Source organism: Chrysemys picta, chromosome 13 (genome assembly GCF_011386835.1).
Source record: "Chrysemys picta bellii isolate R12L10 chromosome 13, ASM1138683v2, whole genome shotgun sequence".
NCBI classification, from domain to species: domain Eukaryota; kingdom Metazoa; phylum Chordata; order Testudines; family Emydidae; genus Chrysemys; species Chrysemys picta.
The window spans coordinates 2,429,933-2,501,672 of NC_088803.1; the positions used below are offsets into that span (position 1 = coordinate 2,429,933).

At 49.1% G+C, this 71,740-nt stretch overlaps 1 protein-coding gene, 1 pseudogene and 1 gene segment (V, D, J or C); 2 read left to right on the forward strand and 1 right to left on the reverse strand.

Moving 5' to 3' along the window:
- Window positions 1–6,993: 6,993 nt before the first annotated feature.
- LOC101942195 (immunoglobulin heavy variable 6-1-like) lies at window positions 6,994–7,595 on the forward strand. The segment is given in 2 exon segments: window positions 6,994–7,039; window positions 7,264–7,595. Coding segments are annotated over 2 exon segments (378 nt in total).
- A 3,948-nt stretch (window positions 7,596–11,543) lies between these two features.
- LOC122173118 (Ig heavy chain Mem5-like) lies at window positions 11,544–22,367 on the forward strand (annotated as a pseudogene).
- Window positions 22,368–25,519: 3,152 nt separating this feature from the next.
- On the reverse strand, window positions 25,520–38,995 carry LOC101944721 (fibrinogen-like protein 1-like protein). The gene is made up of 3 exons (XM_042846946.2): window positions 38,773–38,995; window positions 37,498–37,638; window positions 25,520–29,703 (listed from the first exon to the last, which is right to left on the reverse strand). The coding sequence occupies exons 1-3, from the start codon at window positions 38,774–38,776 to the stop codon at window positions 29,078–29,080; spliced, it is 771 nt and encodes a 256-aa protein (XP_042702880.1). The 5' UTR covers window positions 38,777–38,995; the 3' UTR covers window positions 25,520–29,077.
- Window positions 38,996–71,740: the final 32,745 nt, after the last annotated feature.

The window sequence follows — 71,740 nt, forward strand, 5'->3', positions numbered from 1 at the left end:
TGCAATATCCCCGATTGGGGGTAAGAGGTTGATGGGTCAAAGTACAGGCATTGAGATACGAGGGTATGACGTTCATAGAGTGGCTGTGTTCAGATGTGGGGTATAAGATGAAAACGTTGCTTCTCTCTCTTCTTCTCTTTGCTATTGCAGCATGTAAGTACCTAGGACTGAGCAGCCTCCCGTCTCTACTGATCCCGCTGCTGATCCTCTCTCTGACTGAGATTTCTCCGTGCTCTTTGCAGGTGTCCGTTCCCAGGTTAAACTGCTGCAGACCGGAGCAGCCCAGGTGAAGCCCTCACAGACCCTGAGACTCACCTGCTCCATGTCTGGATTCTCTCTCACGTCTAGCGGGTATGGGGTGAGCTGGGTTCGACAGCCTGCAGGGAATGGCCTGGAGTGGTTATCCGCTGTGGATTGGGATGAAGACAAATACTACCAGGAGTCCCTGAAAAACCAACTGACCATCTCGAGGGACACCTCTAAGAGCGAGGTGTATTTGGAAATGAGAGGCATGGAGACCGGAGACAGCGGCACCTATTACTGCACCAGGAGACACACAGTGACACAGAGCCAGATTAGCTCAGAGCAACGAGGTTCCCCTTACTACATTCCCTGTAAATGGAAAGAAAATGCAGCGTAGGGGAAAACGAAAACACAGTAGTCCAAGACAGCTTCTTATTTTTTTTTCTCTCAACATGATACTGCAGAAAGAAGAATCATGAGAATCAGTGAAACACGCCAGATCTCCTGGAAAAAAGCAATTCGCTTACTTAAAGGTATATGACTTCCAAGCATTTCACCATTAAATATGTGAATACATCCAGTCGTTCCCGCATGGCAGAGAGAGAGAGAGAGGTCTATCCATAAATATGTATCTCAGATAGATAGACGGGGTGTGTGGGGATAGATAGATAGATAGATAGATAGATAGATAGATAGATAGATAGATAGATAGATAGATAGATAGATGGGGTGCATGGGGATAGATAGATAGATAGATAGATAGATAGATAGATAGATAGATAGATAGATAGATAGATAGATAGATAGATAGAGGGGGTGGATTGGGATAGATAGATAGATAGATAGATAGATAGATAGATAGATAGATAGATGGGGTGGATGGGGATAGATAGATAGATAGATAGATAGATAGATAGATAGATAGATAGATAGATAGATAGATAGATAGATAATGGAATTGTGTTTTAGTTGTTTTGTAAAATGTCTAGTATAGTTTTGGATGTTGTATCTGTAGGAAGAAAACAAACAGCAAGAAAAATGACAAAGAAGAAAAGGGAAAGGATCAAGGATGTAAAGGGGGTTCAGAATATTGACAAAAACAATAACAAGAAAGACATTTATTCTTACTGTGGCAGTGAAAGAAAATTGGTAGACTTAAACCAGAAACCAGAGGAGTAATTTAAACTCAAATATACAAAAAAAAATCTTAATCTCCGGACATGAGCCGGTGTGAATTTTTCACAAAAGGGATGATGACTGTAAAGCCAGTAGGGTGATAATCTAATAGGTAGCGGGTCTGATTCATAAAACATCTGTCAGAAGGGGAGAGGGAACATCCACCTATTCTAGTGAAGTTACTGTGTTGTGAAGGCAGCAAATGTCACTCTGCCAGGCTGGGCCCAGATCCAAATCCCATTCAAGCCAATGGAAAGCTTGGTGTTCTCCTCACCAGTCTGAAAGTCGTGCCTCGGTGACTAAACTCTTTAGAGCATGGAATTGAAGGAGGATCTAAGGGTGCCTATATCCACCTGAATGTCCACTGGAGATGGTTCCTAACTCCCTTGGGCACTATTGGAAATTCCAGACTTTACTGTCACAGAAAAGGTTTCATTAATGTCTCCAAATGTTCCCAAGTCCTAAAAAATGTTCTATTGAAATTAAATGTGGCTGTGATGTTTCAGAAAGGTAAGTGAGAGTTAGGTGCCCAACCCCCTTGAGTTCGAATGGAATTTGGGCACTCAAATAAATCCCTTAGACCAATTCAGATTTCTCAGCCCCCTTGCGGAAGTCAGTTCACGGCCCCAAGCGCAGCCAGAGATCCCCATGTGTATGCAGAGTTCACACTCTGTCATCTTTTATACCCATGCTGTGAAACCCGCATGCAAACTCCTGTTTCTGGGGGTTCCTGTTAAATACAACCCCCCTGGTTCTATGAGCCTCAGTCTCTCCCCAGACACAGAACTGCCCGGACCTGCCCGCTGGGGACATTTTCCATCTTCACCCATTATGAACTTGCTACTTATCTTCCTACCCATGCTGGGCCCCCCTGCCTGTGAGTGTCTGTGGGGAGATTTGCTGCTGGATTAATTCCAGAGGTCCAGATTGTCAAGGGGGGTGGGGGGACATAAAGGAAAGAAGTGCTCGAATCCCAGAGAAGTCAGTGGGTGTTGGGATCCTAACTCCCTTCGGCTCAGGATGTTTTATTCTCACACTTGCTCCTCCCCCAGGGGATAAGACTCATTTATGGTTTCCCTTTCCAGGCGTCCTCTCCCAGGTGCAGCTGCAGGAGATGGAGGTGGGGGCAGTGAAGCCAGGGGAGTCCCTGAAACTTACCTGCACCATCTCTGGAGACTCGGTTTCTAGCACCAGTGCCACCTGGGCCTGGGTCCGGCCAGGGGCTGCTCTGTGTATTTTGCCGCCCCAAGCACAGCAGTCAGGCGGCATTCGCCTGCACGCCTGCAGGAGGTCTGCTGGTCCTGCGGCTTCGGCGTACCCACCACCAAATTGCCACTGAATTCGCGGGACCAGCAGACCTCCCGCAGGCCCGCCCCCGAAGGCTCCCTGACTTCCGCCCCCACAGCCACCAGCAGGGCGCCCTCCGTGGCTTGCTGCCCCCGGCACACACTGGGTGCGCTGGTGCCTAGAGCCGCCCCTGACAGGCAAGAACCGGTATCTGAACGGTGTTTGTCGGTGTCCGGTTCTCCGAAAAAGGAGACGAGAGCGCTCAGCTCCCTGCTCACCCCTCCTCCCCAGACATCCCTTTCTGTGTTTCTGATATTGTTTTTGAAAGTCCAGGTTTCATAGTTTCACTTCCTATATAGTGTTCTGTTCTCGCTTGTCATGGCTGGGGCCCATCAGCCCAAGAGCAGATGTATCCAAAGGGGAATGAGGACCCCAGGCGAGCAGCCACCAGATAAGGCCACCAGCCCTGCGCTCTTTGAGCCTAATAACTCCAGTTGACACCTTTCTTATGGAGCTGCTGCTTCTCTCTGCATGATCCCAATAAGCCCTACCAGGCTTCCTCCCTGAACCCGTACTAGCCCACTGCCCTCAGCGCCAACACTTGGTATTCCCTGGAATTAAGGGCTGCCGGTTGAGTCCTTTATCTCCTTGGTCTCTATATTAAATTGCTGGACCTATATTGCCAGCTGGATCTTTAGTTTCATCCTTGGACAGCAGCAGAAATTCTGGACTGTGATTGTCACTTGTGAGGTGGGTTCCTTTATCCATGAGGCCCCTGTGAAAATCCCAGCCCTGCCCCATGTTTCCAGGAGCAACCGAGTGGGGTTTCTTCAGGAACTGAGTGATCCACCCTTGAGCTGTGGATTCGCCTAGTGACTCACCAGATCAGACACACCGACTCCGTATCCCGCCTTCGCCCACTGAAGTCAATGGAGAAGCTGAGACCTTGGCGAAGAGCAGTGGGATCGCTGAGCCCAGTGTGAGTACTATGCACTGGAAAGCGGGGGGGGGGGGGGGGGGGGGTCAGTGATCTATCACTTTTGTACCGAGGCTGATAATCCTCTGTGACTGAAATTCACCCTATTCCCAGGAGCCAGCACAAGGTCCTCTTCAGCTGCCGTGCCCTGCCACCTAAGGCCCTTTTGTAGAATGTATCCACAGAGATGGTTTTTATCCCATCTCCGCAGCTCTGACTCTTCTCCTCAAAATGATTTCCAGAAATGTAGGGGAAAAAACAACAAAACACAGAAATATTCCGGAGCGTCTTTGCAAAGTCTGTTTCCGCACTCAGTGACCAGGTTACCCCGAGAACGCAATGGATCGATAACGTAGCTCGCTCCTAACTGATAACTCTTGATAGCAACATTAAAGAGCGGGTAGGAGGCATAGATAGATAGATAGATAGATTGTATTTGTGATATAAATTGCACATTGCACTTTCTGCTGCTATATTAATGCCAAGCAAACCAGTGGAAGGAAAATATACACAGAAGGCAAATCAGGAATCTATAGGCTGACACTGCTGGGAGTTGCTTAGGGAATGAAGGAGGCAGGAGAACTAAATACTAGTCCCTCTGACTGCTCTGGTTTAAATGAGATTTTCTCAGTTATCCCCAGGGAACTGCTTCTACTGGCCAGGCAGAATTTAATCTGTTTCCTTAGGGTCTGTGCAGCAGAATGAAGCAATACAGGATTTGGATTCCTCTCTACAAACCGGGGTAACAATCAGGGCACTCTACAGTAAAGGCGAGGGAATACCAGCATCGGCCAAACCCTGAACAAACACCCTAAGAAATAATCTAGAATATTCTATATCCTGCAAGCGATTCGCGATCCTTCCACGAGGCGGAAGCCTCTCCCAACCAGAATCACCACCTCACACAGCACACCTCAGCGCCATTCTTCTATCTACAGTGTGAAAGCCACATGCAAATCCCTGCCGGGGGTTCCTGTTTAAACACAACCCCCCGACTCTGCGACCCTCCGCCTCCCCGACCTGCCCATTCCTGTCTGCCGGGACTCACCCAGATCTGACTATCATGAACTTGCTGCTATTTTTTTCATGCTAGATGCCTCTTTGTGTGAGTGTCTCTGATAGATTTCACTGCTGGGACCATTCTAGAGGTGGAGTCTTTAAAAGCAGCCTAAGGGAATGAAGCACAGAGATCCCAATGGATTTCAGTGGCAGCTGGGTGCCCAACTCCCTTAGGCTCACTCTTCAGGTGTTTTATTGCCACGCGTTCTCCTCTGCCAGGGGACAGAAGCCTGGCTGACAGATCCGTGTGTTTTCCCTTCCAGGTGTCCTCGCCCAAGGGCAGCTGCAGCAGTCGGGTCCTGGAGCGGTGAAGTCCCGGGAGCCCCTCACCCTCACCTGCACCCTCTCCGGGAGCTCGCTGTCTACTGCCGGATCGAGCTGGAACTGGATCCGGTGTCCGGCGGGGGGAAGGCTGGAGTGGATGGGGAACATCTTGCATTCAGCTGGTGGCTCGCCCACGAACTACGCCGGGGATCTGCAGAGACAACTGACCATCAGCCAAGAGCTTCCAAGAGCCAGTTCTCCCTGCAGCTGTGCGCGCTAACAGCTGCGGACACCTCCACCTAGTACTGTGTCCGGGGGATACACACGCACACACCGGGGTGCTCAGTGATGCAGTGCAGCAGGGGCACCTACAAAAAGGAGAAGCGGGTTTTCACAGTGCACGCAGAGAACTACTAATGCTTCCGATCTTTGGGGTGAACTGGGGTTTTCCTTCTCTATCCCATCGACCCTGTCGTCACTTCAGATTGGCATGATATAGCTGTCTGCACCGGCATAGCGCCCAGGCCTGAGAGGGGTTAGAATCAGGGCCCCCAGGATTTTATATGGTGGCAAATCTTGTTGATATGCAACCCTGACTGAAAATATATTGCAAATATAGCATGGGAACTTCACCTTAAGCATATCCCTTGTGCACAGGGCAAGCGTATTCCTTTCTTCTGTAATATAACGCGGCAAAACTCCACGGTAACTATACTATCTCCTTCAGACCAGAAACACCTGCCTTTGCACCCAGTTTATAAAGTATGAGTGTTATTATGTAAAAGAAGGAAAACCAGACTAATGCAAGAATGACGGATCACTACATAGATGGGACGTATGTGTAGGGAGAGAGAGAGAGACAGACAGACAGAACGAACGTGTCTTCGAATGTGTTTGACAAAATACTTAGTTCATGGTTGGATTCTGTATTGACAGCAAGAAAACAAACAACGGGAAACTTCACAAGGAAAGCGCAGAGGAGGAACAGAGACCTCTGAATTGCTCAGAATTACAGCAGTGTAAAGATCGAGAAGGATTCTGTGGCTGGTGTTAGAACAAAACAACAATGAGAAGTGACAGTAACTCAAGTGGCGCCAAGGATCAGAAATGTAATTTATGCTCAAAAATACTTTCTTGCAAAGCATTGCCAAAGATAAACATTCACCACACAGATAGTATCCAGATTATGAGCCTGGGTCATTTCCACAAGGGGACCTGGCAGAGAACACATGGGATATGATATCGAACGGAGGGGGAGAAGGGATATTCTCAGACAGTTATTGTCTTCTGAGGGCAGCAGACATAAACCCACTAACTAATGTCACCCAGAGCATGTTAATATCAGCTGAAAGACTCTCATTTAACTCAGTGCATTGTAATAAAACCCTTATTCGCTATAAATGTATCTCTGGCTGCACAGTAAATGCAGCGTGTTGCTAATATGATCAATCTCTACCGAACACGGGATAGTATTTAAGAGATGGGGTGAGAGAGTTAAAGGCCCAGAACCTACTGAATTTTAATGCCATTTGGTTCTTAATTCCCTTGGGCTCTTTTGAAATCCCATCCAAAAGCGCGGGAGAAGGGGTATAATTTCTCTTCTCCAGATATCCCTTCATTCCAAAGGCGGCGCTGTCCTGCACTTACATTTGAATGAGAATTTCAAAGTCCTTTGAGAGCGTTAAATGACCAAATGCTATTTATTGAAACTGAGTTTGGGTGTCCAAGTACCTTGGGCGGTTTCACATTTTGCTGAGCTGAACTCACTGTCTCAGGGGGTAGGGCGCGTTCCAAGGAGAGATCCCCAGGTGTAGACAGAGTTCACACCCTGTCATCTCTTATATTAATTCTGGGAAACCCCCATGCAAATCCCTGCCCGGCGGGTTCCTCTTTAAATACAACCCCCTGATTGGAGGAGCCTCAGTCTCCCCCCAGTCACAGAACTGCCGGGGCCTGGCTGCTGGGGATAATTTGCACCTTCACTTAAGATGAACCTGATGCTGATTTTCCTGTTCATGCTGGAGGCCCCTTCAGGTACGTGTCTGTTGGGGGTCGGGGGGTTCCTTGCTGCAGTGACTCCAGAAGAGATGTTCAAGGCAGTCTAAGGGAATGAGATGCCCGGATCCAAATGCAATTCAGTGGCAGTTGGGTGCCTCACTCCCTTAGTCGCCATCTCAGGGTGTTTAATTGTCTCATGTTCCCCACTCCCAGGGCATAGGAGCCTGGCTCATGGATTCATTTCTGTGTCTCCTTCCCAGGTGTCCTCTCCCAAGTGCAGCTGAAGGAAATGGGTCCGGGAGCGGTGAAACCCGGGGAGACCCTGACACTCACTTGTACCATCTCTGGAGACTCGGTTTCTAGCACCAGAGCCACCTGGGACTGGTTCCGGCAGCCCGCGGGGAAGCGGCCAGAATGGATGGGGTGCACATGGTACAGGTCTGGCAGTTGGTACACTGAGTACCCCAGCTCTCTGCAGAGTCGAATGACCATCACACAAGACACTTCCAAGAACCAGTTCTCCCTGCAGCTCCGCTCGCTGACAGCTGCAGACACCGCCACCTATTACTGCTCGGGGAGAGACACACAGTGACACAGAGCAAAGCAGGGACCGATAGAAAAAGGAGAAGCAGTTTTTCCACAGTACAGTGATGTTCTGGCTACCGTGACATTGGTAACACCGTGGGGATTCTAGACCTCATTCTCCATGGCCTTTACCCAGGTGTAGTCATTTTCAATTTGCAATGGAAGGGGAACGAATTAGTGACTCTAGCAATCAGTCAGTGACTCTGTTCCCATTGAGTTCTTTGACGGATGTGGGCATCTGAATTAGGAAAAAATTCTCCTCTTAAAAGAATATTATAAGGAACTTAACTGTGTTCAAAGTACACATGCACACAAACTACCTGTATTCCTTTGAGGCGATTTAAATCTATGTCTGCCTCCTCCAAAAGAAAAAGTCAAAAAGCCACAGTAAACATATGTATTCAATATATCTAGGACCTCCTGTAAAATGTATAACCCTCTATGTGCCGCTGATTTTTCATTACACGTGTTATGCTACGAGATATAAAAAGTAATAGAGTGAAAGCACAATAACTCACATTACCACCAATAGAGTTACCCCTCACACAGGGTGTGAACGACAGGAGAAACAGCCTGTCTTCTGAGTTTGTAGATGAACACAAATCTAATGAGAAAAGTAATAATTTTTTTTTTAAATATTGTCCCTAATTATATCATGTGACAAGGAGTTCCACTAGTAAATTGTGTGGGAAAGAATTCCCTTGTATCCTTTTTCAATTAGAAAAAAATAATAATTTCAAGGAAACATTCGCAGTAAAGATACTTGCATTTATATATAATGTTGACGATCATGGACCAGATTTTCAAAGATATGGAGGTGCTGGAAGATGAAGATAGACGCCCAGTGGTATTTTCAAAAGCTCCTGAGTTAGGCACCTAACTCCCGTGGAGGTGTCTGTTATACCGCCCCCCCCCCCCCAATCCATTGGGCCCAGAGTCCTTCAAATCTCAAATGTATTTTCTCCTTCTGTTGTAAAATGAGGACAAGTCCCTGAGAGCGCACCCTCCTTTAACCTGAAATCTTGCCAGCCACTTTCACCTCTCGCCCCCACCCCCGGTTGCGTCAGTCGACCAGTATGGCCCTGACTCAGTGGGTCCCTGTTTAAATACAAAGCTCTGATTCTAGACACATGTGACGTGGTTGGGATTCATCACCTGGCGCCTCCTACTGGTTGTGTCGGGAATTAGCTCTGTCCAGTGGAGCGTCCCTTCCTGGTGGTGTCCCATTCGTTGTCTAGCCCTCGGTTGGCGTGTCCGGACCTGCGTTGCTCCCAAGTTTGTGGCGTCCTCTTCGAGCCACTGCCCTCCGGCAGTGCCCCTTAGTCCATCCTCGCCGCCTTCGGGGTGTGGGGGGGTCAATCAGCTGCCTCTCTGTGACCTGGCCAATGTGGCCAACTGCACCCTCAAAGTCACTCCCCTCTTGGCGGGGGATTGGTGCAGCTCTAGATGACCGCTCCGTCGGCCATGTGCAAGGTAAGGGGGAAGGGGGGAACCCAGGCCCGCCCACTACTCTGGGTCCCAACTCAGGGACCCTCTAGTGGCAGCCGTCCTGTCCTCCTTCTCTCCCTCCATCTGTCCACGTCCCTGGGCCACTTCCCCTTCGGCCCCTAGCACCGGCTAGGCTCTTCCCTTCAGGGCCTGCAGCCTGACAGACTCCGGGCTGGAGCTACCTTCTACTCCCCCCCTGGGCCTGCCCAGCACTGCACTATCCCAGGTGCTAGTCTCCCAGCCTGGAGACAGACCTTCCCCTGTCAAAGGCCTGGGACAGACTGACTGCTCCTGTCCTGAGCAGCTTTCTTATACGGCTGAGCCTGGCCCTGATTGGCTCCCTCCAGTCTGGGCCCTGATTGGCTCCCTATAAGGCCTTCCCTGATTGGCTCCCTGTCTGCACAGGCCCATGGGCCTGCTGCAGGCCAAATTCAGGGAGTGGGGCAGCCGCTCCACTACAACACAACAATATTTATGCAAGAATATCTCCTTCACAAAGTCTTCCACAATATCTGCAAATAAATATGAATTCCTTACAGATTTTTATCTTCTATTGGCCTTTCTTTCAGCAGGGAATGAATTATTTCTCTTTATAACTCTGTCTCTCGTTCATGTATTTTCTTTTATTCCGTAAGAATTGCCCTACTGGGTCAGACCAAAGGACCATCTAGCCAAGTATCCTGTCTTCTCACAGTGGCCAGTGCCAGGTGTCCCAGAGGGAATGAACAGAACAGGTAATCATCAAATGATCCATCCCCTGTTGCTCATTCCCAGCTTCTAGCAAAAAGAGGCTAGGGACACCATTCCTGCCCATCCTGGCTAATAGCCATTGATAGACCTAGCCTCCACGAACTTATCTAGTTCTTTTTTGAACCCTGTTATGGTCTTGGCCTTCACAACATCCTCTGGCAAGGAGTTCCACAGGTTGACTATGCATTGTGTGAAGAAATACTTCCTTTTGTTTATTTTAAACCTGCTGATTATTAATTTCAATTGGTGACCCGTAGTTCTTGTGTTATGAGAAGTAGTAAACAACATTTCCTTATCTACTTTCTCTACACTAGTCGTGATTTTAAAGACCTCAATCATATCTCCCCTTAGCCATCTCTTTTCCAAGCTGAAAAGTCCCAGTCTTATTAATCACTCCTCATACGGAAGCCGTTCCATACCTCTAATCATTTTTGTTGCCCTTTTCTAACCTTTTCCAATTCCAATATATCTTTTTTGAGATGGGGCGACCACATCTGCACACAGTATTCAAGATGTGGGTGCACCATGGATTTATAGAGAGGCAACATGATATTTTCTGTCCTATTATCTATCCCTTTCTTAATGATTCCCAGCATTCTGTTCGCTTTTTTGACTGCAGCTGCACATTGAGTGGCTGTTTTCAGAGAACTATCCACCATGACTCCAAGATCTCTTTCTGGAGTGGTAACAGCTAATTTAGACCCCTTCATTTTATATGTATAGTTGGGATTATACTTTCCAATGTGCATTACTTTGCATTTATCAACATTGAATTTCATCTGCCATTTTGTTGTCCAGTCACCCAGTTTTGTGAGATCCTTTTGTAGCTCTTCACAGTCTGCCTGGGACTTAACTATCTTGAGTAGTTTTGTATCATCTGCAAATTTCACCAGATCACTGTTTACCCCCTTTTCTAGATCATTTATGAATATGTTGAATAGGACTGGGCCCAGTACAGACCCCTGGGGGACACCACTAGTTACCTCTCTCCATTCTGAAAACTGACCATTTATTCCTGCCCTTTGTTTCCTATCTTTTAACCAGTTCTTATGTTCTTAAGAAGCCTGGCAGATTTAGGAACCACAATCTCACTGGATTTCACTGGCGGCTGGATGCCCAGCCACCTACCTGCCTCTGTTCTTCTCTGTTCCTTGTCACCGGAACGTTTCAGCAACTCACAACCAGTCCTGGATTTCACCCTCTCAGTCCACACGTGAAGCAGGGAAGTCTCGTTAACCCCGCTTTACAAATGAGGAAATGAGGTCCAGAGTCACAAAAGTGGAAATTAACCAACTTGGCTAGGGGGTTTGGGCACCCACCACCCACTAACAAGAGTGGGAATTGTGCACGCAAAGCGCCTAGGTGGATTTACCCACCGGCAGCAGGGAGTGAGTGGGTGATTTAGGAACGGACCCTGCCACTCCTGTCCTGTCTCTAGGGCCCCAGGCAATTCGACAGACCAATGCACAGCTCTGCTGAGCTGAGCGTGTGGTCTCTCTGGGGTGTAAAGGGGACCCCTGTCCAAAGGGGACATCACCATATACTGAGCGCTCACCCTCTGCCGCCTCTAATAGCCACCCTGGGAAACCCTCATGCAAATCCCTGCCCCGAGGGCTCCTGTTAAATACCAACCCCTGGTTGTAGGAGCCTCAGTCTCTCCCCAGGCACAGAACTTTCTGGTCCTGCCTTCTGGGGAGTTTCTCCATTAGCCGTCACCATGACACTGTCACTGCTCTTCTCCCTTTTCCTACTCGCCGCCCCATCAGGTGAGTGTTTCATGGGATCCTGAGAAACACCGAGGTGGGGAACGCACTGGTTCCAGGAGAGAGTCAGCTCTGTTCTCCTTTCCCCAGGTGTCCTCTCCCAGGTGCAGCTGGTCCAGACCGGCCCGGGGGCAGTGAAGCCCTCAGAGACCCTCAGTATCACCTGTAAGGTTTCTGGTGTCTCTGTCAGCAGCAACTATTGGAGCTGGGTCCGACAGCCACCGGGGAAAGGGCTGGAGTGGGTGGGGCTCATCCAGAGCAGTGCAGGCGGAAGCACCACAGCTCGGCTTTCAGTAGCCGGATCACCATCACCAGGGACACCTCGAAGGACGAAGTCTATCTCCAGCTCCGCTCGCTGACAGCTGCAGACACCGGCACCTATTACTGCGCCAGAGACACAGTGACACAGAGCAGAGCAGGGCCTGGCACAAAAAGAGGAAGCGAGTTCCGTGCAGACACTCAGGGCCCGTTTACACAAACTTCCCTGCTCCTGGTAGAAGGGGAACGTTCACTCCCCTGGCCATTATTATCACGGGACAGGGGCTGTCACCTTAGAGAACCGAAATGGGTGATGGGAATGATCTACAGCCCTTTGGAACCAATGAAACTCTCGCATCTGATTTCACACGGCTTCGGTTGTTGTGGCCTTAAGAAGGACCTACACGGTGAGAGCAGATCCACAACTGGAATCAATGGTCACAGATCCACTGGATTCAATACAGCAGCTACCCCTATTTATGCCAGCTGACAATCTGGACCTTTTATTCAAACAGTTAAACACTCTAGTAAACACATGGGAGCTATTCGTCCAATGGGATTTGGGTGCCTAACTCCCTTAGGTTCCTTTGAAAATCCGAGTCTTTCATACGATGAGGCGTCATCCATATATTTAGAACTAGATCATCGTCCCCTTCACAGCCGTGTCTTTTATTCTGGAAAGAATTAAAGCCTCTAGGCTCAGAGTGTAAAAGGTTCCATAGCATTTAATATTCTAGTTAATATTGGATCCCTGCCCCCCAAAGACTTTATTATCTAGGTAAAAAACAGGAGACAACAGATGGGAGATCACAGGGAACAAAGAGATAATATTAGTCAGCATGATGGGCACTGGTCTCCGCAAACCACTGATCTAACTGTTCTCTCTCTCTCCATCTCCCACCTCTACACAGACTCACAAACACACACAGACACGTGTCCCAGCGCAGCGTGCAGGGAAGGGTGAGCTGGAGTGTTTGTGCGGGTGGGGGCGGGGAGTGAATCGCCCTTTCACTGAATTTCCGTAGTAGGTGGTTGCTCCACTAATTGCTGATACCCACCGCAGCCCCTGCCCGGGACCCGCCCTGACAGATCCAATTAATTCAGTGGCTGTCTATGTTGAACCCTGAGGTGGTACAGGTCAGTCTGAGGGAGTCTCCGGGCTTTTTCACATCCCCTCCGGACTCCAGCAGCTGGACTTGTGACAGGACACCTGGGAATAAACGCGTGTTAAAATCATGTCAGTGTGAACTGCCAACCACACACCATTCCGCTGACTCGCTTATCCACACAGGGGAGAAAATACCTTCCAAAGCGTCTGCAAACGAAAGCTAAATGGAGCCAAAGACTCATTATCCCTGGTGTGGGAGGGGAAAGGTCTCTGGTGGTGCACAGACACAGGGGGCTGCGGATTCTCTCCGGGTGCAGCCCTGCAGACAGAGATTTAAACAGGAAACGCTCACCGTTATTTGCGTATCCCCCTCCTTATACCAGACAAAGCTCCTTCCCAGGGGATGAGTTGATGATTCCCTTGTCACTGGGCTAGACGGACCATTGGTCGGACCCAGTCTGGCTGTTCTTCAGTTCTCATGATCTCACGTCTTGGTCTGAGGAGCCAAGAGTAGGAGCGAGACTCGTTACTGGAGAAAAAAGATGGGAAAAGATTTGAACTCCTCAAGGGTTTAACAGACTCTGGGCCTTGGCTGTTGCTTCAGCAACTTGCTAGATGGCGTATGCTCGGTCTACAGGCCCAGCCCTGGCACCCCTGAAGCGGGCACGACTCTCCTCTTCACAGTCAGGGAAATAGCTGTAATTGCTGTCCCGGTTTGACAGCACGGAAAGGAGCCTGCCCCGCTCTGCCAGGCTTTCTGCGCTCTCACCTCCCCACACTTACAGTGACAGGCAAGAACCGGTATTGGAAAGGTGTTTGGTGGTGTCCGGTTCACAGAAAAAAAAAAGTCGAGCGTCCTCATCTTCCTGCTCCTCCACCCCTCCAGACATCCCCTTCCGTGTTTCTGATATCGTTTTGAAAGCGCGTATTCCATATGTTCACTGCGTGTACAGCGTTCTGTTCCTGCATGGCATGTCTGGGGCGCATCAGCCCGAGAGCAGATCTATGGAAAGGGGAATGAGGGTCCCAATGTGAGCAGCCAGCAGACAAGGCCACCAGCCCTGCGCTCTCTGACCCTAATGAACCCTGACACCTCCCTTATGGGGCTGTAGCTTCTCTCTGCATGATCCCAATAAGCCCTGACAGACTTCCTCCTGGTACCTTTACTAGCCCACTGGCCTCAGTGCCAACCTTTGGGAGCTTCCTGTAATTAAAAGCAGCCGGTCCCTGGTTACTATGTTAAATAACTGGATCTTTACCTCCCCCTGGGACAGCAGCAGAAATTCTGGACTGTGATTGCAGATGTGAGATGGGTTCCTTTAGCCACGAGGCCCCTTTGAAACTCCCAGACCTGCGCTAGGAGCTGAGTGGTCTCTGCCAAGCCCCCTGACAGACAGGGGCAAAGGGGGCAATTGCCCAGGGGCCTCTCAGCCCAGCGCGGGCACTCAGGTCAGTGGGGACAGTCACGTGACTAAGGGTTCTAAGATAGGGGTCATTGGAACTGCTCAGAGAGAGACTGAGGCACAGGGAGAAGCAGACGTGGATTGGAGAGAGATGGGGGCAGGAAAGACACAGAACGCGACTCCCACTGAATAAGATAGAGCCTAATCCTTCTGTATCGGGGGGTAGCCGTGTTAGTCTGTATCCACAAAAACAACCAGGAGTCCGGTGGCACCTTAAAGACTAACAGATTTATTTGGGCATAAGCTTTAGTGGGCAAAAGAAACATTTCTTCAGATACAGATACACCGACAGGGAGAGGGGGGTACCCCAGAGATAGATTCTGGCCCTTCTCTCAGCCACACGCAAAGAAACTGAGTTCACTCTAGGAAATAATTGGAGTCTCTTATAAGAAGGGGGATATGCAAGTAGCGGTGAGAGTTTCCTGTTTAAAGCTGTCTCTCTCACTTCCACTGCTGCACCCGGACAGACAATCTGCAGCCTCTGTCTCTGGGCAGTCACCAGACAACCCCCCTGAAAACTCTCCTCTCCAAACACAGGGACAATGAGACTTTGGTTGTATCTCGTTCTCATTGCAGCAGTGTTTAAAGGTATTTTCTCCCTTGCCGTGTGTTGGATAGTCAGGGGATCGTTATTATGTTTCCCTACATACTCATGTTCCCCATCATTCATCTTTATTTCCAGGTGTCCGGTCCCAGGCGCTGGTGGAGTCCGGAGGGGATGTGAAAAAGCCCGGAGACTCTGTCCGCCTCTCCTGCAAAGCCTCCGGCTTCACCTTCAGCAGCTACTGGATGGGCTGGGTCCGTCAGGCTCCCGGGAAGGGACTGGAGTGGCTCGCCTGGATTCACGGCTCTAGCATATACTACAGTGACTCCATAAAAGGCGATTCACCGTCTCCAGAGATGACCCCAACAGCCTGCTGTACCTGCAAATGACCGGCCTGAAGCCCGAGGACACCGCCCGGTATTACTGTGCGAGAGACACAGTGAGGGGAATCCTGATACTGCTAATACAAAAACTCAAGCTGCAGAATCTATTTTCTGCCATGCGCCGTGTGGGGGCAGCACTTCCACAAACCATGCAGCACTGGGCACAGGAACGGGATCTACAACCAGAGCGAAAAAACCCTCTCGTCAGGTTTGAGATCTCTGTATTCATATACGATCACGTGTCCATAAAAACTGCAACAACTTAACTATCACATGCTTACACTGGCGCTCATCAGACACTGAAGTAAAACTGCAGACTGCACAAGAGAAATATTTGGGGGATCAATTGTTCAGTGTGAGAATCAGAACTTGGGCTTCCAAAGCTGCCTAAAAGTGATGACTGTAAAATGCTTTTGTTGTTTGTTGGGGGATGGGTAGAATTGCTCTCAAATCCCTCTGAAAAACAATGAAATACCAGTGTCGATCTAACACACACTTCAAAGGGTACATCAGGCTCCAAACACCTCTAGACTCAACAGAAAAACAGATTTTCCCCCCGATTCTTCCCTTTTCACTTCTCTCTAAGGGCCTGACCCACAGTCCCCTAACGCCAGAGGTGGGTCTTTCCATTCCCTTCACCAGACTGTAGCTCAGCCCTTACACCTGGAGGGATGGGAGGGGATTCAAGGGAGCTCTTGGTGAACCTGTATGGTCAGATGGCCCCGCACTCGCTGGGCGCTGCCCAGACACAGAGTTCGCACCAGTCCGACTCCCTCCCTTAGAGCCACTGGCCAAATAACTCCAAGCATTCAGGGAAAGGGTTTGTGTCTCCTATAAGTGGGGGATATTCAAATAGGGGTGAGAGTTTCCTGTTTAAATCTGCCCCTCTCTGCCCAGGCTGCAGCCAGAGACAATCCGCAGCCCTCTGGTGTCTATGCAGTTACCAGCCAAACCCATCTGATAAGTTTCCCCTCCAAAACCAGGAAAAATGCGACTTTGGCTCCATTTCGTTCTCATTGTAGCAGCTCTGGAAGGTATGTTCTCCCCTGAATGCCCTGAAGAATATTGAATTGCTGAATATAACATCAATATGCTTTAAAGTGCCTTTATTTACAGGTGGCCGGCCCCAGGTCCAGCCGGTGGAGTCTGGAGAGGGAGTGGAAAAGTCATCTTTGGAGACTACTGGATGAGCTGGGTCCGTCAGGCTCCTGGCAAGGGCCTGGAGTGGATCTAAATAAACATGTGGAGATATACCTATCTCCTAGAACTGGAAGGGACCCTGAAAGGTCATTGAGTCCAGCCCCCTGCCTTCACTAGCAGGACCAAGTACTGATTTTTGCCCCAGATCCCTAGTTGCTCCCTCAAGGATTGAATTCATAGCCCTGGGTTTAGCAGGCCAATGCTCAAACCACTGAGCTATCCCTCCCCCCAGCCTTGTATAAGCTACTGGGCCGGCAGTACTGTACATTACGCCAGCTCGATCCAAGGCCGATTCACCATCTCCAGGGACAATCCCAACAACCTGCTGTATCTGCAAATGAGCGACCTGGAACTCCAGGACACTGCCCTGTATTACTGTGCCAGACACAAAGTGAGGGGAAGCTGCTGTGAATGGCTATCCAACTACAGAAGCAGTTTCTCCTCCCTTGGTGTTCACACCTCAACTGCTAGCAGAGCACCTCACCCTCCCTGATTGAACTAACCTCGTTATCTCCACACTGATTCTTGCCAGCATATTTATACCTGCCTCTGGAAATTTCCATTAGATGCGTCTGATGAAGTGGGTATTCACCCACGAAAGCTTATGCTCCAATACATCTGTTAGTCTTAAAGGTGCCACAGGACTCTCTGTTGCTTTTTACAGATTCAGACTAACACGGCTATCCCTCTGATACGGGAATAGAAGTGTGAACACAAATATAAATCTCAGTTGTGAATAATGATCTCCCTTCAGTGCTGCCTGACTCTTCCCTCGACTCTCTCCTAAAGAGAGACTCCCAGAGACGCTGCTCTCGGCCCACTAATCTCAGTGAGTCTCTACTGGAAAACCTTAACTCTGTCCTCAGACTCCCCCCACAGCTTCTCCCACCTGCACCCACAGGCGGGCCCCAGACCTGGCCCAAAGCACGAGCCAGGCTTGCTCAGATCACGTCCCTGGTTTCATGGATCATTTCAATGTAGCCGGTCAGTGCTGGGAAGGGAAAGGGGCTTTCGTCCCAATCTTCCCTCTTCAGCCGGTATCCCAGCCCAATGCGCCCCTGGGACACAACCCTTCCCCAAACACTTACCCCACTGACCGGACGTGGCCTGGTCTCTCTGCGTATGGGACGTGCTACCACCAGATCACCTGACAATACCCAGGCACTAAGTTCCTGTGAGACGAAATATAGTCACAGCGGGGAGCTTTCATTCCTCCCAGGGATCCAAAAGTTTAATGATGACCTCAGCGCCCTTGGCTGCACAGACACCCAAGACAGGACAGTCTGACTCCTCAACCCGGAGCCCTAGGGCAAGTCAATCAGACCAACCACTGGAAGGAGGCGTATGTGTCTCTTTTAAGGCGGGGGTATGTAAACCAGGGTGCGAGTTTCCTGTTTAAATCTGTGCCTCCCTCTGTCCAGGCTGCATCTGGAGACCCGCAGCCACCAGCCTCTGTGCAGTTATTAGCCATTCCCCATGAAAAATTTCCCCTTGAACACCAGGATGGAAAAATAAGATTTTTGCTTCTTTTAATTTTCATTGTTACAGCTGTGGAAGGTATTTTCCTTCTGTGAAGAACTGGCAGAGTTAGAAAATGTGTTTTTGCTGTTTTTATGCCAATATTTATAACCTGTCTTTATTTGCAGGTGTCTGGTCACAGGTGGTGCTGGAGGAGCCTGGAGGGGGTGTGAAAAAGCCCGGAGACCCTCTCCCGCACAGCCTCTGGCTTTACCTTCAGCAGCTCCTGGATGAGTTGGGTCCAATAGTCAGGGCCAATCAAGGGGGTTGAAGGGTCATTTGGCCTAGCCCTCACGCTCAAAGGGAGCCTCAAATTTAGACACTTGTTAATTTTTTGGCATTTCATAAGTTTCACAACTTGTTTTTATGTGCATTCCTATCGGACCAAAATGTGAAAAAATCTCTCAGCTTAGAGTTGCAAGGCAACCTGGTCACCTGGCCTCCACCTCTTTCTTTGTTCTGCAACTCATCCCAGCCCGCTGGCTTCTTGCAGCAGGTATGCCCCAGCCATCCGTTGCTGGGATACAGAATTTATGGCCATTGTCTGGGCCCAAGCAGCTAGACAGCAGTCACACCTGCCCTTTCGGGGTCTCTGCAAAGATTAAACACCCTTGTTCCACCACCTAGATCAGTTGTCCCAAAGCTTTTGAGGGTCATGCACCCGTTACCCTTGTCCATGCTCCTGCAAGCCATGGCTGGGAGTGGGGCCACAGCTATGGGGGAAGGGACGCGGACAGATGTAAGGGGGCTGAGGCAGAGGCCACAGCTGGGGGTGGAGGCCAAAACTGGCAGCGGAGCCCCAGCTTTAGGGCTGGGAGTGGAGCCCTGGGAGCGGTGCCTGCATCCAGGGCCAGCAACTGGGGCTGGGGTCAGGAGCAGAGCTGGGTGGCGCTCCCTCCTCACCCCCCGTGGGGACTGGCCCAGGCCCCAGTTGCAATCCCCTGAATGTTACTCCATTCCACCTAGCGGGATTCACCCCACATTTTGGACCACTAACCTAGATAGTCTTGCAACAAATAGGGGAAACTGAGGTATACACAATATGATACAAAATGTTCAGAAAATTTCCACTTCATCACAGGGGTGTCAGTGGGGTCTGAGCTGGGCAGCAGCACAGGGAAGGTGGGGAGGTTTTGCTTTCGAAAATTAAAACTGTAAAACATACCCCTGTATTCCAGGAAAACCCTCTCATTTATCCCTTAACCCCCCCTCCCCATGAAAATCTCCACCCCTGCCCTGGCACACAGAGACCCCCTCACTCCAAGGCAGATTTTTAACTTTTCTCACTTTTCCTTGGCCTGTATAAACATTCTTTCCATCAAAATGATCAAGGGTTTTTAAAATTAGAATAAGAGAACAAACTAAATCAAAACCAAAGAAACCACTATCAATCTCCCCAGCACACACAGTTTGGGTCTGAACTTCTCTATTGAAATTTTAATGCAATAAAACTCAGACTGCTATTGTCCAGAACACAAACCCAAACCTCCCATGCAGTACCTAGGATATCTATTACTGAATCACCAACGCTTCAGCTACTTTTGTGAGATTTCCGGCTGCCCAATATTGCTGGTATTCCAGAGGAGCAATTCTTGACTCCAGTAAGCATTTATCTCAGTCTCGTTCTGTGTATCACAGGTTTCTCTAGGACAGCGGTTCTCAAACTGGGGTCACTGCTTGTGTAGGGAAACCCCTGGCGGGCCGGCCGGTTTGTTTAACTGCCCCGTCTGCAGGTCCAGCCAATCCCTCGTCCCGCACCGCTTCCAGCAGCTCCCATTGGCCTGCAGTGGCGAACCGCGGCCAGTGGGAGCCGTGATCAGCCGGACCTGCGGACGGGGCAGGTAAACAAAACTGTCCCGGCCCGCCAGGGGCTTTCCCTACACAAGCGGCGGCCCCAGTTTGAGAACCGCTGCTCTAGGAAAGGGCAGTGAATGGTTCTAGGGTCCAGGGATCCTCATTCAAATCAATCTAGAACCTGAGAAGCCTTTCCCAGGTTGTGGGAGGGGAGGCATTTCAAAGCTCTCTGAGCTCTAGCACGTGGCTAAATAAAGAGAAAAAGCCTCATATTCTCCCTCTGCTTTCAGTGCTGGGTTTACTCCTTGACTTCAAGTCTGGGCATTGTGCTTGTTTATCAGTTTATCTGGAATTGGTGGCTGGCTTTGTAAACAGCTGTGATGGCTGAGTGGTAAAGGCTTTGGGCTAGAAAAGCTGTGGGTTTTCCCTGTGAAGGTTCAAACCATTGTCAGAGCAAAGACTGGATTTTGGACATGCTTTTTCACCAGGACAATAAAGCTGTACATCCTCGTGATATAGTCTCATTTTACTCCCCCTCTCAAGGAAACCCTCTCATGGATCAATAACTGGTTAAAATGTAGGAAACAAAGGGTAGGAATGAATGGTCAGTTTTCAGGATGGAAAAAGGTAAATAATGGGGTCTGTACTGGGACCAGTACTGAATTGCAACATATCCATGAATGATCTGGAAAAAGGGGTAAACAGTGAGGTGGCAAAATTTGCAGATGATCCAAAACTACTCAGGATAGTTAAGTCCAAAGCAGACTGTGAAGAGTTACAAAGAGATTTCACAAATCTGGGCGACTGGGCAACAAAATGGCAGATGAAATTCAATGTTGATATTTACAAAGTAATGCGCGTTGGAAACCATAATCCAACTATACATATAAAATGACAGGGTCTAAAATAGCTGTTACCACTCCAGAAAGAGATCTTGGAATCACTGTGGACAGTTCTCTGAAAACATCCACTCCATGTGCAGCGGCAGTCAAAAAAGTGAATAGAATGTTGGGAATCAGTAGGAAAGGGATAGATAACAGGACAGAAAATATCATGTTGCCTCTCTATAAATCCATGGTACGCCCACATCTTGAATACTGCATGCAAATGTGGTTGCCCCTTTTCAGAAAAGATATATTGATTTGGACAAGATTCAGAAAAGGGCAACAAAAATGATTAGGGGTATAGAGCGTCTGCCATACGAGGAGACATTAATACAATTGGGACTTTTCAGCTTGGAAAAAAAATGACTAAGGGGGGATATGATAGAGCTCTATAAATTCATGACTGGTGTGGAGAAAGTAAATAAGAAAGTGTTATTTGCTCCTTCTCATGACACAAGAACTAGGGGTCACCAAATGAAATTAATAGGCAGCACATTTAAAACAAACAAAAGGACATATTTTTTCACACAACGCACAGTCAACCTGTGAAACTCCTTGCCAGAGGATGTTGTGAAGGCCAAGACTATAACAAGGTTCAAAAAAAGAACTAGATAAATTCATGGAGGACAGGTCCATCAATGGCTATTAGCCAGAATGGATAGGGATGGTGTCCCTAGTCTCTGTTTGCCAGGAGCTGGGAATGGGCAACAGATCACTTGATGATTACCTGTTCTGTTCATTCCTTCTGAAGCATCTGACATTGGCCACTATGGGAAGACAGGATACTGGGCTAGATGGACCTTTGGTCTGACCCAGTATGGCCATTCTTATGTCCTTATGCTCCTTTCATATAGATGCCTGGCATTCTGCCTCACAATGTGTCCCTGAGGTTTCAGCCAAAAAGCCCCAGATGGGCAAACACTCTGGGGTCCTGAAGCCTCTGTCACCCATGTAGTGCCCTATGGCTAATCCCTAACCCTTGATGCTGCTCCTTTCTATAGAATGTGAAAGGAGCGGAGGCAGTGAAGGAGTCTTCTGGGGACACAGATCCGAGGCTTTGGGAGAGTGAAGGGAAAAAATCCAATTGCTCTGTTTGTAAAACCCTGACCATAGGCCCTGTCAGCAACCTTTCACATAGACCCAAAGTCCAAAGCTTGGTTTGAGCTGGGGGCCTAGCCCACCGAGAACAATATTAGCTAAGAGAAGCTGAACAAACACGAGACAATCTTGCTTTTTACTAAGATAAGCATGGTCAGCAAAACTCCAGATGAGGAGCGGTAATTGGTGTCCTTATCAGAATCTAGAGACATACCAAAGTATTGAAAGGGGCCTCTATGTCCACTCCTTCTGCAGGAAAAGATAACAAATACCCTCCCCACATACCAACCTTGAGTTCATGGAGAGGGTCAAGCATGTCAGTATGAGATATGGTGCACCCTCTCCCTCCCAGATGCCAGTGTTAGCCTTTAGAAACACAATGGAGGCACCCTGAAAAACAATTTCTATTGCCATGTACTTTTCAATGTCTTTTTGCTTTAAACCCCAGGAATGTACCTGTTGGACCACCAGAAGGGCTACCTCATCCCTATAGACCCCAAATCAGAATTCAACATCTATATTATATAATTGTACACTTTATACATTGTTTAAGGGAAAACACCTGTGTACTAACAGTATGTAAGTACAAGTATATTAACCTGAAACCTTGGGTGGAGCCATTATGTAATCTTCTAGACTATTGGCTACTGTGCTTATCTTGCCTTGCTGCTAGACCTATCCAGGGGCTTGGGACCTCCCACCCCGTTGCTCCCCTCCACCCATGAATATTCTATATAATCTATTGTAATCAACTGCTTGGCAGTGTCTCTGAGCCTAATAAGCAAAGTGACACTCCGCCAGCGCTGTGCGTAATAAACCCATGTGCTTGATTCTACACACTGTCCATTTTGTTCCTTCAGCGAGACAGATTGTCTGAGCCAGCAGAGTGCTGTAAACCATGCAGCCACCCCCTTAATCAGGAGGCAGTTCCAGCCCTGAGTCTGGGCTACCAGGATCCCTCTCACAGAGCAGGGTGGCCACAGATGAAAGGCTGAAAATAGGCATGTGAAACTAACTCCTGCTCTCTGTGGCAGGGCTTCCCATAGACCAAATGGCACCCCATGCAAGAAGCATCTTCGATGCCCTCCTCCCCCATATGTTAAACTTTTGAATACCTTATTTGTTATTGTATTTGTAGCTCATTTCATGATTTTGATGCACAATTTGTATGCAAGGTTTTCTCTGTCATATAAGATGATAAATGTTCATGCTAGGATCTGTAAATCTGCATTTATTCATGCAGTGGCGGATTTAGAGTTTGTGGGGCCCTGTGCGCAGCTTCATTTTTGGGGGCTCCCCCTCAGGACACAGGCAAGAAAAAAGAACATTCTCTCTTATCTCCCCCTTGTTTTTCATACTTTTTTCTTCATCCTCCTCCTATATTATAAGTATAGGAAGGAAATGAAAATAAAGTGAGGTACCTTGATTGGGGCAGGGAGTTGGGTGCAGGGGTCAGGCTGTGGGTGGAAGTTTGGGTGCTGGGTGCGGGTTATGGGCTGGGGCAGAGGGTTGGGGTGCAGGAGGGGTCAGAGGGCAGCGCTTACCTCGGGCAGCGTGCTTCCCAAAGTGACTGGCACATACACCCCTCCAGCATTGGCTCCTAGGCAAGGGGGGACCAGGGGGTCTCCACATGCCGCTGTCCACAGGCACTGCTCCCGCAGCTCCCATTGGCCACAGTTCCCAGCCAATGGGAGCTGTGGAGTCGGTGCTTGGGGCGGGGCAGCACATGGAGATGCACCCCTGAGGGGCCACAGGGACATGCCGGACACTTCTGGTAGCAGTGCGGCATTGAGGGAGGGAGGCGGAGTGGTCAGGGAGCCACCTTAGCACTGCGGGCACGTCTATGCACGACCCTTGGGAGGAGGGGGGCAGTGGGTCTCTGTGTGTTGCCTGGGGTGGGGGCAGTGCGTGGAGTCACCTCCACCCCCGCCAGGGGCGCGCAGAGACTTTACCAGCAGCCAGCCGCTTCCGGGAGCGGCGTGGGGCCACTGGCCACAGCATGCAGGGAGCCTGCCTGAGTCCCAGCCGGGACTAAGGGGCACATTGTCAGATGAGCTTTGTCCCGCATTTTGGGGGTCCCCCTGTCATTGGGGACCCCGTGCCACCACACGGTTTGTTTCATGGTAAACCCACTCCTGGGCTGCTACAGGCCTCCACTCTACCATCTAAGCTATTGAAGGGAAGCTTATTTGCAACTGCTACTGCCAGTTCCTCCAAGTTAACCTATCCACACACAGTTTTGCAGAAGTAACATGCTGGGCCAGTAAGACAGAGGTCAATGGACTGACACAATTCTCTGCTAGCAACAGGCTCCCTTGTTTTCTTCTAGATCTTCAAGCGAGGCAGGGGCCTTCAGAGTGACAAGAGTCTGGACCCTGAGGTCAGGGACCTGCTGAGGCTGCAGACTGCTAGGAAGGTCCCCAGCACTTCTTGTTGGCTGGGCTGAAGTCAAGCGGCGCTCCCATGTGGGGTAAGTGCCTCATCTCATGGCCTGAAGCATTGGTGTTTCTTTGTCCCCTTTTCCGACCCAGAGAGGCAGGCAGCTGCTGCAGGGGCATGCAAGCGAGACTCTCAGGATATCGGTCAGCTAGGTGTGGCTGGCAGGGGAAAGAGCCAAGCCTTCCATCTCAGCCTAGCATTGGCCCACATTGCTCTGCGCTCGGCCAGCCATGGCGGGCGGGACTGTGGCTGCAGCTCAAGCTTGGGCTACATGGCCATGCTTCGCTGGCAGGGTACGCCACAGGCAAAGGCCTGGGTACAGTCTACATAGTAGCGGGCAGGAAGGAAGGTGGAGTCTGCGCATCTTGTGGGTTTCTCCCTCACTACTCAGGCGGAGGCAGGAGGGGAACAACAAGGGCTTGGCTGAAGATTTTGAGCCTGGACTGGAGGATTAAGCCTGAGGCCCTGACGTTGCTGCTCGGACATAGAGTTTTGTGGTGCTGCCCCCATTATCCCCCATCCACTAGGTCAACACTTTGAAGCCAAGGGGACTGGCTTGGAAGCAGCAAAATGGGGCATTTGCGGTAGCCAGCAATTCTCAAGGAGCATCCGACATGTATGTGAGTGCTGTTCCCCTCTGGGCGTGTCCCAGCTTTGTTTTGGTTTGTCAGCACGAAAAGGGGTTTGTTTATGAATCTGACAGTTTTCAAAATCTAACCTTAACTGCTGTGTCAGGATACAGGGTGGATAAGCCTGATTTATCTGCACTGGATTATTGCAATCTGAGGCCTCTCCATCCTTTCTGGTTACACAGACCAGTTTGTACCCTGAATTAGATGTGACTCAGCATGCCCACCATTTCTCAGCCCATTTCTCAGGTGTAGCTGTGGACCCCAACAAGTGTGCCTGCTATGTAAAAGTTTTGGGGTCTCCAATTGTTGACTGGGAAAGACCCCCCCCACCCAATGATTCCCATTACATTCCTAGTCGACAAACCCACTCCTCTCAGCTCCAGTTTTTCAAAGAGTGATGACTGGAGATAGGTTTATCTTCCAGAAATGCTTTTTCTGCCTCAAGACATAATGCAATTGCAAATGAAAAGGATTCTTGTTTACTAATCACAGGGTTTTTTTATTCAAAGAAAAACTGTAGGGAGAAACCTCAACATTACTGAAAAGCTGATATTAAGAAAATGTCAGTTTTTTTGGAGGAGACGAATTACAAACTTGTTTGCACTTTATTAAATATGAAAATATAGTTATAAGAATGTTACAGCCAAAATGTCCAAAATATTACAATATCTAGTATATCTGGTTTTGTTGCAAAATGTTAAAACTAACCAATTTCAAGAGGATTCTATCATTGTCGCCCAAGCACACCCAAATATAAAAGTTTAATGCCCTCAATGTGTTTGCTTAGACCTGAATTTAAACTTCATTTGGGTTTCATTTTATACTATCTTCATTTGTTATGTTATGTTAAAAAGACATAGTGGTTGTTAAAGCTTGTGCTTTCAAACAGTTAACAAAAGTTGAGTTGCTATCACAGGGAAATTAAGAAACTTGGGTACTTATTCTGTTACTAACTCATTTGCTAATGTAAGCAGAGTCAGGATGAGCTCTACCCTGACATCTGGTGGTGAATTATGGTGAGGGTGGAAAAGAATTTATTTTTTGCATAGGCACACCCACTCGCCTAGCCTGGGACAACAGCAACTGAAAGTGGTTACTTTGGCTGGTGTGGGATCCCCAGTTTCTCTGTTATTGGGGCAGGAAGAATAAAGTGTTGTTACCCTGATTCTGTGAATCAAGGCCAGTGGAACTGTTGTATGACAGAGAGACTCACCATTAACTAAGTAGCACTCGCTAGACAAGGGGCATGGGTTACAAAACCCAGTGAATTGAGAGAGGTTAGGTATTTGTATCTGATGGTATGGGCATCTTGTGAGGGCCTGAAACACCAGTTGTACCTCTCCCTCCACTGTTGAATAGCATAGTGTGATGATGCTGTTTTGGTGAGACCCAACTGAGAGTACCAATTCAGGACAAATTGCTAAAACAGGGCAATTACAGCTCAAGGCTGGGGTTTCTCCACCTCTAAGGCAAAACAAACCAGCCAGACAAAGAGGACTTCAGTCTCACCCTACTGGCTAACCACAAGTCACAAAAACAATTCCCTTAGACACTCCAGTTTCCCAATATCACCACCAGTGCCACTTGTTATGGGGACAAATGGTTATGAAAACCAATATCCCAATATACACAAAAAAGGTTCTCTTGATCCCAAAGAACCAAGCCCCAGACCCAGGTCAATATACAAATCAGATCTTTCCCACAAATCACGCTGTTGCCAATCCTTTAGAATCTAAAATCTAAAGGTTTATTCATAAAAGGAAAAAGATAGAGATGAGAGTTAGAATTGGTTAAATGGAATCAATTACATACAGTAATGGCAAAGTTCTTGGTTCAGGCTTGCAGCAGCGATAGAATAAACTGCAGGTTCAAATCAAGTCTCTGGAATACATCCCCCGCTGGGATGGGTCATCAGTCCTTTGTTCAGAGCTTCAGTTTGTAGCAAAGTCCCTCCAGAGGTATGAAGCAGGATTGAAGACAAAATGGAGATGAGGCATCAGCCTTATATAGTCTTTTCCAGGTGTAAGAACACCTCTTTGTTCTTACTGTGGAAAATTACAGCAAGATGGAGTTTGGAGTTACATGGGCCAGTTCCTGCATACTTTGCTGAATCTCAAGGCATATTTGCCTTCTCTCAATGGGGCCATTGTATAGCTGATGGTCCTTAATGGGCCATCAAGCAGGCTAGGCAGAGCTAATCCCCGCTTGTCTCGGATGTCACCCAGAAGCATAGCATAAGTTTGCCATACAGACAGTATAGAGCCAATATTCATAACTTCAACTACAAAACTGATACACACATATAGACAGAATAATCATAACCAGCAAACCATAACCTTGTCTTAGACAGCCCATTTGACCCCCTTTATACAAGATGTGGGTGCCACTACAGGACCTTGGTTGCAACAATGATCTATATGGTCCCAGTTTATGTCAATAACGTCACACAGAGCTAATTTGCTTCCATTAAGAGTCTAATTACAGGTGGCAATACTGAGTTTACTTTGGGCTAATAGTGTACTAGCACTGGGGCTCCCCTACTGCAAGCTGACATCACTATGAGCTGAGATCACTGAGTGCTGTGTTAACTAGTGCGGGAGCCTGAAGATTTATTGCTGAGCAGAGCAGTTTGTGGGACAGTTGGTGCAGCCCATGGGAAAGCGAGCGAGCGGAGCTGTTTGTGGGATGGTTGGAGTGATGCGGAGTGGAGTGGCTCGTGGTGAAGGCTGCCACAGAAACCCATGGAAAGGCGGGGCAGTTGGCCTCAGACCACATACGGTGCCCCTTAATACCCTGCGTGCCCCCTTTCTCCCCCGCATTTCCATCCAGGTTGGGGGGGGGGGGGAAGACTCTGCAGATAAACTTTTGAACTCTGGGGCAGTACTGACCAGGGACAGAGACTTTTGGGTGATTTTTGGGTTGCTGGACTCAAGAGACTTTTGGGGTGTTTGGGACTTTGGGGGTGGGTCTTTTGCTCATGGTTTGTGCTATGAATCCTGTTTGTGGTGTTTTCCCAATTTAATGCTGATGTCGTTTACCTCATGTTAATAAACATTTTCCATTACACTCAGACTCCATGCTTACGAGAGGGGAAGTATTGCCTCTTAGTGGCGCCAAGGGGAGTGGTGTGTAATTGTCCCAGGTCACTGGGTGGGGGCTTGAGCCGGTTTTGCATTGCGTTATTGAAACGGAACCCCTAGATACAGAACCCGGCCCTTGTTGCTGCCAACTCAGAGGGGCAGAAGGGTTACACTAAAACAGAACACTCAGTAGGGGAGAGCGGGATGTGGTGGAATCTTCTTCATCGGAGGTTTTTAAGGTCAGGCTTGACAAAGCCCTGGCTGGGATGATTTAGTTGGGGTTGGTCTTGCTTTGAGCAGGGGGTTGGACTAGATACCTCCTGAGGTCCCTTCTGACCCTGATATTCTATGATTCTGTGATTCTAAGATGAATTTTCATACCTGGTTCAAGCCTTACACAGACTTGCTGCTCCATCCCTGAAGCCCCAAGAACAACAGACAAAGAGAAAGTTTCTTTCCCAATTTTAAAAAGTTCTACCTTCCAATTGGCTCTTTTGGTCAGGTGCCCACTTCCTTTTCTTTACCTGTGGGCTTGTTAACCCTTTACATGTAAAGCAAGCAGAGAACAGACCAAGAGGGATTTTACAGCTAACTGGCTGGCTGGGTGTCCACAATTCATTGGGAAAGAATCACAGAGTGGCTCGGCATACTGCAGCACAAAGGACTAGGAGATGCACCCCCAGAAGTCCTAGCATCACACATAGATGAGCTCAACACCCGCGAGGACGCAGTAAATTGGGTCAGGCTGCTCACACCAGACATAGGCTGACCTGGGTGCTCAAACCTGGGTGAGTCACCTGAGTTAACTCAGCAGTGAAGACATCTCCTGGGAGAGATAGAATCATAGCAGATTAGAGTTGGAAGAGACCTCAAGAGGTCATCTAGTCCAACTCCCTGCTCAAAGCAGGACCAATCCCCAACTAAATCAGCCCAGCCAGGGCTTTGTCAAGCCAGGCCTTAAAAACCTCTAAGGAAGGAGATTCCACCATCTCCCTAGATAACCCATTCCAGTGCTTCACCACCCTCCTAGAGAAATAGTTTTTCCTATCATGGACTCTCCAGCGGGGTTCAAGCCCCTGATGGAGGATCAGCAGACCCGTTTAACAAGAATGAGAGTAGAGCGGCAGTTTTCAGCCGAACAGACGCCACTCCACCGAACATTCTTGCCTTTCCCATTGAGCTTGACATAATAACATTTGCTGTGCCACCAGCCTCCCTGATAAATTTCTGCACAATTTGCGGTACTGGATAGGTCCTGATCATTGTCATAGGTAGAAAACTTCATGTTGTCATGCACGACGTCTTCCTTAGTGAACAAATCCTTTCCAGCTCCCGTGTACCTGCCCAGCCGCAAGGCATAGCCACGTGACTCTGTATCTACACTGAAGGTGTCATATTCAGCATAGTGAGTATTGTTGGATGCATCCTGTACTACAAAGCGGACCTTGTAGGCTCCCTGGATTGTGAGCAGAGAGATGTACTCATTCCCCAGCCAGTAATCATTCTGCACATCACCAAAGCCATACTTGTAGTTTGCCCAGGAATCATTCCACTCAAGTTCTGTGTTGTAAGAATTTCTCTGGACAACCGTCCAGACTTGTCCTTTGGTGTCCATGTTGCACCACACCACCAGCGGGGGAGAGCCTGCCGGCTGGATGACATAGACTCCACTGCTGCTGTTCTTGGGGATACTGTCACAGTCTCTGGGGAACCCTGAAATACAGTGCACAGAAGAGTCACAGAGGTCACTGTCATATCAATGGGGCCTTTCCCTGCAGAACAGTTTGTAGTGTTTTGTCCAGTCCATTTTTAAATGTCTCAGCTGATGGGGTTTCTACCTCATACAGGATCTTGGGAGATTATTTCACAGCCGCATTTATTCCACCTTTAAGGAGACATTCCTCATATTCTTCTTACATTTTCCTTTCCTTAACTTTTTCCTCATTACTCCTGGGTTCATGCTACCCTCATTTCTTCCTAGATAGTCTTTCCCCCTTGTCAGGGCTGAAACCTCACTCTGTCACTCCGAGTGCAGGAGGTGGGGGCCCGCAAGGATTCTGAAAATTAATACTGGCCACTCCAGGCTTGTATACACTCCCAAGGTTACAGCTTCTCTCTGACCTTGGCTTGGTAAAGGCTGCCACCACCCAAATGCAAAAAAAATCCCTTTGAACCCAGGAAGGAGCACTTGGGAATTCATCCCTGTTGGGTACCCTCAAGCCCTTTCACTTCCCCTCCGGGGAAGAGATTAGAAAGAAAACAAAGAAAATGAGCAGTTAATCAAACAACATGCACAAACCTCTTAGCACACCAAAAATCCAATCCTGTTATTAAAAAAGATAAAAAGGAAAAAAATACATCTGGAATTTAGGCTTTTTGTTAGCTCTTAAAAGAAACGATTACAAAAATTCAGCACCCAAAATAGCTTTCTTGGGGGTTCAGCTTAAAGGTTACAAGCAAACAAAAAGCATCTGGGGTTAGCACAGAGGAGTCCACAAGCATTAAAATATAAACAGAACTAAACCTGATCTGGTCTAGCTAAACATGCTGATCTACTTACCCATGTGGAGTTCAGATACGTCGTTCTAGGCAGGATCCGATGATTTATGATCATACCTGGCTTAAAGCTGCTTACAGCATTGTTGCTCTGTCCCGCCAGCCCAGCGAGAACAACAGAGAGACAAAGGGAAAGCTTTCCCCCCATTTTAAAAAGTTCTAGCCTTCCCATTGGCTCTTTGGGTCAGGTGCCCACTCGCTTTTCTTTGTCTGGGGACTTTTTAACCCTTTACAGGTAAAGAGGCAGCCACCAAGAGGGACTTTATAGCTAACTGGCTGGCTGGGTGTCCATAAAAGGGAGCTCTACCCCCCCCCCTTATTTATCACACTTCTCCTTTGTGTTTAGACTCCTCCAATCCTTGTAGATACCCCCACCTTATGTCCCCCTTTAGTCATACTATCCACATTTTGATCTTTTGACCATCTCATAAATCAGTTCCCACAACTCGCTAATCATTGCTGTCCTCTTTCCTAGTTTCATAGTTGCATAGAGTTTAAGGCCAGAAGGAACCATGCAATCATGTAGTGTGACCTCCTGTGTATCACAGGCTATTACAGTTCACCTGATCCCTCTATGTTAAGCCCGAAGATTTCAGTTAGACGAAAGCATTTCAGTCCCCAGGAAATTAAACTGTGTGCCACAGGCAGAGAACAGGAGACACTGAGGTGCCACTAGTGCCCGAGGTGTCTGCAATGGCAGGGAATTGATTAGGAGAGATGTGCCCAGATGATCCCAGATGATGATCCACACTCCATGAACATAAGAACAGCCAGACTGGGTCAGACCAAAGGTCCATCTAGCCCAGCGTCCTGTCTCCCGAGAGTGGCCAATGCCAGGTGCCCCAGAGGGAATGAACAGAACAGGGAATCACCGAGTGATCCATCCCATCGCCCATTCCCAGCTTCTGGCAAACAGAGGCTAGGGACACCATCCCTGCCGATGCTGCAGTGGAAGGAGAACCCCTGCCCCCAAGATCCCAGCCAATCTGATCTGGGGAAAATGCCTTCCTGACGCCACACCTGGCAATCAGTTAGACCCTGAGCATGTGAGCAAGACACACTAGTCAGGCATCTTGGGACTGGATTCTTTGCACCACCTCCAAGCACTACGCCACCCCATCTGGTGTGCTGTCCCCAGCTGCAGACAGTGTCTGGTGCTTCAGAGGAAGCCAAAACAAACAAACAAAAACCCAAATCCCAGAACACATCTAGCCAGCTGTGCTAAAACTTCCTTCCTGACTCCTGCGGCTGACTGGCTGAAGCCTTGAAAGTATGAGATTGGATTATAGTCACTATAGTCTCTAAATTCCGGACAGTTGCTCTCTGCCTCTTTTTGGTATTGAAATGGAACAAAATTCCAGGGTCAGTTTCATCAGAGTCAGTTAGAGAGGAACCGTTTTGCTCCAGGCAGTGCTGCTTCTGTCTACAAGGTTGAGTGGCCAGCTGAGGGGACCCCCCCACTTCCCCCCCCCCACACACACACTTCCGGGAAGTTGGGATCCAGAGCAACTTGTTTCCTCCCCCACTGAATGGCCAGCACGGCAGGGGCACAATGTAGCCCTTAGATGTGAATGGCTGAAGGTGGTCAGCCAACTGAGTACAGGGCACTCTGTGGTGCCCATTTAGGTTTTCTGTGGGATTTGCAGACCTCGTTTTGGTTCTGTATTAGAGAGGACAGATGACTTTGAGGTTAAGGCTCTGGAGGCTAAAGATCTTGGGAGATCTGGATCCAATTTCTGGCTCTGACCCCAGCGTCCCGCAAGACCTTGGGCAGGTCGTTAAATCGCTGCACCTCAGTTCTGTGTCTGTCAAGTGGGGATAATCTCTCCCCTTTGCCTCACCATCTGTCTGTCCTGTCTAAAACGCTTCAGGGCAGGGACCTGTATGTGCAGCGCCCAGCACAATGGGGTTCCTATTGTTGTGTATTTAGTTGTCATGGTTTTTGTTCCTATGGCAACTGAGTTAGATTATTAGGGGATAGCCAGTCAGTTCCAACTGGCTGACCAGGTCAGTGAGTGTCTGTAAATAAATGGTTGCTTTGTAAGCTTGCTGCTCTCTGGTCTCAAGTGATTTCTTCCGAAACCTGCTGCCCCCAAGGATATGACAAAGTGGCGACGAGGGCGGGATTCCTGTGCTGCCCCAGCATCAGAAAGAAGTAGAAGTCAAGGTAAAGAAAAAGAAAAACCCTACCAAACTCCTTTAGCTGTTGCTTGTTGGCACTGACTGTGAAACTGAAACTAAAACCATGGCTACACTTACAGGGACACTGGACCCTTTTGATGAGAATATCGGGCAGTGGCAGGTGTATACTGAGCGTTTTGAGCTTTTGGTTATTGCAAATGACATTACAGAAGCAAAGAAGGTGCCAGTATTCTTAAGTGTTGTAGGGGCTAAAACCTACTCCCGGCTACACAGCTTACTACACCCTGTTAAGCCTGAGACCAAATCTTACAGTGACATTGTGGAAATCTTGGGGTCCCATTTCCCCCCAAAACCACTGGTAATTGCCAAAAGATATAGGTTCCACAAAAGAGAACAAAAAGAAGATGAAACAGTTGTACAATTTGTAGTAACTTTGAGAAAGCTTGCGGAACACTGTGAATTTAAGGAGATGTTAAATGATGCCCTGCGTGACAGGTTAGTGTGTGACCTACACAGTGAAGCTATATGGAAGCGCCTATTGACAAAGGCTCAGCTTACCTTGCAGAAGGCTGTTGATATTGCTGTCTCCATGGAACTGGCTACAAAGGAGGTACAATACATCAGTGCATCCCCTAGGGTGCATAAAATGTCACAAGAACCTACCCACAAAACTGTGGGGAGTCAGGAATGTAACCGCTGTGGTAAGCCGGGTTACCAGGCATCAGAATGCTGGTGTAAGGACCGGGTGTGTCGACACTGTGGCAAAAAGGGACACATTGAGTGTGCCTGTAAACAAAAGAAAAAGAGGCCTGTGGTCTGGCCGACCAAAAGGGGAACCCTGCATACCCTAGAGCAGACCCAGGATGACCAAGGTGAAACCTCATCGCAAGAAGAAGTGCCACTGCACGTTTTGTCTTTGGCAGTGGGCTCACATGAATACTGGGTAACCCCGTTGTTGGATGGCACACCTATACGCATGGAACTGGACACCGGTGCAGCCGTCTCGCTGGTCTCCAAGACTGTGTATAAAGAAAAGCTACAGCATCTTCCGTTTAAGGCAACAAAAACTGAAGACGTATACAGGAGAAGCTGTGCCCATGTTGGGCACTACTGATGTTAAGGTGGAGCTCAATGGACAGGCTGCTAAGTTGCCACTGTTTGTGGTGAGAGGTAATTACCCAGCCTGAATGGGTAGGTCTTGGCTTGGGAAGATCCAGGTGAATTGGGCAGAAGTGCACCGAGTGACTAAAGAAGAAACCGGTCTGACCACTATACTAAGGAAACATGCTGCTGTTTTTGGAGAGGATCTGGGAAGTATGAAGGGAATCACTGTGACATTGAACATTAAACCTGATAGTCCACCAAAATATCTGAAAGCCAGAACTGTGCCATATGCCATCAGGCCAAGGTTGAAGCGGACCTGGAGCGCCCGATCACAAATGGAGTCCTAATACCAGTTACCCATATCCCATGGGCCACTCCTATCATTCCAATAGTGAAGAAAGATGGCTCCCTCCGGATTTGCGGTGATTTTAAAGTCACTGTCAACCTGGTGTTATGTGCAGAGCAATACCCGCTTCCCCGCATCGATGACCTCTTCGCGGGCCTGGCTGGGGGACAAAAGTTCAGTAAGATTGATATGAGTCAAGCATATTTACAGGTGCACGTCGATGAAAAGTCTCAAGAGCTGTTGACGATTGTGACTCATAAGGGGCTTTATCGATACTGTCGCCTACCCTTCAGAATAACATCTGCTCCCGCCCTGTTCCAGAGGGCTATGGACCAGATCTTGTGTGGCTTGTCAGGAGTCCAGTGCTATCTGGATGACATCCTGGTCACTGGAAGGAATGAGGAGGATCACCTAAAGAATTTAGAGGCTACCCTACAAAGACTGGAAGAGCATGGCCTACAAGTCCGCAGAGACAATTGTGAATTCTTCCAGCCCTCTGTTGAATATTTAGGACACATCATTGATGCTGCAGGTCTTCATAAGGCCCCTGCAAAAGTTAAGGCTTTTGTGGAGGCTCCCCCACCACGAAATGTTAGCCAGCTGCGCTCGTTTCCAGGACTACTGAACTATTATGGAAAGTTCATCTCACAGTTAGCCACACGGCTAAAACCACTTCACGAACTCCTTGGGAAGAACAAGACCTGGAAGTGGACTGAAGCCTGTAATGTTGCATTTAACAAAGCTAAGGATGCATTGCTAAATTCTGAAGTTCTAACACACTTTGATCCATCCTTACCCCTACAATTGGTCTGCGATGTGTCCCCTTATGGAGTGGGAGCAGTCGTGTCACACATTATGCCTTCGGGAGAAGAGAGACCTATTGCTTTTGCTTCACGCACTCTAAGCAAAGCAGAAACTAACTATGCCCAAATCGAACGTGAGGCATTGGGAATCATTTTTGGAATTCGGAAGTTTCATCAGTACCTGTTTGGGTGGAAGTTTACTTTTCTCACAGACCATCAACCTCTGACATCAATTTTTGGACCCTACACAGGCATTCCCCCATTAGCTGCTAGTCGTATGCAACGTTGGGCATTGTTACTTTCAGCGCACACATATGAAATTAAATATCGGAAATCCACTCTGCACGGCAATGTCGATGGTCTCTCAAGGCTGCCTTTGCCAGTCAAACATCAAGATAGTGCCCAAAAGGAAATCTTCTACTTTGAACAGGTAGAGAATACACCCATCACTGCTACTCAGATAAAGAAGGCAACTCACGTTGACCCAGTATTGTCCCAAGTTATGGACCTAGTGATGCATGGAAAATCTCAACACACCTCTCCGGTCTCACCCGACCTTGTTACCTACATGTCCAGGAGGACGGAGTTATCAATCCAATCTGGTTGGTTGTTGTGGGGGAGATGTGTCATTATCCCACCACCACTGAGATCACAGATGTTAGAACAGTTACATTCCGGTCACTGTGGAACAGTGCGCATGAAGGAAATTGCACAAAGCTATTTTTGGTGGCCTGGATTGGACAGTGCTATTGAAGAGAAGGCAATAACTTGTATGTCATGTCAGGGTGTGAGGAATGCACCCCAGTGGGCACCCCTACACCCATGGGACTGGCCTGAAAACCCGTGGCAACGTATTCACGTTGACTTCGCTGGGCCCCTTGAAGGAAGCAAGTTCTTGGTGGTGGTAGATGCCCATTCTAAATGGCCAGAAGTCTCTATAATGCAGTCCACTACTGCAGAGCGTACTATCCAAAAACTACGGGGACTCTAGTCATTTCGGTCTGCCAGAACAACTTGTGAGTGACAACAGACCGCAGTTCATCTCTCAGGAGTTTCAAAATTTTATGAAGGCAAATGGGATACACCACATCACTTCAGCACCATATCATCCATCCACCAATGGATTAGCTGAAAGATTTGTGCAGACAATGAAACAAGCTTTGAAGTCGGCACGGAGACAATTATCCATTCCAAAGCATCTGGATACTCAGGGGAGGCGCGGGGGGGGGGGGAGCAGGTGGGGCCCGGACCCTCAATATTGCTGGACTCCAGGAGGAGGAGTCAGAGAGGGAGAAAAGGCTCCATTTTCTTGCGGGTATGCTACTGCACCCGGCCCGTACCAGCTTACTTTCACCTCTGGATTCATGTCAGTGTATTTCCTTGGGGATGATTAGGAAGTGGGGATGGGCAAAGGGGTGGGGACTATGCTGAGCGTTTCCTCACAAACAGTAGATAAGGAGTGTACAGATTCCACCATTCAAGGCAGCAGTTGTTTTGATTTGGGGCTGGTAAAAACAAATGTCTGCCAAACTTGATATCATAAAAAAAAAATATTGGTATTCAAAAGTGGTTGAGCTTTTTTAGTCAAACATTCTGAAAACTTCACCTTTAGGCAGAGAACAAGCCTGGAAAATTTCAGGTGGAAAAAGTGAAGGTTTCAGAGTTATGAATGACTAAATGAAAACTCTAGGGGCTAGGATGGACACCTTCAGGAACCATCACTCTAGCGTGTCATGGCCACATCCCATTACGCTGTAACCCTAACACTCCTTGTGGAGAAGCTGGGGCATTGTATATCAACACGGCTCCATTGCTAGCTACTCTATAGCCTCCCTGACAGCAATGTTCCTTCACCTCTTGGAACCCATTAGCACCCAAAGCTCAGCAGCCTCACCACCTCTCTCTCTGTACCCTTCCTGTCACTCCCGTGCATTTGTCTTCACTCCCCATAGGGGCCACCACTTCTCACACCAAGCCCGTGGAGGGGTTGTTGGCAGCGGAGATCAGATCTGGGATCTCTGGATCTTAACTCAGGAGCAAGAATACGATTTAGTCATGGATGTCACGGATTCTGTTACTTTAACAGATTTCCGTGACTTCTTCAGCTGCAGCCAGGACTGGAGCTGTCAGCGTTGGGGGCTGCCAGCAGCCATGGCCAGGGCTGTCCCCACCCTATCTAGTGCCAGAGCTGTGCCCCCTCCCCCACCCAGTTAGACAAACTGAGACTGGAAATAAAATGTGCCTTTTTAACAATGAGGGTGATTAACCATTGGTGCAAGCTAATGAGAGATGTGGCAGGTCTCAATCCATCACTTGAAGTCTTTAAAATGAGATTGGGTGTCCAAGAGATTTGCACTAGTGCAACCAGAAGTGATTGGCTTGATGTAAGAATCCCTGGGTGACACAGTCTGGCCATCCCTTCTGGCTTTAAGATCTGTAGGGAATTTTTTTTTTTAACCAAACCTCTCCAAACCCCTGTTCTGTTCATTTCCAGCCCAGCATGAATTTCATTCCATCTAAGATATCAACCAGCCTTTTGATTGTTTCACGGCTCACCACTCTTTGTTCTGATATCTTCCAGGTTCAGGATGTCACCTTCAGAGCCATGAAAGAGCTGCACGTTGCCAGTAGGAAGTTTAACAGCAAAGGAAAGAGCGAGCAGGTACAGAACGGCAAGCGGTGCCCAGGATGGCAGTCCTGTAGAGGAGCAGACAGGAGATAGGAGTCAGATACTAAAACCTTCCCACACCGCAGAGCTTCTGACTGAACTCTCAGTACTGAGCCCATCCATATAGTCACTGGATCAACCTGGGTTCCACTGAAGAACAGAACTTTCTATATCAAAGACAGAGCTTGAAAGAGGAAAGCTGCTTTTTCCACATGCCTTAGGCCTGGACTCCCTCCTAATCCTCATTTTGGCCTTGATTCAGCAAAGTGCTTAAGGATGGGCTTAGTTCTCAGGCCTGTGGTATAGAGGAATTCAGACTTGATGGTCCAAGTTGTCCTTCTGGGCTTAAAATCTATTATTCTATGAAAAATGTTAGGAAAAGGGTGATGGGGGCATCACCAGAGACTTAAACAAAGGCCTTATCTTGACTGGGAAAAAGATTGAGTTTAGGTTGAGCTTAGTTAAGATGAGCCAGCTAGGCCAGACCTAAACGCAACCACTTTGCCTCATCAATATACACCCCAGAAGGTTACTCCATTTTCTTCTTTCCCTCACAGCCTAAAATGAGGACATGAAGAAAGCCTCCTACAATTCGTGATCAACCCGGATACTGGGGAGAGCCATAGCGGAATCCCAAGTTGCCGGGTCTCTTTGACAGGTTGCAACCTTCTTCATCCTGGCAAAGACCTTCCGTTCATTCTGTGATGCTGTCAGGGGTTTACAATGCCGTATAAGTAAGTGATTAAACTGATGCTTTATTGTTTTCTTTTTATTTCACCTTTACATTTCTAAGAGCCCTGTTTGCAGAATTCTGTAGCCATTTTGCTCTGAGAGTTGCTTCTGCCTGTCCTAGATAAAACTCACACACACCCATTGTGCTCCTTCATGGTGACTTCACTGTTGTTCTTTCTGACCAATATTTTTCTTAATCTAACTAAAGTCATTTTAGACTGAAAGTACTTGCTGTGTATGGAAACAAACATATATCTCTGCACATTGACAGGAGCTTCTGTTTGACACTGTTAGATTTTAACTGAGCATTCAAGTTAATGGCAACAAGTTCTCAGCACAATAGCATGGAGTAAACTAGGAAAGACTAGCAGATGCTTCCACCCACACATTCAGTTATGCAGCCATGAAACAAAGAGATCAGCTCAACTCACCCATTCTGAGATGGTGTTACTGAGCAGCTGATATGGTGTTAGAAACCTTGAAAGTCCTCTTCGGCTTTCAAACTCAGGGCTGAGGATTCATCCATTTATACAAGAAACTCCACAACCAATTTATCATTGTTTAATCATTAATCAATCATCAACAATTTAACTCCATGTTATACAATTTTATCACACGGCCCTGAATCCTGCTTCAGGGTAACATAAGGTATTTTTCCTGATTCCCTCAGCAGAAATGATAAATCTAAAGAAGGCATCTCAAGGCCACTCATAAAACCCACAAGTGGCAGCTCTCTCACACTTTGTTTGTCCCTGACAATTATTTGCAAACACAATGAATAGAAATGGAAAGGACCAGCAGCAACCCCTGTTACCTAGCAGCTGTGTGTTCTTGGGGAACCAGGGTGCAGTACCCAGCCTGTCTGACTCATGAAAGCCCTCCCTCTGCTTGAACCAAAACCAATCAGAAAAAAGACTTATAAAAAGCAATGAAAAGGCTGTGGGAGAAACACCTAAACCCCTTGGATAAGGGTGACAGGATTAAGGAAACTCCTGTAGCCCCATTTGCATTGAAGGTGGGACAAGGAGGCATCTTCATTAGCATACAGAATGGAGAACAGAGATTCCAAGGCAAGAACCGCACAGAACTCTGGGACCAGAGAAGCAGGGAAGCAGTGCATGATGGGGGATCTCTGCTCCAAATGTTAATGAACCCATACCTGCACCCACCCAGCAGTAGTTATCAGACCAATTCTAGTAATAAATCCTTTATTGATATCCAAAATACTGAAGCTCCCTAATTGCATTGTGGGCTCCCTCCAAGGAACACCGCTCAAAGCCAGGAATGATCAGCTCACATGTCTAGCCTGAACAAAACAACTTTGGTAAACTCCCTTGTTTACACATAAACAAATCTAGTGTTCTCCCTTGATTTAGATTTCCAGAAAGCCTTTGACAAGGTCCCTCACCAAAAGGCTCTTATGTAAATTAAGTTGTCCTGGGATAAGAGGGAAGATCCTTTCATGGATTGAGAACTGGTTAAAAGACAGGGAACAAAGGGTAGGAATAAATGGTAAATTCTCAGAAAGGAGAGGAGTAACTAGTGGTGTTCCCCAAGGGTCAGTCCTAGGACCAATCCTATTCAACTTATTCATAAATGATCTGGAAAAAGGGGTAAACAGTGAGGCGACAAAATTTGCAGATGATACTAAACTGCTCAAGATAGTTAAGACCAAAGCAGACTGTGAAGAACTTCAAGAAGATCTCACAAAACTAAGTGATTGGGCAAAAAAATGGCAAATGAAATTTAATGTGGATAAATGTAAAGTAATGCACATTGGAAAAAAATAACCCCAATTATACATACAATATGACGGGGGCTAATTTAGCTACAACTAATCAGGAAAGAGATCTTGGAGTCATCCTGGATAGTTCTCTGAAGACGTCCACGCAGTGTGCAGCGGCGGTCAAAAAAGCAAACAGGATGTTAGGAATAATTTAAAAAGGGATACAGAAAAAGATGGAGAATATCTTTATTGCCCTTATATAAATCTTGAACACTGCGTACAGATGTGGTCTCCTCATCTCAAAAAAGATACACTGGCATTAGTAAAGGTTCAGAGAAGGGCAACTAAAATGATTAGGGGTTTGGAATGGGTCCTATATGAGGAGAGATTGGGGGATTTTCAGCTTGGAAAAGAGGAGACTAAGAGGGGATATGATAGAGGTATATAAAATCATGAGTGGTGTGGAGAAAGTGAATATGGAAAAGTTATTTACTTGCTCCCGTAATATAAGAACTAGGGGCCACCAAATGAAATTAATGGACAGCAGGTTTAAAACAAATAAAAGGAAGTTCTTCTTCACACAGTCAACCTTTGGAACTCCTTGCCTGAGGAGGTTGTGAAGGCTAGGACTATAATAGGGTTTAAAAGAGAACTAGATAAATTCATGGAGGTTAAGTCCATTAATGGCTATTAGCCAGGATGTGTAAGGAATGGTGTCCCTACCCTCTGTTTGTCAGAGGGTGGAGATGGATGGCAGGAGAGAGATCACTTGATCGTTACCTTTTAGGTTCACTCCCTCTGGGGCACCTGGCATTGGCCACTGTTGGAAGACAGGACACTGGGCTGGATGGACCTTTGGTCTGACGCAGTATGGCCATTCTTATGTTCTTGAACCACTGTTGTTTCTCTACAAAAAAAAAAAAAACCCTACCCATGCTCAAGTAAGTGCTCTGATGCCTGGATCCAAGGTCTGCATCAGTTCCATTGGGATTCATCTTCTCCTGACTGATCGTGCTGGGGCTCTGCCTGTCTCCAGCACTCCGGACCCTAAGCTACCACCACCACCTGGGACCCCCCGATCAATTCAAGCTTCACAGAGTGGTGTGGTGAGAACCCAGCTCTCTCTCTCTCTCTAGGGTCTCAACTGATCCTGACTTGTGGGATCAGTTATAGTTTTCTAAACCTGACTTTTATAATCAAATTTAAGTTAGATTTAAAATTATAACTGTTTTGTTTGTTCGGCTCCCCTATGGTTATTACCTGGCAATAAATAATTTTCATGGTTAAGCTGGTTGCTTCTCTCTCTCTCTCCCGCCCCCTAATGGGTGGTTTTATTTTTGGTTTCCTCATTCGCTCTGCAGCAACTCTCCTCGTACCTAAGCTAAAAGATCCCTGCAGCGCCCAAAAATCCTGTGGGGTTTGGTCATCAAGTGGGTTACTGCCAGAACAATTGTAGTGTGAAAATGGGGATAGGGATGTGCTGAGTCCAGAGACATATAAGGGGTCAGGTAACCCTAATAAATGAGCATACCCCAAAGTAATGGGCAAAGCTGGTAAAACCTCAACAAAAGGTGACTGTAGTGGGGCGGCTGCCCCACTCCCTGAGAGTATGGGCTGCGGCAGGCCAGTGAGCCTGCACAGACGCACAGCCAATGGGAGAAGGGCTTATTGGGAGCCAATCAGAGCCCAGATTGGAGGCAGCCAATCAGGGCCAGGCTCAGCCCTATAAGAAGGCTGCTCAGGGAGATAGCAGTCAATCTGTCCCAGGCCTTTGACAGGGGAAGGTCTGTCTCCAGAGCAGGGAGATTAGCACCGCGGACAGCGCAGTGCTGGCCAGGCTCAGGGAGCAGAGGGGAGCTCTAGCCTGAGGCCTGCCAGGCTGCAGGCCCTGAAGGGAAGGGCCTAGCGGGTGCAAGGGGCCGTAGGGGAAGCGGCCCAGGAAAGCGGACAGATGAGGGGAGAGAAGAAGGACAGCGAGGCTGCCGCCAGAAGGTCCCTGGGTCGGGACCCAGAGAAGAGGTTGGGCCTGGGACCTCCCCTTCCCCCCTTGCAGTACACCCAGCCATTGGCTGTAGGGAGCGGCCATTATAGACCACGCCATATCCCTGATAGGAGGGATTAGACTTTGGGATGTGTGGTTGACCACAGTGGCTGGACATAGAGACTGCTGATTGACACCCCCCCGCCCCCTGGAAGGGGATGCGGAAGGACTGAGGGGCACTGCCAGAGGGCAGTGGTCCTGAAGAGGACGCTGCGAGTTGGTGAGTGACGTGGGCTCAGAAGCCAACCGAGGGCAAGACAACGGGCAGGATACCACCAAGAGGGGACGCTCCACTGGACTGAGCTAATTCCTGGAGTAACCAGTAGGAGGCGCCGTGGTGGTGAGTCCCAACCTTGTTATAGTGACCAATGACCAGGGCTCTTACAAGAAATTTGGAAGCCCCCTGTGAGAGAACCTAGGAGAGCCTCTTCCCAGTAATAATATTGCATTACCAATTTAATCAATGTATACAAATAATAACGTACAGAAATCTACAAGTAGTTATTGGCTGCAAATACCTTCAAAGCTAAACAAATAAATATATAAATTGCCTGTCATATTTACGTGGATATTTTCTGGACAGCAGGCCCCCTGCGGTGTTCCACTCCCGCGTCCTACCCTGCCACGTTCCTCCAGGACCACCCTCCTGCTCTTGGGTGTGGCCTCTCCTTAGCTGAGCTGGTTCCTCCCCTCTACCCGAAGATCCTTCAACCCAGCAGGGTATCCCAGCTGTGTCACAACCCTCTCTGCACCGTCTTGCAGGAATTCACCAAGGAGCAGTTTTAGGTACAGTAGCTGCAGCTCCTGCAGAGGTTGGTGAGTTCCAGTGAGAGAACTGGAAGTCAGGCAGCCTGGGATTATGTAGGACGGCCCAGGGATGACCCTGATGCCTTTTTGCTGACTTTTGTGTGGGTGGCTACTTGCGCCAGATGGTACAAGGGTGCCTGGGCACTACAACTAGCGCCTTACCCGACCAGTGAGGCTCAGGCGACTGAGATGGCCCTGAGAGAGCATCAAGCTGAAGACTATTGTATACTGAAGGTTGCTATTCTGGACAGGGTGGGCCTGTCAGTGGAGAAATACCACCAGCAATTTAGAGTAGCCAGATGGAACGGCATGATACATCCCTGGACTTTTGTGCAAAAATGATCTGACTGGGACAATCGATGGGTGAGGCCAGATAGGCAGGACACAGAGGCCATAATGGACTCAGTTGTTCTTGAGCAGTTTACCCAGAGCCTCTCCGAGGCTGAGAGAGTTTGGGTCTGAAGGCATCAGTCATAATCACTGGAGTCCACTGTAAAACTAATGGAGGAGTATGTGGAAGAGGGGAAGAAGGTTGAGGCACCTCAGTCTTCAAAGCACTGGAAGGGAATGCAAGGGACACACAAGGGGGCCCCTAGGGCCCACTCAGTGGTTTCTTACCAATTTGGTAGCAAAGGACATTTAAGAGAGGCTGCCTACACATGGACTGTGGGTTTCCAGAGTTCTGTGGGTGGACAGGCATAAAAGGCGAACCAGGGATAAATCCCTATCAATGTAGGCTGGAGAACCACAAGGGGCATGGTGGATTCAGCAGCCGCATGTTCCCATGTATGGAGAACCCTGGTTAGATGGTAGTGGCAGCAGAAGGGGTTGATTATAACAATCCATTATGTACACGGGGAAAATAATACTTAACCCATGGCAGTCATTCCACTGGAAGTGGGGGGGAAAGTTTAAACGGCAGATTGGGTTTTGTAAAGTCGTTGCCCTATGCAGTGATGATAGGAATGGACCAGACTCCATTTCCCTTATGTAAAAAGAGCAGAGGACAGACAGAGAGACCCCAATGGTGGGATCTGTGTAAAGAAATCTCAAATATAGGCCCTCCAGCTAATCCTCCAGGTGCAAGGTTTAAGGACCCTAGACATATAACAAGCTCAGAGAGAGTCGACGTGCTTGAAGTTTTCAGGTGTGGGGGGGAGAAGTACTTGAGAAGGGGGCAATAGATCCAGGAGTGAAAGAGATGGGACACCTATTGGAAGAGGTGGGCAGAATCTTGTTGTAAGGCCTGGAATGAAAGATATACCAAGAAGGGGGGAAAGGGTGTAGTCTGGAGCCTGGGGCAAGAGAAATGGATCCAGATATTGAATCTCTGGAGGGACAACTTACTAGAGTAGTTACAAAGCAGGGGCAAAGGAAACTAGAGGAAAGGTCCATGGGATGTGTGGGTGGAAGGCAGGAGACCCTCACTGGTGGCCCTCGGAAGGCCAGTCTGAGAGGGCCCAGGGAGCCCAAATAGAACCCCATAAAGAGGACAGAGCTCAGAGGATGAAGAAGGCCTCTCCTGGAGACAAGAAAAGGTCTAAATTGAAATAGGGCGGGGGGGGGGGGTGACAGAGGCCGATTGTAGCATCCAGGTTGCTGCAGCACAGTGAAGGTTGCAGGTTTAGTTGGAATCAACCAATCTACCACTGAGGGGGATCACTGACACTTGGTGGCAGTGTGACAATGCGGTTCTGGCGGAACCCAACTGAGAGTGCCAACTCAGGACAAATTGCTCAAATAGGGCAGTTACAGCCCAAGGCTGGGGTTTTTTCCACCTTTAAGGCAAACCAAACCAGCCAGACTAAGAGGACTTCGGTCTCATCCCACTGGCTAACCGCAAGTCTCACAAGCAATCTCCTTAGACACTCCAGTTTCCCAGTATCACCACCAGTGCCACTCGTTATGGGGACAAATGGTTATGAAAACCAATACCCCAGTAAAAGAAAAAGGTTCTCCTGATCCCAAAGGACCAAGCCCCAGACCCAGGTCAATATACAAATCAGATCTTACCCACAAATCACGCTACTGCCAATCCTTTAGAATCTAAAATCTAAAGGTTTATTCATAAAAGGAAAAAGATAGAGATGAGAGTTAGAATTGGTTAAATGGAATCAATTACATACAGTAATGGCAAAGTTCTTGGTTCAGGCTTGCAGCAGCGATGGAATAAACTGCAGGTTCAAATCAAGTCTCTGGAATACATCCCCCGCTGGGATGGGTCCTCAGTCCTTTGTTCAAAGCTTCAGCTTGTAGCAAAGTTCCTCCAGAGGTATGAAGCAGGATTGAAGACAAGATGGAGATGAGGCATCAGCCTTATATAGTCTTTTCCAGGTGTAAGAACACCTCCTTGTTCTTACTGTGGAAAATTACAGCAAAATGGAGTCTGGAGTCACATGGGCAAGTTCCTGCATACTTTGCTGAGTCTCAAGGCATATTTGCCTTCTCTCAATGGGTCCATTGTATAGCTGATGGTCCTTAATGGGCCATCAAGCAGGCTCCGCAGAGCTAACACCAGTTTGTCTGGGATGTCACCCAGTAGCATAGCATAAGTTTGAAATACAGACAGTATAGAGCCAATATTCATAACTTCAACTACAAAAGTAATACACACACATAGACAGCATAATCATAACCAGTAAACCATAATCTTCTCTTAGACACCCCATTTGACCCCCTTTATACAAGATTTGCATGCCACTACAGGACCTCGGTTGCAACAATGATCTATATGGTCCCAGATTATATCAATAACGTCACAGGCAGTCACTGGGCTAATGAGATAAATGGCACAGTAACTGGAAGGATATCCATTTGGGAGGAACAGGACATCAGGAAAGGTCAGTGTGTGAGCTTGGTGGAGGAAAGAGAGCTATGGAAGGCTCCTCCTGCTGTATACCTGGGCTCCCTCCTGCCATGTTTGGACACTGGGGATTAAAGGGGCACGTGGTGAACGAGAAACAGACTATATGTGTTTGTGACTAGTAGACCATGAAAACAGGCTAGGCAGCGCTGCTCACTGGGTAGCTGAAGAAGCATCTTGTGACAGTGCTGAACAGTCCTTCACCCTCAAAGGGGAGGTCCTCAATATTTGTTGAATATCAGAAGAGAGACTGGCAAAGCACAATTGTGAATACCTCTGCAGAGAGCTGCTGGAGACCACAGACCTACAGCTGAGTCAGATGTGTCCTAAGCTGCTTGAACATTGCGTGTGGAGACCAACTTGCCCTCTTGTATCAGGTCCTTAGCTGTCTTCTACTGTGCATCTGGGAACAGATCCAAATATGGGATGATTTCATCCCAAAAGACAAAAAGATCTCAGAACATAGAGTCTGGGCTGCATAATTCACTACCCTCATGTCCAGAGTACCACATGCGTAGATTTTCTTGACCACAAAGTCTGGTTTCCTGGCTTCTCTGCTAGGAAGGGCAGAGGTGAGTCGGTTCTCTCTTGTACCACCCGATAAAGGCAATCAGCCTGTTTCTCTACTGTAGCTGTAGACACAGGTGAAAGTGAGATGTCCTTGGCAGACTGCAGCAGTCCACCGCACAGAGGTAACATCAACTTTCCCCTTTTCATTGGATTGGAGTATAGCAATGATTCCCTATTCCTCCTGCTGGTCAGATAGAGATTGGATTCCAAGGGTTTCTGCCACTCTCCCCACCAGGTCATGGACTGCTTCAGATCATCAGGTGGAAATGCAGATGAACAGCCCATGTTATCATCAAGGAGAATGATGTCCGTGTCCCCTGGGTCATCCTGTGGTGAAATATCTCCTTGGGCATCATATTCATCATCCTCTGTGTAACAGGGTGGGCTGGCCTTTTGGGGTCCTGGGTCCTGCCAGCCTTGTTTGATTATGAGACCCAGCTGGGAAAAGGTCAGGTGATCACTTTAAAGGGCTGAGAGAGCTCAGTTAGAGAGAGGTTCTTGCAGTAGGCTTGGGAGCAGAAGGATTGAAGGGAAGGTGTGTCCTCTTTTCAGCATGTGATACTCTCCTCAGGGCACCCAGAACCATAAGCCACTGTTACCCCTCTGCCTTAGCAAAGGAGAGTTTTGCTGGAGCTTAGACTGTGTGTCAGCTCCCTGCCACGTCAGTCCGCCCACCTCCCCAGCAAACTCCTTAAAACTCTGCCAGTCTTAACCTTGCCTTGCAGGTGACATTCAGGGAACCCCCAGTGCCCAAGATCTTCAGAGACATCTTTCTGCAGAGTCCAACCCCTCTCACTGGACACACCCAGAAATTACCACCTTGCCCAAAGTCCCAGTCATCAAATGGGCACACATTTAATATGTGTCCCACCATTTCACACACAAAGCACACTTCAGAGTAGTCGTTCCTCCATGACTGGGACCACAACCAATTTTTCATGGTTTAAACATTAAGCAATCATCAACAATTTAACTCCATGCTATGACATTTTATCACAAGACCTTGAATCCTGCTTTGGGTATTTTTCCCGATTCCCTCAGCAGAAATGATAAATCTAAAGAAGACATTTCAAGGCCATTCATAAGAATCACAAGTGGCAGCTCTCTCACACTCTGTTTGCCCCAACAATGATTTACAAACACAATGAACAGAAACTGAAGAGGACCATTATCAACCCCAGCAAAGTAGAACTAAGTGGACCATGCAGACCTTACAAAGCGAGATCACTAATTCAATGTTTCCCAAGCAGTTGGTCAGGAGCAGGGCCATAACAAGGAATTTGGAAGCCCCCTGCGAGAGAATCTAGAAGGGCCCCTTTCCATTATTAATATTGAATTACCAATTTAATCAAAGTATGCAAATAATAACCTATAGAAATCCACAACTAGTTATTGGCTGAAAATACTTTCAAAGCTAAACAAATAAATATATAAATGACGTGTCACATTTTACTCTAGTCAGTGGATATCTATTGGGAAAATAGGTTTTTCTGACCTTATTTATACTGAGAAATGGAGTGCACTATTGACGAATTCTTCTATCATGTCCTTGGAGTCTAGCGTCTTGCAAATGTCACTTTCTATGGACAGTGTAGCCAGTCCTACCAAACGGTACATGGTACAAATAAGCTTCAACTGTGTGTCAGCTTGTGTAACCTGTGAGGTTCATTCAGTGTTGACGGAGACACGATTGTTAACACCAGTTAGTAAAAGAAGTGAGTCTGGTGCTCGGTGTAGGGAGCCAGGGTGGCTTCCCTCCGAACTGAGGGTAAAGGGCCGCTCTCTCAGCCTGAGTGGGCAGGGCCAGACCAAGCTCACTCCACCCCCCGGAAGGGGAGGGGTGGAACAGGAAGTATAAAGGGCAGGGCCCTTAGCTCAGTCAGGGCAGCACCAGGGAGGGAGGCAGACGTAGACCGTGGGCTGCTCCCTTCAGACCCTGCTGCTGCGCCAGGGGAGACCCTGGACCAGGAGAAACCTGACCTGGAGGAAGGACAGGAGCTACTAGGACTGCCTGCCGCAGAGTACCCGGAGAGACTGGACGAGCCGGACGCGGAGGGGGAGCTGGAGCTGCCAGCAGCTGAGTACCCAGACGAGCTGGAGGAGCCGGACGCAGGGCCACCCAGACGGGGGGGCAAGTGGGGCAGTTTGCCCCAGGCCCCGAGCCCCGCAGGGGCCCCCATGAGAATCTCTGAGGCTCCCCCTGGCCCCGCCTCTGCCTTCCCCCATCCCACAGCGCCTCAGTGCGCCGTGTCCAGAAGCGGCCCTGGACAGCACTGCAGCGGGGTGGCTCCAGCGGGGCCTGAGCTCCTCCCGCTCAGAGCCGCGTGGTAAGAGGGCGGGTCTGCGAGCTCCGGGCCGAGCTCAGGTCCCGCTGAAGCTGCAGGGCTGCTCCTGGACACGGCATGCTGAGGCGCCGGGAGAGGAGGGAGGTGGGGGTAAGCTGCATGGTAAGGGGCTGGGGGGGGGGGGTTGGATAAGGGACAGGGAGTCCTGGGGACAGTCAGGGGACAGGGAGGGGGCAGAGCTTCTGGGGGGGGTGGTCAGAGGATGGGAAACGGGGGGGTTGGATCGTGGGCATTCTGGGGATCTGTCAGGACTCAGTGGGGGGATTGATAGGCATCAGGGCAGTCAGGGGACAAGGAGCAGGGGGCGTTGGGGGAGTGGGGTCCTGGGGTGGTGGTTGGGGGGGGCCTCAGGGGGTGGTGAGGGGACAAGGAGCAGGATGGGTCGGGGATTCTGAGGGGGGCAGTCGGGGGCAGGAAGTGGGTGGGGGGCGGATAGGGGGCAGGGCCAGGCTGTTTGGGGAGGCACAGCCTGTCCTACCCTAAAGCTCATTCAGCGGTTTGAGGCTTGCAGACAGCTATTTAACACACAGAGCCAAGCTGTTATCTTTTCCCTTAGGGCTACCATCCCTTTCACTTCTCAAATGCCAAATTATAGTCTACATTTCATTTCAGTGCCATAGGGAGAGTCATGTCAGGGCAGGGGAGCTTCATTTCAAATTAGCCACTGTAGATTAACAGTGATAGAGCCAAGAGAGCCATGGGGGAGGGATCACATGAGAAGAGCAATATCATACACCACCTACCTCCTTCCCAGCCCTACCAAGGGAGACCCCCCCCCCACCGCATTCCCCAAGGCTCCAGAGGGGTTAGTGCAGTGGTTCTCAAACTTTTGTACTGGTGACCCCTTTCACACGGCAAACCTCTGAGTGCGACCCCCCCCTTATAAATTAAAAACACTTTTTAATATATTTAACACTACTATAAATGCTGGAGGCAAAGCGAGGTTTGAGGTGGAGGCTGACAGCTCATGACCCCCAGTAATAACCTCGAGACCCCCTGAGGGTTCCCGACCCCCAGTTTGAGACCCCCCTGAGTTAATTTAATTTTAGCACCCTGTGTCCATTCACAGGCATGTGCTATTTTGAGCATTTCAGTTTTCACAACATAGGCTCATCCCAGATTCTGGAACGAGCTCAAATGCTCAGTTTGTGGAGTATGTACATAAGCTATGCTAAAGACAAACCCACAGTAACCGTCTCCAGTTTGTGAGGGACCCCATGGAGCCAGTCTCTAGGAAACAGATAAATTCATGGAGGTTAAGTCCATTAATGACTATTAGCCAGGATGGGTAAGGCATGGTGTCCCTAGCCTCTCTTTGCCAGAGGGTGGAGATGGATGGCAGGAGAGAGATCACTTGATCATTATCTATTAGGTTCACTCCCTCTGGGGCACTTGGCATTGGCCACTGTAGGTAGACAGGATACAGGGCTGGATGGACCTTTGGTCTGACCCAGTCTGGCTGTTCTTATGTTCTTATGTTCTAACCTAAATGAACCCAAAGTTCTGGAGACAGATATGAGTCAAGGAAGCCAGCAGAGTATGAGAAACCTGGAAGAATCTCTGACTGGATGGGCTCAGGCGTTTGGTCACAAGCTGAGGTGGTTCAAAAGTTTTGGATTTTTTTAAGCAGAATTTGTTTTATTGTTTCTTTAAACAATCAAACACAGCAAGCAGCAAATATTTGGCCACACACTTCTGAAACCCCAAACCATGTTCAGGTTTTGGCAGACTAATTTCAGCGTTTCAATTAAAAAAACCACAACAAATTTTGAAGGAAAGCAGACATTGTCCATTATTTTTTCTGCTTTTTAAAAACCCCTAGTTTTCGATCCAGAAAACGTTTTGATGGAAAATATTTGTCCAGCCCTTTTAATGAGCTTTAGAGCCTTTTAGCACAAGCTGATGCTGAGAACCAGTGATACCTTGTAAAGGTGACATGTAAAGAACTTTTCTCAAAACTGGGTTTGTGCCGAGATGAGGAAGGTTTTTAAATGTCTATTTTTTCCCAGAGCTGCCTGGGGGGGGGGCGCAAGTGGGGCAATTTGCCCAAGGCCCCACGGGGGTCCCCACGAGAATATAGTATTCTATAGTATTGCAACTTTTTTTATGGAAGGGGCCCCTGAAATTGCTTTGCCCCAGACCCCCTGAATCCTCTGGGGAGCCCTGGCCAGACGCGGAGGGGGAGCTGGAGCTGCCAGCAGCAGAGTACCCGGATGAGCTGGAAGGACCGGAGGGACTTGCTCAAGGTACCGGATAGGAAGGAGCCCAGGGACAGAACTGCACAGTGTGGTGAGTCTATTTGGTCAGTGTGTTGCGGAAGGACCCCCGCTGACCCAGTGGCAGGACCCTCACCCCGCCACTGTGAGGGCCCTGGGCTGGAACGCAGTGGAGTTGAGTGGGCCTGCGTTCCCTTACCTCGGCCAACCTGCCTCAGGTAGCAAAATCCCCGTAGTGCTACAGACTCTTGCTGGCGCTCCCCTGCCTAAGCACTCTAGAGACCTTTGCCGGTGCTCCCCTGCCTGAGGGGCGCTACAGACCCTTGTCGGCGCAAAGATTGAGTGACTTGACCAAGGCCACAGAAAGAGAAAGAACACACACTAGGAATTGAACTCAGCTCTCCTGACGTGTAGCCCAATGACTCATCCCAATACCATCCTTCCTATTTAAATGCTCTGACTGACTTATTCCAAAGGGAGATCACATTCTATTGGACATATTCACAGAGAGCTAGGATACAATAAAGGGCCTTTTTTGTCAGAACATCTTCATCTCTTCCTAGACAATCCCTTCATTAATTTTCCGTGGATGGACCCAAGCTGGGAATGGACAGCTCTTTCCAAAAGACAATACTCTAGAAATTACAGGCTTTGCGTATCGACACTGCTTTGCACAATGAGGTCCTCTTCCAATGCTAGGGCTCGGGGACATTAAACAGCAATTATAATTCATTCATTAATTAAAGCCCTGGGTGAAATTCTCTGGCCTGTGTTATGCGGAAGATCAGAGCTGATGCCCAGAATGGTCCTTGTACTCTATGGATCTATGGCAGCAGCTGAATTCATTTCTCCAAACCACTTGGCACAGATATGTCTCAAGGGAAGATCCCCATGTATCTATCAGCTGAGAGGCACTGGCATGTCCTGCAGGGGGCTCCCTACCTAGCCAGAGCTCCCCCTGCCAGCCCCTTTCATCTCCCATCCCTGCTGGGTCACACCCACGTGCAAATCCCTGCCCCGGGGGGGTTCCTGTTTAAATACAACCCCCTGGTTCTAGGAGCTTCAGTCTCTCCCCAGACTCAGACCTGGCGATTCCAGCAGGGAAGTTTTCCTTTTTAATTAAACAATATTAATTTGTTATTTATTTTCCTTTCCTCATTTGCCACTCCGGTGTGTAAGTAACTCCTGGTTCTGTGTCCCTATTGTCCCATAGACACTTACAGGTGGGGGCAGAGAAAGGGAAAGGAAAAGCCACATTGACTTCATTCTCGTTTTCATGCAATGAGGAAATTTAATGTAAAACAACTGTGACACCTACACACACACACCGGTTAAAATCTATCTAAATTGAAAGAAATCGCAAAGGAGAGGTGGGAATTTCTTACATTTATTTGGACCAAGGTGATGTCACTCAGAAGAGGATCATACACTTTTTTGACACGCCTCAACCCCCTGATGGCAATACAGCCATAAGCGCTACCAGGCCCTTATCCAGAAAAATTAAATCTTATAGCTCTTCCAAGGGGTTTATTAACAATCAGACAAAGCCAGTCCGTCCCGCCTGGATGGGAAAGAGAAACAGGAAAGAGGCAGAAAGGGACTGACTGAGAAACTGAGGCTGATCTGGACAGTTTTGAAAAAGCACCTACGTGACTCAGTAATCAAAGAGCCACATTTTCAAAGAGATTTAGGTGCCTAATGGGATTTTCAAAAGCCTAGAATTCATTGATTGCTTTGGGTGTTGGGCAGGTAGGTGCTTCTGAACATCCTGCCAGTTGCTTATGTACATTTAAAAAACAGGATCTTTGGCACTTTTAGAAACTTCAGGATACTAGTACATGTTGGCCAGGAGCTTAAAAGGGACCTAAAGGAATTAGGCACCAGACTCGAACAGAAATACCTTCGGAGTTGGGAAGCTGTCACCCCCGAGACTCCTTTCAAATTTCTCAGCTCTTCTTGTTTTTGAAGATGCTCAGATAGCCGTGTGCTATGTCAGAGAGAGAGAGAGAGTGCAATAAAGTTATATTTATTCGGTGCATTTACACGTTCACGTTGAATTTTGGAAGTAGCACAGATACCACAATATAAGAACCAAGGGAGCTCGACAGACAGAGATGCAAGAGGGACAGTCCAAGCACCATGGCTCCGAGAGGCAGTAGGAGCCAGTGCTAGGGCGCTAACCTGGGCCTCAGGACACCCCCTCTCCATTTCATCCACCCCCACAACCTTCCTGTGTGACGTCGCGCAACACTCTTATTCTCTCTGTGCCTTAGTTTCCCATCTGTTTAAAGAGTATAAATGTATTGCACATTGTGAGGTGCTTGGGCACTATGTATTAAAGGGATAAGAGAGAGAGTGTGTCGTATTTGCGCTAACAATTGCCCAGCACACTTTCTGATACTACATTAATGCCAAGGAAACCAGTGGAAGGAAAATGTACAAAGAAAGTGAGTCAGGAGTATAGGGTGCCCTGCTGGCGGTTTCTTGGGGGGGGAAGGAGGCAGGAGAACCAAAGACTGGTCCTTCTGATTCCTCTAGTTTAAATGAGATTTTTCCAGCTATCTCCGGGGATCCGCTTGTACTGACCAGAGAGATTATTGCTCTGTATCTCCTTGGGGCCTGCTGCAGAGTGAATCAATACAGGATATGGATTTGTCTCTAGAAGCAGGGGTTACAATCAGGGACGATATACACATAAGGTGCAGTAAAGGCGAGGGAATACGAGCATTGGCCAAACCCTGAACAAACATCCTAAGAAATAATTTAGAAAATCCTTTATTTTAGGGGGAAAAAACTCAATGCGCGCGATTCCCAATACTCCCAAGAGGGGGAAGCATCTCCCAGCCAGAAACACCACTTCACACAGCAAGCCACAGCTCGATCCTTCTCTTATATCTGCAGCGCCTGCAAATCCCTGCCCGGCAGCCCTGCCCTGCAAATTTGAAAGCCGCCTGCAAATCCCTGCCCGGCAGCCCAGGGGTTCCTGTTTAAATACAAACAAACCCCTGACTCTGGGACCCTCCGCCTTTCCCGACCTGCCCATATGTGTCCTCCAGCCTTCCCCCCGCCGGACACTGGATCCCATTCCAGCTCGATCCGGCGGTAGACAGCGAGCTCACAGAGAGGGTGCAGGTGAGGGTGAGGGGCTCCCCGGACTTCACCGCTCCAGGACCCGACTGCTGCAGCTGCCCTTGGGCGAGGACCCCTGGAAGGGAAAACACACGGATCTGTCAGCCAGGCTTCTGTCCCCTGGCAGAGGAGAACGCATGGCAATAAAACACCTGAAGAGTGAGCGTAAGGGAGTTGGGCACCCAGCTGCCACTTGAATCCATTGTGATCTCTGTGCCTCATCCCCTTAGGCTTCTTTTAGAGCTTCTGCCTCTGGAATGGTCCAAGCAGTGAAATCTATCAGAGACACTCACACAAAGAGGTGTCCAGCGTGAAAAAAGTAGCAGCAAATTCACAATAAGTCAGATCCATTCAGCTGGCCACGAACTACGCCTGGGCTGTGCAGAGCCGACTGACCATCAGCCAAGAGCTTCCAAGAGCCAGTTCTCCCTGCAGCTGCGCGCGCTAACAGCTGTGGACACCGCCACCTATTAATGTGCCCGGGGGGTACACACGCACACACTGGGGTGCACAGTGACCCAGTGCAGCAGGGACACCTACAAAAAGGGGAAACGGTTGTCACAGTGCAAGCGGAGAGCTACTAACGCTCTGAATCTTTGGGGGAACTGGAATTCTCCTTCTCTGTTTCATTGACCCCGCAATCACTTCAGACTGGAATGAAAGCGTGTCTACACTGCTATAGGACACAGGCCTGACGGGGCTAGAATCAGGACCCCCAGGATTTTATATGGTGGGAAATCTTTTTGCTATACAAACCTGAATAAAAATATATTGCAAATAAAGCAAGGACACCTCACTCCAAGCATATCCCTTGTGCACAGGGCAAACGTATTCCTTTCTCCTGTAATATAATGGGGCAAAACTCCACAGTAAGTATAACCTCTCTTAGACATGAGAAACATCTGCCTTTGCAACCAGTTAAGACAGTATGAATGTTATTATATTAAAGATAGAAGGAAATCCAGACTAATGAAGGAACGAGGGGGGGAGGGAGGGACAATGCTAGGAACTTGTCTTCGAATTTCTTTCCCGAAGTACCTAATTCGGGTTCGGATGAACCTGAACTAACAGCTAGAAAACAACGGGAAACTTCACAAGGAAAGCGAAGAAGAGGAACAGGGACCTCGTAATCCCTCAGACTGACAGCAGTGTAAATAACAAGAAGGATTAATCTGTTGCTCATCTTAGAACAAGATGACAATGAGAAGTGGCAATAGCTCAAGGATCAGAAATGTAATTTATGCTAGAAAATACTTTCTTGCAAAGGATTGACCAAAAAAAAAAAAAGAAAGAAAGAAAGAAAGAAAAGAAATAAACATTCACCATGCAGATATTATCCAGAACATGAGCCTGGGTCATTTCTTCAAGGGGGTGCTGGTAGAGAACACATTGGATATGATATCGAATGGAGGGGGAGAAGCAATATTCTCAGACAATTACTGTCTTCCGAGGGCAGCAGACATACATCCACTAACTGATGTCATCCACAGCACATTAATATCAGCCGAAAGATTTCCATTTAACTCAATGCATTGGAATAAAGCCTTTACTCATGATAAATGTATCTCTGGCTGCACACTAAATGCAGTGCGTTTGCTAACAATATGATCAATCTCTACCGAACACGGGATAGTATTTAAGAGATGGGGTGAGAGAGTCAAAGGGCCAGAACCTACTGAATTTCAATGCCATTTGGGTTCTTAATTCCCTTGGGTTCTTTTGAAATCCCATCCAAACCACAGGAGAAAGGGTATATTTTCTCTTCTTCAAATATTCCTTCATTCCTAAGAAGCCGTTATCCTGCACTTATATTTGGCAGAGAATTTCAAAGTCCTTTGAGAGTGTTAAATGACCAAATGCTATTTATTTAAATTGAGTTTGTGCATTCAAATACCTTGGGCTGTTTCACACTTCGCTGAGCTGAACTCACTGTTTTGGGGGGTGGACGCGTCCAACGGACAGATCCCTATGTGTAGATGCAGCTCACAACCTGTCATCTCTTATAGTCATGCTGGGAATAACCAATACAAATCCTTTCCCATCACTCAGAGTTATCACTCTTGAAGGGTTCTGGCAGCCTGCTGGGAAAGGACTGAAATGGGTAGAACACCTGGAGAATGGGGAGAGATTCAGGGTATGTCTACACTATGAAATTAGGTCGAATTTATAGAAGCCGGTTTTATAGAAATCGGTTGTATACAGCCGATTGTGTGTGTCCCCACATAAAATGCTCTAAGTGCTCTAGTCGGCAGACCACATACACAGTACCGAGGCTAGCGTTGACTTCCAGAGCATTGCACTATGGGTAGCTATCTCACAGTTCCCACAGTCTCCGCCGCCCATTGGAATTCTGGGTTGAGATCCCAATGCCTGAATGATGCAAAACAGTGTCGCGGGGTGTTCTGGGTACATGTCGTCAGGCCCCTCCCCCTCTGTCAGAGCACCGGCAGACAATAGATTCGCGCCTTTTTACCTGGGTTACCTGTGCAGACAACATACCACAGCAAGCATGGAGCCCGCTCAGCTCACCGTCACCATATGTCATCTGGGTGCCGGCAGACGTGGTACTGCATTGCTACACAGCAGCAGCCCCTTGCCTTTTGGTAGAAGATGGCATATTATGATTGATATCTGCAGTGGCTATCAGTCATGCTGCACCGTCGGCTGCCAGCTTAAGATGTAAAAAATAGATTTGTTCTGTATTCATTTGCTTCCCCTCCCTCCATGAAATCAACGGCCTGCTAAACCCAGGGTTTTCAGTTTAATCTTTGGGGGGACCATTCTGTGTGACAGTTGTTTGTGTTTCTCCCTGATGCACAGCCACCTTTCTTGATTTTAATTCCCTGTACCTGTACACCATGTCGTCACTCGGCCCTTCCGCCCTCCCTCCCCTGGTCCGTCAGATACTAGTTTCACGCCTTTTTTCAGACCAGGCGCCATAGCTAGCACTGGGATCATGGAGCCCGCTCAGATCACCGCGGCAATTATGAGCACTATGAACACCACGTGCATTGTCCTGGAGTATATGCAGAGCCAGGACATGCCAAAGCAAAACCCGGACCAGCTGAGGAGGCGATTGCAGCGCGGCGACGAGAGTGATGAGGAAATTGACATGGACATAGACCTCTCACAAGGCACAGGCCCCAGCAATGTGTAAATCATAGTGTTACTCGGGCAGGTTCATGCTGTGGAACGCCGATTCTGGGCATGGGAAACAAGCACAGACTGGTGGGACTGCATTGTGCTGCAGGTGTGGGATGATTCCCAGTGGCTGAGAAACTTTCGCATGCATAAGGGCACTTTCATTGAACTTTGTGACTTGCTTTCCCCTGCCCTGAAACGCCAGAATACCAAGATGAGAGCAGCCCTCACAGTTGAGAAGCGACTGGTGATAGCCCTGTGGAAGCTTGCAACGCCAGACAGCTACCGGTCAGTCAGGAATCAATTTGGAGTGGGCAAATCTACTGTGGGGGCTGCTGTGATCCAAGTTGCCAGGGCAATCAAAGACCTGGTGATATCAAGGGTAGTGACTCTGGGCAACGTGCAGGCCATAGTGGATGGTTTTGTTGAAATGGGATTCCCAAACTGTGGCGGGGCCATAGACGGAACCCATATCCCTATCTTGGCACCGGAGCACCAAGCCACCGAGTACATAAACCGCAAGGGGTACTTTTCAATGCTGCTGCAAGCCCTGGTGGATCACAAGGGACGTTTCACCAACATCACCGTCGGATGGCCGGGAAAGGTACATGATGCTCGCGTCTTCAGGCACTCTGGTCTGTTTCAAAAGCTGGAGGAAGGGACTTTCTTCCCGGACCAGAAAATAGCCGTTGGGGATGTTGAAATGCCTATCGTGATCCTTGGGGACCCAGCCTACCCCTTAATGCCATGGCTCATGAAGCCGTACACAGGCAGCCTGGACAGTAGTCAGGACCTGTTCAACTACAGGCTGAGCAATAGACTCATAGACTTTAAGGTCAGAAGGGACCATTATGATCATCTGGTGCCGAATGGTGGTGGAATGTGCATTTGGACGTTTAAAAGCGCACTGGCGCAGCTTACTGACTCGCTCAGACCTCAGCGAAAAGAATATCCCCATTGTTATTGCTGCTTGCTGTGCGCTCCACAATATCTGTGAGAGTAAGGGGGAAGACATTTATGGCGGGGTGGGAGGTTGAGGCACATCGCCTGGCCGCTGATTACGCGCAGCCAGACACCAGGGCGGTTAGAGGAGCACAGCAAGGCGCGGTGCGCATCAGAGAAGCTTTGAAAACGAGTTTTGTGACTGGTCAGGCTACGGTGTGAAACTTCTGTTTGTTTGTCCTTGATGAACCCTCCGCCCCCCGCACCCGGTTCACTCTACTTCCCTGTAAACCAACCACCCCACCCTCCCCTCCCCACTTCGAGCACGGCTTGCAGAGGCAATAAAGTCATTGTTATTTCACATTCATGCATTGTTTATTAATTCATCACACAACTAGGGGGATAATTGCCAAGGTAGCCCGGGATGGGTGGGGGAGGAGGGAAGGAAAAGGACACACTGCATTTTAAAACTTTAACTCTTATTGAAGGCCAGCCTTCTGATGCTCGGGCAATCATCTGGGGTGGAGTGACAGGGTTGGCCGGAGGCCCCCCCACCGTGTTCTTGGGCGTCTGGGTGAGGAGGCAATGGAACTTGGAGAGGAGGGCTGTTGGTTACACAGGGGCTGTAGCGGCGGTCTCTGCTCCTGCTGCCTTTGCTGCAGCTCAACCGTACGCTGGAGCATTTCAGTTTGATGCTCCAGCAGCCGGAGCATCGACTCTTGCCTTCTGTCTGCAAGCTGATGCCACCTATCATCTTCAGCCCGCAACCTGCTCTGTTCATCCCGCGATTCAGCCCGCCACCTCTCCTCTCGTTCATACTGTGCTTTTCTCATGTCTGACATTGACTGCCTCCACGCATTCTGCTGTGCTCTATCAGCGTGGGAGGACATCTGCAGCTCCGTGAACATATCGTCCCGCGTCCTACGTTTTCTCTTTCTAATGTTCACTAGCCTCTGTGAAGGAGAAACATTTGCAGCTGGTGGAGGAGAAGGGAGAGGTGGTTAAAAAAGACACATTTTAGAGAACAATGGGTACACTCTTTCGTTACAAGGTTGCATTTTTCCTCTTATAGTGAGGGCCTGCCAGTTTCATGTGAGAGATCACTCACGCAGTGCCAGGCAACAAATTTCGGCTTGCAGGCAGCCATGGTAAGCCACAGTCTTTTGGCTTTTTTAACCTTCCTAACATGTGGGAATGGTTTCAAACAGCAGCGCCCTCATTTCCCATACCAAGGATGAATTGGGTTGGCCATTTAAAATGGGTTTGCAATGTAAAAGGAGGGGCTGCGGTTTCCGGGTTAACATGCAGCACAAACCCAACTAACCCCTCTCCCCCCCACACCCAATTCTCTGGGATGATCACTTCACCCCTTCCCCCACCGCATGACTAACAGCGGGGAACATTTCTGTTCAGCAGAGCAGGAACGGGGACCTCTGAATGTCCCCTTAATAAAATCACCCCATTTCAACCAGGTGACCGTGAATGATATCACTCTCCTGAGGATAACAAAGAGCGATAAGGAATGGATGTTGTCTGCATACCAGCAAAGACTGGGGCCATACGCTACAATGCTTTGTTATGCAATGATTCCAGACTACGTGCTACTGGCCTGGTGTGGTAAAGTGTCCTACCATGGCGGACGGGATAAGACAGCCCTCCCCAGAAACCTTTTGCAAAGGCTTTGGGAGTACATGAAGGAGAGCTTTCTGGAGATGTCCCTGGAGGATTTCCGCTCCATCCCCATACACATTAACAGACTTTTCCAGTAGCTGTACTGGCCGCGATTGCCAGGGCAAATTAATCATTAATCATTAAACACGCTTGCTTTTAAACCATGTGTAATATTTACAAAGGTACACTCACCAGAGGTCCCCTGTGTGCCCTCAGGGTCTTGGGAGAGTTCGGGGGTTACTGGTTCCAGGTCCAGGGTGACAAACATATCCTGGCAGTTGGGGAAACCGGTTTCTCCGCTTCCTTGGTGCTGTGAGCTGCCTACATTACCTCCATCCTCATCTTCCTCGTTCCCCGAACCCTCTTCCCTGTGTGTTTCTCCACTGAGGGAGTCATAGCACACGGTTGGGGTAGTGGTGGCTGCAGCCCCTAGAATGGCATGCAACTCCGCGTAGAAGAGGCAAGTTTGCGGCTCTGCCCTGGACCTTCCATTTGCTTCTCTGGCTTTGTGGTAGGCTTGCGGTAGCTCCTTAATTTTCACGCGACACTGCTGTGTGTCCCTGTTATGGCCTCTGTCCTTCATGGCCTTGGAGACCTTTTCTAATACTTTGCCATTTCTTTTACTGCTACGGAGTTCAATTAGCACTGATTCATCTCCCCATATGGCGAGCAGATCCCGTACCTCCCGTTCGGTCCATGCTGGAGCTCTTTTGCGATCCTGGGACTCCATCACAGTTACCTGTGCTGATGAGCTCTGCGTGGTCACCTGTGCTCTCCACACTGGGCAAACAGGAAATGAAATTCAAACGTTAGCAGGGATTTTCCTGTCTACCTGGTCAGTGCATCTGAGTTGAGAGTGCTGTCCAGAGCGGTCACAATGAAGCACTGTGGGATACCTCCCGGAGGCCAATAACGTCGAATTCCGTCCACACTACCCCAATTCCGACCCGCAAAGGCCGATTTTATCGCTAATCCCCTCGTCGGAGGTGGTGTAAAGAAACCGGTTTAAAGGGCCCTTTAAGTCGAAAGAAAGGGCTTCGTCATGTGAACGTGTCCAGGCTTAATTCGATTTAACGCTGCTAAAGTCGACCTAAACTCGTAGTGTAGACCAGGCCTCAGATTATTCCCACGCTTGGAAAGGCCAAACCATCATCACTACAGAAAAAAACAAACAAAACAAAACAACAACAGCAAAAAACAAAACTAAAACCGAGGAGTCCAGTGGCACCTTAAAGACTAACAGATGTATTTGGGCATAAGCTTTCATGTATAAAAACCCATTTCTTCAGATGCAACAGTGGGCTTTTTACCCAGGAAAGCTTATGACCAAATAAATCTGTTAGTCTTTAAGGTGCCACCGGACTCTTCCTTGTTTTTGTGGATACAGAGTAACGCGGCTACCCCCTGATACATCTCTACAGACACGTCCAAGAACCACGTCTCCCTGCAGCCTTTGACAATACCTGATATGATGCCCAGAGCCCAGCACGAGCCCTGAGCCGCCTGGCTCATTCCAATTTCTGCTGAAAAACCCTATGATTCAAAGTCAGTAGCTGTGGATCTGAATTTTGTGTCTCCTTTGTGCAAAGCACAGACCGTTCTCATTTCCCTTTCAACCCCTCTCCTCTCTGATATCCGCTGGGTAAAACCTGCATGCAAATGCCTGCCCATGCGTCTCCTGTATAAACACAAACTCCTGGCCATGGAAAGCTCAGACGCTCTTGCGTTTCTAGCTGAGAGAGGCTGTGTTCTCTGACAGTGCAATCATGAAATCCATACTTAGATTCCTTCTACTGTTGGCCACCCCCTGGTGTGAGTATTGGGTGGGACCGATCTGCACAGCACCAGGGGATGAATGGGTTGTGGGATGAATTCACACGGCTCTGTCTTTTCCACAGGGGTCCTGTCACAAGTGCAGCTGGTGGAATCAGGGCCCGGGACTGTAAAACCCTCAGAGACTCTCAGCCTCACCTGCTCCATCTCAGGTGCCTCCTCGGACACCCTGGGCAGTAGTTGTTGCTGGTGGCACTGGATCCGGCAGAGTCCTGGGAAAGGGCTGGAATGGATGGGGGATATAGAGCAAGGGGGAAGAAAATACTACGCCTCTTCCCTCCAGAGTCGCATCACCATCTCCGAGAACCCTTCCAAGAACCAGTTCTCCCTGGAGCTCCGCTCGCTGACAGCTGCAGACACCGGCACCTATTACTGTGCCAGGAGCTACACAGTGACACAGAGCAAAGCAGGGACTCGTACAAAAAGGGGAAGCGAATTTCTAGTCAGCCGACATGAACATTCAGTTAGTGCTGTAGGGCATGAGACAGACAGACGGGGCATTGCCGACAGGGGGATTTCAGGAGCCACCCTGCGTTTCTTCCCCTGCATCCCACTCTCCCAGCCTCTTCCACTAAGGGATTTTACACGCTCCGCTTCCCTGCGCTTCCCGCTGAAATGTGCACTGGGGACTCACTGAGACCGGGGTGACGGTGACATTAATGGTGAGATACTCTGGTCCTCAATACCAAAAGATGCTCAGCACCTGCATCTCTGAGAGACATCAGTCACAGCTGTGGGCGATTATCCACCTCTGGGAATCAGGCTCCCTGTGACTTGCGTTGGGCCCCGAAATATTCAGACTCTCAAACTCAGACACCGCGTTAGGAAATGTTGCCCCAGGGGAGCCAGTGTCAGAGGCGCTAAGCGGGCACTGCTCTGCCTGAAGTCAGTGAGAGCTGCAGGGGCCCAGCACCTCCAAAAATCAGCCTTCGAGCTGCAATGCATTATGGGAGGAGGGGTAGATTTAGGTTTAGGTTTAGGGGAAAGGCGCGGGACTGACTTAAGGAGATTTGGGTTCAGTTCTGGTCTCTGCCAGACACTGCCTGAGAGAAAGTGGGTAACTCAGTTCATCTCTCTCTCTGCCCAGTCCCCATCTACAATAAAAACCCTTCTCACTTGGGCGTCACTCCCACATCCCAGCAGCGATACACGAGGCCTTTCCTTAGCAGCAGCTGCAGCTCTGAATGTGCCCAGATGGGGGCGCTGCTCCCAAGCACAATGGAATCCTACCGCAGCCAGGGCCAGGCAAGGAGCTGAGTCAATGATCCAGCAGCCTGTGTGGGGACAGCCCATAATTCCCGGGGTCCTGTCATATCATCCCCTGTTTCCAGGGCTTCGGGGGGCGTGACAAGTCTTATCAATGTAGGGAAAGGACAAGGAATCAGACAGCCTTCTGAAAATTAAAGGCAATATCATGATATTGATTATCTCAAAGGAACAAAAACTTTATAATCACGATAACAAACAGGAGGTGCCCAAAACTATGGTGATGGGCATCAGTAAAAGAACCTAGTCTAGTACATAGGACCAGCTATACGGGTCAGAGCAATGGTCCATCTCACCCAGTAGCCTCTCCTGTCACAGTGGCCAATGCCAGGTGCTTCAGAGGGAATGAACAGAACAGGGCAATTTATTGAGTGATCCATCCCCTGTTGTCCAGTCCCAGTTTCTAGTAGACAGAGGCAGGAGCGGCGCCAGGGTTTTTGCCGCCCTAGACAGGGGTCCTTCCGTGCTCTTGGTCTTCGGGGCACTTCGGCGGCGGGTCCCAGAGTGAGTGAAGGACCTGCCGCAGAATTGCCGCCGAAGACCCGGAACGTGGAAGGACCCCCCACCACAGAATTGCTGCCAAGGGTGGCAAAATGCTGCCCCCCAAATCCTGCTGTCCTAGGCGACCGCCTAGGTTGCCTAAATGGAAGCGCCAGCCCTGGACAGAGGTTTAGGGACATCAGGAGCATGGGGTTTTCTCCCTGACCATCTTGGCTGATAACCACTGATGCCCTTATCTGCATAATACAAGAACTGTGGGTCACCTAATGAAATTCTTAGGCAGCATGTTTAAACAAACAAAAGGAAGCATTTCTTCACACAACACACAGTCAATGTGTGGAACTCTTTGCCAGAGGATGTTGTTAAGGCCAAGACTACAACAGGGTTCACAAAAGAACTAGGTAAATTCATGGAGGATAGGTCCATCAATGTCTATTAGCCAGGCTGGGCAGGGATGGTGTCCCCAGCCTCTGTTTGCCAGAAGCTTGGTGTTGGTGACAGGATGGATCACTCAATGATTACCTGTCTGTCCATTCCCTCTGGGGCACCTGGCACTCTCAGAAGACAGGATACTGAACTAGATGGACCATTGGTGTGAACCAATGTGGCAGTTCTTATGTTCTCCATGAATTAATCTAATTCTTTTTAAGTCCAGTTTTAGTTTTGGCCTTCACAGCATCCCATGACAACGAGTTCCAGAGGTTAACTGTGTCCCATGTGAAGAAACACTTCCATAGGTTTGTTTTTAAGCTGCTGCCTATGAATTTCATTGGGTTTCTCATACTCTGATGAAAAGAAAGAAAGAAAGAAAGAAAGAAGGGGTCAGATCACACAGCATTCGCTAATAGCCGGTTCAGTTCCCTGCCCGGTTACACAGCTCTGACAGAGCCACTGAACAGAGGCGCTTAAGAGCTCAGGTGGTTTCAATCCCTTTCCAAGGGTGATGTCCGAGTGTCTGATCTTTATGCAAATCTCCCAGCCAGGTTCCCCGTTTAAATAGCAGCTCCTGGGTTCTTCTGGGACCCGTCTGCCTAGGGGCTGAAGTGAATTTCATTTTTGTCCCTTTTCTTTTCACCTTTTACAAAAATGGAAAATGTGTTGTTACTTCTGGTTTTACTTGCTCTGTCGCCCTGTAAGTCACGAGGAGAAATTCTGGAGAAATGATCAAACCCTGAGAAACAAAGGTCAGGATTAAACTGTAACGTGTTCTGTCTTTACAGGTGACTGGTCCGAAATAGAATTAGTCCAGTCAGGGCCAGGAGCGATGAAGCCGGGAGAGACCCTCACACTGACCTGGCTGGACTCCACCAGGCTGTCCTGGGAATAGACACTTGCAGAGGGGGAAATAAAGGGGAAATTTTGCTGAGGTGCAGTTATTAGGGGACATGTGGTACCGGGGCGCCCAGCGGAAGGGCAGATCCCGCCCGTACCCGCAGGGAGCAGCAGGAGGAAGGCGATGGCCAGGCTGGGGGTCATGTCTGCGGCTGGTGGCTCGTTCCCCAGGTGGGATGGGAAGCTGGAAGCCCAGCGCTGGCTCTGAGCGGGGTGAGTGGCCTGCGGCTGGGCTATGAACAGGGCCCTGGGGAGCTCATTTGCATGGGCCGGGGGGTGGGACAATATAACAGGGGAGTCCTCAATGCCAGATGTCCCAGAGGGAATGAACAGAACAGGGAATCATCAAGTGATCCTCCCGCTGTGCCAATTCCCAGCTTCTGGCAAACAGAGGCTAGGGACACCATGCCAGCTAATAGCCATTGATGGACCTGTCCTCCATGAATATATCTAGTTTTTTTTTCCCCAACTCTGTTATACCCTTGGCCTTCACAGCATCCTCTGGCAAGGAGTTCCACGGGTTGACTGTGCAGTTCTGCATTTGTTTAAAAAGCCCTTGCAGAAAACATCCCTTTTCCAATGCATTCCTCATTCCTACCACTGCAACCCCAGCCCAGAACTTGCCTCTTCTTATCAGGGCCTGGTCCCCCCTCCCCTCCGCCTTTCCCCAAGTTGCTTGTCAGTCCATGCTCCTAAAACCGGCCTTCCCTCCCCATTAGATACTCCTAGGCCTGGTCTACACTACAATTTTAGGTCAAAATTAGCAGCATTACCTTGATTTAAGCCTGAACCCATCCACACGACGAAGCCCTTTTTTTTACTTAAAGGGCTCTTTAAATCGATTTCTTTACTCCACCTCTGACGAGGGGATTAGCACTGAAATCGGCCTTTCCAGGTCGGATTTGGGGTACTGTGGATGCAATTCGACGGTATTGGCCTCCAGGAGCTATCCCAGAGTGCTCCATTGTGACTGCTCTGGACAGCACTCTCAACTCAGATGCACTGGCCAGGTAGACAGGAAAAGGTCCGTGAAATTTTGAATTTCATTTCCTGTTTGCCCAGCGGGGAGAGCACAAGTGAACAAGCAGAGCTCATCAGCACAGGTAACCGTGATGGAGTCCCAGGATCGCAAAAGAGCTCCATCATGGACCGAACGGGAGGTACGGGATCTGCTCGCCATATGGGGAGACGAATCAGTGCTGACAGAAGGCAAGAGTCAATGCTCCGGCTGCTGGAGCATCAAACTGATATGCTCCAGCATATGGTTGAGCTGCAGGAAAGGCAGCAGGAGCAGAGACCGCCGCTACAGCCTCTGTGTAACCAACAGCCCTCCTCCCCAAGTTCCATAGCCTCCTCACCCAGACGCCCAAGAACACGGTGTGGGGGCCTCCGGCCACCCAGTCACTCCACCCCAGATGATTGCTCGAGCATCAGAAGGCTGGCCTTCAATAAGAGTTAAAGTTTTAAACTGCAGTGTGTCCTTTTCCTTCCCTCCTCCCCCACCCATCCCGGACTACCTTGGCAATTATCCCCCTAGTTGTGTGATGAATTAATAAAGAATGCATGAATGTGAAGTAACAATGACTTTATTGCCTCTGCAAGTGGTGTTCGAAGGGGGGAGGGAAGAGGTCAGTTGTCTTACAGGGAAGTAGAGTGAACCGGGTCGGGGGGGCGGAGGGTTCATCAAGGAGAAACAAACAGAAGTTTCACACCGTAGCCTGGCCAGTCATGAAACTGGTTTACAAAGCTTCTCTGATGCGCACCGCGCCCTGCTGTGCTCTTCTAACCACCCTGGTGTCTGGCTGCGCATAATCAGCGGCCAGGCAATGTGCCTCAACCTCCCACCCTGCCATAAATGTCTCCCCCTTACTCTCACAGATATTGTGGAGCGCACAGCAAGCAGCAATAACAATGGGGATATTGGTTTTGCTGAGGTCTATCCAAGTCAGTAAGCTGTGCCAGCGCGCTTTTAAATGTCCAAATGCACATTCCACCACCATTCGGCACTTGCTCAGCCTGTAGTTGAACAGGTCCTGACTACTGTCCAGGCTGCCTGTGTACGGCTTCATGAGCCATGGCATTAAGGGGTAGACTGGGTCCCCAAGGATAACTATAGGCATTTCAACATCCCCAATGGTTATTTTCTGGTCAGGGAAAAAAGTCCCTTTCTGCAGCTTTTGAAACAGACCAGAGTTCCTGAAGATGCGAGCGTCATGTACCTTTCCCGGCCGTCCCACGTTGATGTTAGTGAAACGTCCCTTGTGATCCACCAGTGCTTGCAGCACCATTGAAAAGTACCCCTTGCGGTTTGCGTACTCGCTGGCTTGGTGCTCCGGTGCCAAGATAGGGATATGGGTTCCGTCTATCGCCCCACCACAGTTAGGGAATCCCATTGCAGCAAAGCCATCCACTCTGACCTGCACGTTTCCCAGAATCACTACCCTTGATACCAGCAGTTCTTTGATTGCATTGGCTACTTGGATCACAGCAGCCCCCACAGTAGATTTGCCCACTCCAAACTGATTCCCGACTGACCGGTAGCTGTCTGGCGTTGCAAGCTTCCACAGGGCTATCGCCACTCGCTTCTCAACTGTGAGGGCTGCTCTCATTTTGGTATTCTGGCGCTTCAGGGCAGGAGAAAGCAAGTCACAAAGTTCCATGAAAGTGCCCTTATGCATGTGAAAGTTTCTCAGCCACTGGGAATCGTCCCACATCTGCAAGACTATGCGGTCCCACCAGTCTGTGCTTGTTTCCCTTGCCCAGAATCAGCATTCCACGGCATGAACCTGCCCCATTAACACCATGATTTGCACTTTGTTGGGGCCCGTACTTTGGGTCTATGTCCATGTCTATTTCCTCATCACTCTCATCACCGCGCTGCCGTCACCTCCTTGCCTGGTTTTGTCTTGGCAGGTTCTGGTCCTGCATATACTCCAGGATAATGTGCGTGGTGTTTAAAGTGCTCATAATTGCCGCGGTGACCTGAGCGGGCTCCATGATCCCAGTGCTATGGCATCTGGGATGAAAAAAGGCGTGAAATGAGTTGCTTTCACAGCAGGGAGGGAGGGAGGGGGAGCCTGATGACATGTACCCAGAGTCACCCGCGACACTGTTTTTGACCCACAGGCATTGGGATCTCAACCCAGAATTCCAGTGGGCGGCGGAGACTGCGGGAACTGTGGGATAGCTACCCACAGTGCAATGCTGCAGAAGTTGATGCTAGCCTTGGTACTGTGGATGCAGTCCGCCGACAAAATGCACTTAGAGCATTTTGTGTGTGGGGGACACACAATCGACCTGATATAAATGATTTCTAAACAACCGACTTCTATAAATGAGACTGAATTTCGTAGTGTAGACATACCCCTAGAAGAGTCTCAGCATCGGGACATTAATTCTCTTTATTCTCTGTGCCCACCACAGTTTGCAGCATCCACTGCTGCAATGTTGATTTTACAATCCCAGACAGGAAGAGGAGGGCTGAATCTCTCATCCCCCACACAGTGCTTCAGTTTCCCGGGAAGTGTATCCCCACTGGAGATACCTACATGCCAGTCCCTGTGGGGGGAGGGAAATGTTCACAGTTCGCTTGTGTCCTGTCGGCTCATTTCTAGGTTTCCTGTCGGTTTAAAGTTTAAAGGGACTTTAAATGTGAGCAGGGGACAAAGAAGATGTTGGTGAAATGACCCATTCCATAGCAGAAGAATTGGGGCTTTAATGCTCCATTTTACTTTTCCCAGGTGTCCTCTCTCAGGTACAGCTGGTCGAATCCGGCCCAGGCGTGGTGAAGCCCGGAGAGACCCTCACACTGACCTGTGTGGGTTCTCCATTAGCAGCAGCGGCTACAGCTAGGACTGGATCCGGCAGCTCCCCGGGAAAGGGCTGGAGTGGATGGGATATGTGTATCCTCAGGCCGGGACCACAGGCTCTGCCCCGTCTCTCCAGGGCCGAGTCACCGTCTCTGACTGCAGACACCTCCAAGGACCAGTTCTCCCTGCAGCTCCGCTCGCTGATAGCTGCAGACACCGCTGTGTATTACTGCGCCAGAAACACAGTGACACAGAGCACAGCAGGGACTCGTACAAAAAGGGGAAGGGGTTTCCATGCAGACACGCAGCACATTGACTGACTCACAACTTCCATTATTTGTAGGCTAGGCAGCATCAGATTTTTACTCATAAATGGAGGTAAATGTGGATTTAACCAAACACCACCACCAACAACCCCCCCCCCGCCCCCGCATTTTAATCCTTTATAATAGAAATTGACAAAATAATTAAAAGCTTAAAATTCATAATTCTGCGTAAATATATAAAATAAATAAAATGTTTTCAAACAAACAAACACACATAAATGTTGGCTGTCAAATTATTTTTAAGAACCCAAATCTGCCAACCCAAATTACTCCCAGTTCGGCTTTGCTACAGGCCAGGGATTTTCACGGGATCCAGGATGTTACTTCCAGCCCTTACACAGGTCACAGACAGTCCTTCCGTCAACTCGCTGTAGGTGGAGCCGCTCTGGCTGCTAACCGAAGAGGAGGGTCTCAAAGGGGCACGTGGGGCTGGATTTATCAGAGCTCAAATTTAGCACCAGTAATCTGGGGGAGACACTCACAAAAACGGAGGCACCGGATGTCATATTTATCCTCCTGGCACAAAATCCCACCGGCCTTGGAATTGCAGCAACCCAGAGCGAGCTGTGCAGGAGCCGAATTGGTGATTCCTGGGTGCTGGGGACATTTATCCCCAATAAACAAACACTCGGATGGACCAGTCTCGGGGTTTCTCTTCCCTCTCCTGGCTGCCTTTGGGTGAGAATTGAGAGGAGACCCAGAGACAGATGGCAATAATATCTTTTGGGTGTTAAGTGAAAGGGACTAGGGCAGTGGTTTTCAAACTGCGGGTCACGACCCAGTCCTGGGTTGTGGAATGGAAGGCATTGGGTCACGGAGACTCTGGTCAGCACCACAGACCAGACCGTTAAAAGTCCCGTCGGCTAAGGCAGGCAAGTCCCTACCTGTTCTAACACCAGGCTGCACCTGGACATGGACAGCAGCAGGTCTGGCTCCTAGGTGGGGGACCATGGGGCTCCACGCGCTGCCCCTGACCGGAGCACTGGCTCCTCACTCCCATTGGCTGGGAACCGGCCAATAGGAGCTGGGAGGGCGGTGCCTGCAGGTGCCAGCCTCTTGCGCACCTCCGCCTAGGGGCTGGACCTGCTGCTGGCTGTGTCCTGGGCGCAGTGTGGTCATAGTGCCAGGAGAGGCAGGAAGCCTGCTGCAGCACCCCCGCTGCACCACTGACCGGGAGCCACCGAGGTAATCCCATGTCCCAACCCTCTGCCCCAATCCACTGTCCCATCCCTGAGCCTCTCCCAATCCCAGAGCCCCCTCCTGCACCCCAAACCCCTCATCCCTGGCCCCACCCCATAGCCTGCATCCTCAGCCCAGAGCCCTGAGCCGCTCCCACACCCCAACCCCCTGCCCCAACCCAAAGTGCCCTCCCACACCCTGAGCCCCTCATTCCCAGCCCCACCCCGCAGCTCTCACCCCCACACTGGAACCCTCCGCCCCAGCCTGAGCCGCTCCCACACCCCAAACCTCTCTGCTCCAGCTCCATTGGGTTGCAAGCATCAACAATTTTCTTCAACTCGGTAAACAGAAAAAAAGTTTGAAAACCACTGGATGAGGGGTATGTTTTCTGTTATGTCAAAGAATAATTTAGGATTGGAGTTAGGGGATAAGTATAGGATTCTGCTTGGGGCGAGGGTTCAGTATTCAAATTAAAATTAGAATCGGGACTTGAACTTGATATAGAGGACAGATTTAGAATTGGGGTAAGGTTAGAAATAAATGTAGGGTTAGGTTAGGGTTAAGTTTAGGGGAAGGGTATAATGAAAAAACAAAAGGATAGTTTTGGATAGCAGATGTAAAGTGATTCTTTACCTAAATAGGAGGAAAGTTGACAATATGGAATCATAATAAGTGGAACTCTGATGCCCTTCGGACCATCTTATTAACGTTATTTAATTGTCTAACTCACACCGAAATCAAAGGGAGGTAAAAGCTTCAATACCTTTACAAATCCATTGGCCCATTCAAACTTTGAAACCTCCTTGCCCATGTTCCCCTATCGCCCACCACCTTCCCCAGCCACACAGGATGTTCCCTGGTACCCACAGGCACACACCAATAGAAATTCTCTCCAAGTAGATGATGTTGGGGTGAACTCAGGACATTTTTGACACTTTTCCATGAGTCAACCGGTTCAAAGGCTTCCTCAGATCACGAACCGACCGGTAACTCAGGGGGTTAGGAAGAAACTTCCACTCTGAGCGGGAAATTCCACAATATCCCACTAGGGGGCAGCCTGGCGCCACCTCTGGAGCGTCTGTCACTGGCCGCGGACAGACAGCTGGGCTCTGGTCAGATCCGCCCCTGCAATTCCAGCGTCTCCTTTGTGCTGGGAGGGAAATCAGGGCTGGCTCCAGGCACCAGCGTAGCAAGCAGGTGCCTGGGGCGGCCAATGAAGAGGGGGGCAGCATGTCCGGGTCTTCAGCGGCAATTCAGCGGCGGGGCCGTCACTCCCTCTTGGAGCGAAGGACCTGCCGCCGAACTGCCGCCGTAGAATGAAGCAGTGGTAGAGTTGCTGCCGATCGCGATCATGATTTTTGTTGGGATTTTTTTTGCCGCTTGGGGCAGCAAAAATGCTAGAGCCGGCCCTGGGGAAAATACCCAGCGAGCCGCGGGAGGGGGAGATGGGCTCCCACCCTGCTTTATACCCCAGGGCGCTGTGGCTTCATGCCGGGTTTCACTACAGGATAGAAGCATTTAGGGCCAGCTCCGAACCCCTGGCAGTGAAGGCAGCGACGGTCTCTGGGTGAGGCCCTGGGAGCGCTGCCCTGTCTCACCGACACTCCCTGGGGGGACATGCAGAGAGCTGGATTCTGCCTCTCGCCCTGTCAAATGCAGCCACGGCCCAGCGAGGCGTCTCCATCCAACCAGACCCGTTCAG

Bases quoted from the DNA above. Each gene is read 5' to 3' on its own strand.
- LOC101944721 (XM_042846946.2), bottom strand. The intron at 29,704-37,497 runs GTGAGCCGTGAA...ACTGTATTTCAG, and splicing joins AGATATCAGAACAAAGAGTG to GGTTCCCCAGAGACTGTGAC.